We start from the raw sequence: 72,089 nt of genomic DNA, 5'->3' as shown, positions 1-72,089 counted from the left end.
CTTATTTGGGTTCCAGATATATGGAACAGGTTTGGATCCTGGGACAATATTATTTATAGGAATAGAGACCGATACTGAGGCAACCCAGACTCATCAGGTCTTTCATTCCTTCTATGAGGAGATGAGTGTGGAAAATAAGATCCCCCATAATGCGAAAAACTTATTTATAGATCTAGCCGAGAGCATTGCTGGTAGTCTTAATGTAACCAACTGCTATGTGTGTGGAGGTACTAATATGGGAGACCAATGGCCATGGGAAGCAAAGGAGGTAATGTATTCCGGTTCTGAGACAGTTGAACAGTTAATATCTTCTCAAACTGATTATCAAGTGAGTGTTAGAGGTAAATCGGAGTGGCGATTAAAGACCTCCATTATAGGTTATGTTTGCATAGCAAGGAAAGGAATAATGTTTAATACATCTGTAGGAGAATTGACTTGTCTAGGGCAAAAAGCTTATAATGATAGTACAAAAGATACAACTTGGTGGTCAGCTTCAAATGTCTCAGAACCACCTAATTCGTTTGCAAGTTATACCAGTTTAAAGGATGTGTGGTTTGACCTATCTGCTACATCTAGTTGGAAAGCCCCAGTAAATTTGTACTGGATCTGTGGTAAGAAAGCCTATTCGGAGTTACCACAGGACTGGGAAGGGGCATGTGTATTAGGTATGCTCAAACCATCCTTCTTCTTGTTGCCAATTGAAACAGGAGAGACTTTGGGAGTAAAAGTATATGATGTGAATCATAGGAAGAAAAGGGGACCCCTAGAGATAGGTACCTGGGAAGATAATGAGTGGCCTCCCCAGCGTATTATAGATTATTATGGGCCAGCTACGTGAGCAGAGGATGGTACTTATGGATACAGAACCCCAATATACATGCTCAACCGTATCATAAGATTACAGGCAGTGGTTGAGATAATTACCAATGAAACATCACAAGCGCTTAATCTCCTAGCAAAGCACTAGGATGAGGACAGCCGTCTACCAGAATAGATTAGCCTTGGATTACCTATTGGCAGTAGAGGGAGGTGTATGTGGGAAGTTTAATCTAAGCAATTGTTGTCTTCAAATAGATGATGAAGGGCAAGCAATAGCTGAGCTTACTAGCCATATGGTTAAACTAGCACATGTGCCTACTCAAGTATGGAAAGGGTATAATCCGAGTAGTTGGTTTGGTAATTGGTACGAGCAGCTTGGAGGACTCAAGGCACTGGTAGGTGGAGTCATGCTAACCTTGATGCTGTGCCTCTTCCTGCCGTGTCTGATTCCTTTGATAGTTAGGTCTGTGCAGAGCATTATAGAGACTATAGCAGAAAGAAAGGCTGCTGCACAGATAATGGCTGTTTGCAGGTACGAGGCTTTAAATCAAGGAGAACACGTACAGGAAGAGGAATGCTGAGGGGTTCGTATTTCTAGAGAGTCGCAAAGTCTAGTCTGGTTTATGGCAACTTGAGGTGTAAGCAAACCCTGATTAAGTGATGCATCTGGAATTATGAAATATCAGAGGCATCAAAGGGGGGAATGTGGTGGAATCTCGGTAAAAATAAATTTAGTAGGCCGAGATTTCCACGTGGCATATGTGTATGTTGTGTCAGTTAGTTAGCTACACGTAGCTAGGATACTGTCATCAATGTACTGAGCATGTGCAGGAATACAGGATATACGAGTATTCCCCTCCTCCATTGTGCTGGGCAAGCCATGTGAGCAAACTGGAATTTAGTCTCTATTCTGTTGATTGGGTAAGAATACGTGAAGGTGGAACTGATTATAGGAGGAGCTATATGACTATATAAGGTGCCTACACTGTACGATCAGGGCTCAGATTTTAGCTGTTTTTGGTGACATTAGTCCCTCTGAGTCGCGGTCGGTGAATCGAATAAAGATCTCTTCCTTCCTGAAGAAACCTGTGTCCATCTCTCTGTGCTTGGCTTCCGTCAGTTTCTCCGGTATCACCTTAGCAGGTCCTAAAATTACGTAAATTCAACCTGAGATGAACATCAACACAGGACATATTAGACAATGATATGGTTTATTTAACAAAAATATATCCATGACAATAAAGATTGTAACCAAGCACAAAATCAGTCCAGTGCTCTAAAAAGCCAAAAAAAAAACCTTCTTGCACCATGACTTTAGCCAAGTATCTATGAGAAAACAAGGGGCTGGCTGCACTCACCTAAACATGCTTAAATGGGATGCTGCTGGGGGTCAATAAGTACAGTAAAAATGAAAATCCAGCGCACTCCATTATCTACTAAACAGCTACTTTGGTGCTGACAGATTTTGATAGTATTATTAAAAATATCTAAACTAGGCAAAAAAACAATGGGTGTTTAGTTACATTATATGATCATACATTAGATTAGGTGTTTTTAATAAAACTAGCAAAATCTGGCAGCCCCAAAGTAGCTGTTTAATAGATAAGGGAGTGCGCTGGATTTTCATTTTAGCCAAGCATCAACCTCTCTAATAACCCGTAGCCTTTTTACTGTAGTGCACTGCACATGTAACATACTACCTTGGAGATCCTTTTCTTCAGTTTACTTTCTACTTCCCTGAACTTGTTCTTTAGGACCCACCATTATTCTCTGACTTTTTCATTTGTACCAATATGGAACAAGACAGCAGGGTCATCACCAGCCCCTCCCAATATTCCATCCACGCTGTCAGAAACATGCTGGATCCTAGCACCCGGGAGACAGCAAACTGCCTGGTTGAGATGATCAGAGCAGCAAACTACCCTAGATACTCTCTTAATAATAGAGTCCCCTATCACCATGACCTGGCTAGTCTTTCTTACATTCTCAACCCCATCAGTACCAGAGGAGATGTTCCTTCAGCTGTTAGAAGGAGCATATTCCTCCAGTACAGCTACTCCTGAGCTGCACAATTGCTTTAATACTTAAAAACATCAACATGGAGAGCTTATGACCGCATCAGCATCATTAACGCTCATGCCTGGGTTGTCATTAAAGATCTTAAATATCAAATACATTGTAATATATCTCACTGTAACACATAATTTACTTGAGTAATGATAGTCACTTATTAAAAAGTAAATCATCGGAGGGTTGAAATTTAAACATATATACCATGATCTAATTGGTAAAAGCAGACTTAATATTATCCCTTTAACAGCCGTTTGCAGTGCAATAATAACATAGTGTACAGAATTTTACATGTACAGAACCTTCCATAGTGATAAAGGGCCATCATTGAAATATAGAAACAAAAAAAATATCTCTACCAGCTCAGAACTTTAAGGCTAAAAGAAGGTATGATATTACGAGTTATATATTAAAACAGAATACCTATTCATTCCAAAATACATCCTACTTAAGATCATCCATTATAAAAGAGGTTGCTTATGGTTTAATTAAGAACTTGGCTTTTTCAATTATGAAGTGATTATTCCATAAACTGGCTTGTCCTTCCTTGTGGAAATCCATAAGGTAAAGATGGTGAGCTTTACAAAACAAAGTGCAAACCTCCTTACTCCCAAGCAAATGCACCAGGGCTTCATCAGGTCATGGGGCCTGCCAGCACATGTCTTTCTTGCAAGAGCCATGGAGCCCATCCTGGCTGTACTGGAACCACAGGTAGTTCCCACCATGAAAAAGAGGGAGGCAGGGCTGCTGGGAGGCTCACCGGACCACAGAGAAGACATTTGAAAGGTGAACCAAGGTGTACGTGTGAGAGTTGTGTCTGTGTGTCAGTGTATGTATTGCACGTGATGCAGTGTCCTAGTGTCCATGTCTGTGTGTGTCAGTTTGTGCTTCTGTGTATGTGTGTCAGTATATCTGTGCATGTGTGTCAGTCTGTGTGTGTGCCAGTGTGTATTTTTAGGAGCGTATCTCTGTATCAATTTGTCTGTGTCCATCTGTCACATTTAAAATATTTAATGTCAGGAAAACATATTAGATCACCACAAAATTCCTATTGATAGGTTTCCATTCAAAATATTTTTTTATTTAAAGCTTAAAGGTAATTCAAACTCTGTACCAGTGTTTAACTCCTTAACGACGGGTTTATTTTGTCATGGTTGTCCTTCCCTTAAGGACTCGTGGTGGAATAATCACATCATGCGATATTATACCAGCACGGACCATTACTCTGCTGGTAATTGAGAACCCAAGTATTATTTGATACCTGGGATAAAGACCAAAGACAAAAGGTCCTTGCACACTATCCCAAATCCCTATGCACATTTACATAACAAGTGTTTTTTTATTATCACTTTAATGGCCATTAAAGTGAAAGCTGATCTGCCACAACAAGGTAAAACCACTCAGGTGAGTCCTACACTAACAATTCACCTTGCAGCTTTAATCTAAAAGGCAAAATCTCTAATGAGACAGAGAGGGGTATTTCTCTAAATCTCTTATCAACCCTTAATAGGGAACACATGAGGTGGCCGTCAGCACTGTAACATGGCTGTGTAATACAAAAGCAAATACAAACATTTTTGTATGTTTTTATCACTTGATACCTGAGGCTATAATTAGTGGATCCTGACTGACCAATGCTCTGGTTTCTGATCTCATAGTGAGCGCTGCATACGGGCATTTAAATGGGGTTTTAAATTCCTGTTAATAAAATGTGGTGTGAGCAGGGTTAAAGTCCTGCTCACACCAGGGAGTCCAAGGTACCTGTCCATATCTGGGCTCCCCTCTGTCAGCCTGAGCCAGTTTTAGTGGACACAGATAAGCCGTATGAAGCGCTAAAGTCAGTGTGGCATACAGCCTTTGGAATGGAGATTTAAATAAAGTAATGTAGTGTGTCGGGTTAAATCAGTGATCACAACAGGGAGATTCAGGTATCATTCAATACCTGGGGCTCCACTCTGTCAGCTGGACCACAATTAGTGAGAATCAGCTCTGCATACAGCCATTTAAATCTATTGAGAACACTGTGATTGAGCAATTGCACAGCTGGTGCAGCTGGTGCTTGGGAGACCCCCAGAATCTAAACAGACCCTGGAGGAGGGTCTCCTTGCATGTCCCAATGCTATTATAATCTGTGCTGGGCTTTCCTTGTTGTTTAGCATCAATTGCAATGTATTGAGTGTGCTATTTTCAGTGTAACAGGAATCTATCAGTCTATCATACTGAAAACAGCCAAAAGATGACATCATTTTACCCTCTGTTTAGGATTAGAGTAGGATTAGGGACTAGGATTAGGATAAATATTAGGTTTATGTTTAGAATTGGGTTGAGGATTAATTTTAGGATTAGGTATCTGTAAAGGAGATGGGTGCCGTACCGAAGGGGAATGCTGAGATTTCTGGAGATTAAAGTGTAAATATAATATTTGTTATACTCTTCTCGGTGGGCCGTTAGATTTGCAGCTATTTAATAATGTGTATATTATTAGTATAACTGTATTTCCTATAGGTTAATGCTTATGTTTCATGTTTATTTTTAAAGGACACAGTTTCAAAAGCTTGCACTTAATGACAAGCAATTTTTGCATTTTATTGTTGTTTGCGTTCAACTGCAATTTGCATTTTACTAATTTATTGCAGCAACACATATTATATACTTTTTTAAAGGACAAAAGGGTCTTTAATTTGATGTAACATATACATATATAAATGCTTATTTATTATATGAAAAAAGTACAAAAAAAAAAGGGAAAACATTTTTGTTTGTTTTTTACAGTTTTTGCCATAAAAATGTATGCATAATTAGTGCAGGTTAAGGAAAGTAATAAAAAATAAATAAATTTATTTAAGGTTTTTTGATAGTTACAGGTCACAATACACAAGAAGTAAAATAAACTTTTAATGTGGAGCGATTTTAGAATTTGGTATGTTTGTCTTGTACGCTTAATTGCCATAAAAGAAAACAAAATGGCCACACAAAATTATATATTTATATAAACTTCAATCACAGGCTATTTACCTAAGGTTATTTTGCCAATTTTTACGTAGACATTTCACCGCCAATCTCTGCTAAATATTGGAATTAAATTGTGATTTTTGTTTTGGTTTTTGACACTCAAACTTATAACAAAGATCTTCTCATGTGTATTTTGTAAAGTTTATGTGTGCTATTCCTGTACAAAATTTTATTTTGTGTTCAGCTACATCTGCTGAGTACAACGATACCCCCATTGTATATCTTTGACACTATTTCGTGATGCTACTGTGCCATATAGGACACCTGTCCATTTCAGTATTTAGAGAGAGTATTTAGAGAGAGTTTTGAGAGACAGATGTGATGGGTCTATGCTTCAATTTGGGGTATTATAGCAGTTTGACTGTTCAAAGCCCCCCACAAAGGCCTACTATTTGTAAAAGTAGACACTCCAGGGTATCTCATATGGTGCATATTGTGCCTTGATATGCCCCCAATTTTTCACCAATACATGTCAAAGTTTGTGGTAAAAAATGTTTTTTCGCAATTTCTACATACGTATTACATTTTTAGCGTAGGATAATTTTCTTGCTAGTTTGTAGCAAGCCTAATAGCAATTAGCATTTTTTCTGCCTTTTTGACACACACTTCGAGATGTTACTGTATATTTAGCAATCCTTATGTGTGCTACGGCAGTATAACACCTTTTATGTTGCTCAGCTATGTCGTCTTAGTACAACAATACCCCCATGTGTACCTTTTTCAGGGATATGTGGATTTTGAAGGGGCACATTTGAGACACACCAGTTTCATATTTTTCAAAAGTGGATGCTGGGCCTAAGTCTCATTTTAGCAGCTCATGATTGAAAATTACCTCTCAAAGGCCACACCTATTTTTTAAATATAAGCAGTTCATCAATTCAAATTATGAACAAGTGCATGCTACTTGCTGTGAAAGGGGGAATGTTTGGAGTAAACTTTTCAGGGGGTAGTACCCAGTTATCTGCTTCCTGGCAACGCTGTCACGGATCCCGGAACCAAAACACAGACAGACCACAGAGAGAGAAACTTGTAATAACAGTCCTTAGAATGGCCGGGCTATACAAGCAGAGAATAGTCAAGTTACAAGCAGAGGTCAAAGGAGTAAAGAAAAAGGACAAGCCGAGGTCAAGGATCAGAGAAGACAGGATAAACGGGAGACAAAGCCAACATTCGGTAACCAAACAGATGACTAAAATCACACCCCAAAACCGGCCTGGGTGTGGTTAATTTTAAAACAGTGGCCAATACATTGGCCGGGCTGAAAGGGGTAATCAGGGCAGTAATATCTGGTCTCAGCTATTACGCCCCTCTTGTAACACACCCTGCACCTTTTCTGGGGGATTTCATTCTGGGGCTTGATAGAATCCTGAAGCAGAAGTGACCTGTCTTCATTCTTCTGCTAGGCTCCACTGCTAGGCTCTGTGGCACTCAAGCAACCCAGAAATGAGCTGAAACTGAAATTATAGAAACGTGCCTTTCAGCTCAGCATTTGCCTTTTTAAAAATTACAAAAGGTATTGTAGATTGCCGCCTGCATTATATATATGCCCACTTTTTTATACTATGCCCTGGTCTTTCGCATGATAAAATACGGCTGCATCAGTTGACCGGATAGGTCAACTCCCCTATAGGCTGATTGTAATGTGGTATGCAGACTGGCACACGTTTAATTTCCTCTCTGCCACGAGATGCGACCCTGCGTTAGGATGAACACCTCCTTTTATCACAGTTCATTCTGGCAGAGAGCTGCTCTTTCCCCCCTTTTTATTTTTTTTTCTTCTAGAGCCTTTGGGAAACCTGTGCGACTCTTCCGAATAGTGCCACAAGTCACAGTCTCAAAGCAGCATTTTTAGAAGTGGGATACTATTATACAAATTATCAATATACAAGTGATATCCCTTGTTTAGTAATGGCATGATTAGGTCCCAGACAATTTTCCCACTTGTCCCTACTATATATGGGCAACCTGGGGGATCGAGGTGGCTATCCCTTCTTTTGTATACACGGAAGGTGTACACATAGCCACTGCCACTTTCACACAGTTTATAAAATGTTATCCCATATTGGGATCTTTTGGATGGGATGTATGGTTTAAACCCCAGTCTTCCTCCTAAACTTCACGAGGGATTCATCAATAGAGATATATATTTTTTGAGTTATAAATAGTGGCAATTTTTTTGTTAAAGTGGGCAATTAGAGGGTGTATTTTATATAGAAAATCATACTGTGGATGACTTTTTGGGGGGAATTGTCACTAAAGTGCATAAATCACAGTATGTCTTTATATCTGTCCCTACTACTTATTGTCTGGGAAAAAACGGGGGTATTGCAAATGGGGTTTTTAGACCAATACATTCTAATTGTGGGCTTTTTAATTATCCCCATTGGCATTGTCAGTGCCCAGAACTGTTTCAATTCTGGCACACTGGTTGGGTTCCATCTCTCTTTCCTGGCGACAAGAGACTCTTGATTGTGTGCCAGATACTGCTCAGCGTACGGATTAGTCTACGTGACTATCTTCCCAAAAATCTAATCTCCCAAGAACAGCTGCATACAATCCAGCGCATTATAACCAGACAGGTCAGCTTGTATCCCAGGATTGGCAGTGAACTCTGGGATTTCTGGTGAAAAATTAATAGTAGTAATCTGCGCCATTTTTTTAGCATTAGGGGAATCGGCGATTTCTCCTGATGGTCCAGCAGTATCTTACACACAGTCCCTGTCCCCTGCATCACTCCCTGCGTCACTCTCGGAGGCAGTGTTGGTCGGCATAAGCCTCCTCTGCACTATACTTCCTAAGCATTATGGATTAAGGGAATAAACTTTAACTAAATAACTAAACTTTAATTTATTTATTTTTACTTGTTTTCTTTTCTTATCAGCTTAGCACTAGGGTAAAGGGGATTTGGAACCTCTTCAAACAAATGAATTAACTTCAGGGACACAATGTAACAACGATCTGTCTCTCTCCACTTCAAAAACCCACAAGAGGTGGAGGGAAGCGGATCTGATATCCCAGCAGCATTGTGACAACGTGGGCTGGGACATCGCGATTTGCTGTTGCTGGTCTGCCCCTGACTCACAGGCACCCAGCAACAGCGTTAAACCCACAGGTCCGTTATCTGGCGTTAAGTGCTTCCCCAGCATGACGGACCCGGTCCGTCATCTGTCATTAAGGGCTTAAGGTCCTATTTTCTTTTATATATATATATATATATATATATACAAAAATAGAAGATTCCATGCACTCTTGCTTGAAGTAAATAAATAAATAGTATAAATAATACTTGCCGGGTGCCAAATCCCATGGGGATGTAGATAGAACAAAAAATAGCAGTGACTGGGTTGCACTCACGGTCTTTTGTAGAAAAGGTATAACTTTATTCCATAAGTGGTAGAGAAATCGACGTTTCGGTCCACACAGGGACCTTCCTCAGGATCTGTCATTTGATCCTGAGGAAGGTCCCTGTGTGGACCGAAAACGTCGATTTCTCTACCACTTATGGAATAAAGTTATACCTTTTCTACAAAAGACCGTGAGTGCAACCCAGTCACTGCTATTTTTTGTTATATATATATATATATATATATATATATATATATATATATATATATATATATATATTTATATTTATATATTTATATATATATATATACATAGCAAAAACCAAAAAGGTTATGGTGGGGAGAAAATTGTGATTGAAAACCCCTTCCACCTGAAGTCTGATGAGTTGTGGCGAAACGCGCGCGTCAGGGGCCATCGGGGATTCACAGCAACAGCTGTAAGTGTGGAGTCTGACCGGTATCTCCACATTCCTTCATGAATCCTGAGCAGTTTTTCTGTTAGCTCGTGAGCAGACGTTTTGAACTAGCCTCCATCCTCTTTATTCTCTAGAGATGGGTGGCTATTCACTTTTTCCGATAAGCAGCTGTATTAGTTCCATACCTATTATTATAGGTTAGTCCTGACAGTCTAGCTCCCGCTTTTTCTAACAGATTGAGTGATTCAGCTCGAGCTATCTCAGCTCTACAGTGTGATCAGCATTATTAGCTACTTTTACCAAGCATGAACTGCAACATTGTTTTGTGGCAATGAATATGCATCAGAGCTATTTAAGCTCTATATTGTGATCTAGCATTATTAGCTACTTTTACCAAGCATTAACTGCAACATTGTTTTGTTGCAATGAACATGTGTCAGAGGCACTCTGAAAACTTTTGAACAGATCCTCTGTGTGTTTCATCTATTATATACCTATATGTTTGATCCATCTGCATGTTTAAACTGAACTTTTATATGTAGTATTTTACCACAATTATGTTCGGTTTACAACTTTAGATATCTTTATGTGCTAGGTTTGAGACACCATGCCGTCCTGGACATTTGTTGTCTAAATCTGCTGATTAATCTTTATACACTTAATATCTGTTACTTCATCACTTTAGATCCTTAGGTGCTAGGATTGAGGCACTACGCTGTCCTAGACACACGGGGTTACAAATTGCTGATGAATTTTTACACATTCAATATGTTATTACTTTATTGATGTTTAAACACTTTTCAGTCATTTTTTATTATCGTATTAATAAAAGTTACATTTTAATTCATTTCTTAAGGGCACTCCAGTTTCTCCTCTTGCCTGTTACTACTTTGGTAGTTTACTGTGGGTTAACCCCACCTATTGAGTGTTTCCCTTTAGCTTCCAGTTTCTCTTTGTTTTCTCTTGTGTTAAATGTTAAACAAAAATCTGCACACCAGTCAAGCCATAAGACTTGCTTTTCCCATAGAAATCACAAATTTGCAGTGATATTACTACTGCAAGGAGTTCTGGGTGGCCCTAACATTAACTATATATACAGTTGTGGATGAATTGTTTTCACTTTTTTACCGTTATTTTCTTAAAAAAATAAAATAATAATAAAACACTATTTGAAAAGATTAGGGTTCAAGTTAGGATTAGGGCCAGCAAGACAATCCATTTACTGAAATCCCCTGCCTGTGGGGCCAGTATTTATAATGATAAGGGGCATGTGCCAATGCTAGCACTAAGCTGGACTGCCAGGTAAGGCGTCCAGATCCTGCATACTATATTTTGCCTCATTCATAATCTCTAATAAATAGAGGCTCAGGCAGCATTTATGATTACATATAGTACTTTTAACATTAAAATGTTCTTATTGGTTTTTACTCTCAGGACACCCCTCAATAGAAAAGCATTGAGGATCCTACTGTGCATGCATGGCAAGTGGCAATAGGATTATTTTCATAGAGATGCATTACGGTATTTCTCTATGGAGAGACTTGACTGCGTTTGACATCATCATGATGTCAAACAAAGAAAACTTTACACGTTTTTACATGGAAATGCCTCTAAACGCAGTATGATTAACAGTCACTAGAGGCACACTGATTGACAAACATAAACACAACTTTTTCTCATAAATGGCAATGGTTATACTTGTCACCATACAAAGAGAGCACCAAGGCACCAAAACCACTATATTAAGCTGCAATAGTATTGGTGCTCAGGGTGCCCCTTTAACTAAAACAAGAAAAAAACAAAAGATAATTTTTTTAGGGCATAAATTGCCTTTTCTTGCCCTAAATTGCTGATACCTATAAGTGGTAATTTGCTACATGCTAACAGCATAGAGGACTTTGTGTGGGGCAATACATACACGTTACCTAAATGCACTGCCGCAAATCAGAATGAACTGATATACTGCATCGGTCAGTAATAACCAAAGAGACTGTCGGACACAAAGCGAGTACTCAAAATGGAGATTTCATTCACAAAATGCGTGGGTGACAAGGTCCTTTTTAAGTACATATTAAACCTCTATACAATTTCCTAATTAAGTGAGCAGCAATTGTACAGATTAAATATAGATGTCAAAAGGATGCACGCACACAACCTGGTGCAGTAACAAGGCCTAGTGTGCCGCACTCAGACACCGAGTAAGAAAATGGACATGTAGATCTCTACTGAGGTGGCCATATTTACTGCCAGCTCTGCACAAATGACATAGATGAGAAGCTAAACACTAAACCTAAAATATATTTGAAATTATACATTTACAAAGAGTTTTAAGAAATATGAATTATTTATTATGAAAGATGAATAAAAAATAAAAATAATAATCATTGGGATTTAAAAATAAACAAAAAAAACAACACAATGCAGTTTCTGACCAATCAGAGCACTTTAGAACTCATGACATAGAACTTGGCTCATGCACCTGCCACTTCACTTCAAACCTTTTGAGAGCGATTTTGATTGGTGACAGTTGGCAAAATTTTTATTCGACAATTCGTGGATTAAAACCATCAAACTCAAACATGGATGGTAAGAAGACGAAGAAGAGGACCGCTGAAGACGTAGAGAGCAGAGGAAGAACACAACAAAAAGAAGACAACAAGGACAGTGACATCAGGAAAGAGCTACAGGTGAAGAAAAGGAAGAAAGAAGAACCTAAAGATGAAGAAGGAAAACAACGCGCGAGTGAAGAGGAAATTAATGAAGAAATCAGCGACTCTCCAGAAGATCCAGGTCCATCTTTGGATTCATCTCTTTCGCTGGAGAGATTTACATTCCACCGACTGCTTGGCAAGGGTGGCTATGGAAAGGTACGCAATTTGTGAAATATCCATTTACACAGCAGATATGTTTTTTACAAAAGAAACTGAATTTTTAGGGGTGATGTAACACATTATTGATTAATATAATTCTCAATAATTGGTTATAGGATGTACACCCTTATCAAATCATTTAAAGATTTATATTCAAAAGCTTAAACATGTGATTTGTCTCTGATTGTGGTCACTTAGTTTCATCTATTGCTGGTTTTAACTTGAAAATACATTAATATATTCTGTTTGCTCCCCTGTAAGATTGAACTTAATGTCAATTTATTTTAGCAACAATTAGAAAATGTATTGAAAAATTAGATTCAGAGATAGGTTATAAAACCTATTCTGTTGTTTAGATAGGGTTAGGTGAGTAATACGGGCATAACCCTGTGTAACGTTACAAATTAGACTAGCACTGGTATAATTAAGACCAGACCTGCTCCCCTTTCTTTCATTTATTGTTTGTTTTTTGTTACACATTTTTATTTTAGCACATGTTTTCATCCATTATTACTTGGTATAAATCCTTTAACCATTTTTCTAATAAAATTGTATTTAAAATATCTTCTATTTAAGAATGATTTTTTTAATCGGTTGTAATCTCAGTGAAACCTGCCTCCCCCCACTTTTCAAGTGGGAGATCCCACCTTCCCATTTTCTCTCTACTTTATTTTAAGATTAGTTCTATGGGCAGTGCACAGTATTAAAAACCAAACAAGGTTATTATTATTATTATTATTATTATTATTATTATTATTATTGGCATTTATATAGAGCCAACTAATTCTGCATCGCTTTACAATATTATGAAAGGGGGGAAATGTACAATAAATGAGACAATTACACAGTAACACAGGAACAATAGGAAGATGAGGGTTAATTCCCTAAACAGTATGTAATGGGAAGAATTATAAAAATTAGCTTAAAGTAGGCCTTCACCCATTTTAACCCAAATAATATTGCCTTCTCAATTGACATCAACATACTCTTTGGTGAATAAATTCCATATTCCATATTTCTTACATGTTCCTCTGTTGGATATTTAATTGTCATTTAGTTAGTAGTACTGGAAATTGATAGTGTTTGTTGTGATTTTTCACTGTAATTATGGCCAGTTTAATCCACTCCAACTGTCACTACAATTGCTACTTCCTGGTCACATGACCTGATAGGAATGATGGACATTCTCAAAGATACAGTAGGATAGCGAGAGAGATACATTTCTACTAAATGTCAATGGAAACTGTATCACAGTCTATTGTTATGAAAACTTAATCATTTCTACTTAAGAAAACATTTACTATGCTTATGTTTTATGGATTGAATAAATAAAAGTGCAATAGAGGATATTTTCACATTTTGAAGATTTAATAAAGCTTTATAGAGTATACTTACTTACATACTACAATACACAGGAAGTTACTGTGTTAATTATGTGATTGTACAATGGGTCACCCAGCTAATACTGTATCATTTGTAACATTTGGGTCTCTGTTAAGAACCAATGCACTGGATTCTCTTTTTGTTTGTGCTATTGTTTGTGCTGATATTTGTATTTTTGCTGTGTATTTTCTAAAGCTGATGTGCGCTACTATAATAAAAATATTCTGTTCAATTACAGCAATACTCTCCGTGTGTGTAAAAAAAAAAATAAAATAAAAAAAAAAAAATATATATATATATATATATATATATATATATACACACACACTCAAAGTAGTGCACTCACTGGTCTTCTTAATTTGCAAACTTTATTCACCAATGTTCAGTAACTTTACAATACCATCAAAGTTTTGGTCCTCATCCGGACTAGGACTGAAACGCTGATGATACTGTAAAGTTACTGAACATTGGTGTTGTGGACAAAAATATTAACCCAATTTATGTTAGTAAAATGCCTATTTACTCAGCATAACTACAATCAGCATTATTCAACTTTATATGTGATTTACCTAAAATGGCCGCTAGGGTGTTTCCCCTTGACATCGACTAACACCCTTATTAACAAGATGGCGCTGGAATCTGGGGGAGACCTCCAATTATTGATGTATTATTCCATGTTATCTCTGACAATGCATATGGTGTCATTTTGCTTTATAAGGGGCATGCCGTCCCCTCAGAATAAACATTCCTCAAGTTTTTCATTAACCCGAAACCTGTGTCTGTGTCTGGAGCATGCACGCATTACTTCTTAATTTGGCCCGGGGGCAGATACGCAAGATAATCAATTAATTGATTGTTTCCACATCAATTGGTGAATAAAGTTTGCAAATTAAGAAGGCCAGTGAGTGCCCTTCTATGAGTGTATGTATTGTTAAAAGGCTGGAGGAGCACCTTAGCAAGTAAAGAGTGAGTGGATTTGTGAGTGGTCTGACATCATATTCTGGCTCCCGGCATCACTAAGCAGTGCGAGGTTGCTGTGCTATAGAAGATGCCGCCCGCCTCGTGTGGGGGCCCGAAGGTGGCCAGCCGTGCCATAGGTTCGCCATCGCTGCAATAAATTATAAGTGGTGCCAATGGTTTAGATATACCATTAGAATGCTAAACACTGTGAATGAATATGCTTTTGTCACAATCTATCTGATATATTAGCTTCAATCAGCCATATCTGGTACAGAATGCAGTATATAAACAGGGCAGGGATTGGATTTGTGCACAGCTACTCTGTTGTGTTTTTTATCAAGTTAGGTGTAATGAGATCATAGGGCATATTAAAGATAGTTTAAAGGAGAAAGGCTAAAAAAACTAAATACTAATGTATTTTACAAGATATGTCTGTAATATAATAACGACACCGTAGGTTTCTTAAAGGGAAACTATAGTGCCAGGAAATCAAAGTTGTTTTCCTGGCACCATAGCTTCCCCCTGCCTCACAGCCCTCACCCCCATGCTGCAGAAGGAGTTAAAGCCCTGTCGGCGCTGGTTTGGGTTTGCCTCTGCTCCTCCCCTGCTGACGTCATCCGTCAGGGAAGACCTAATGCATATGCACGGCAATGGCCATGCTTGCATTAGTATTTCTACCATAGGGGGTTTAACATGACACTGGATGTCCTCATGCATAGCGTGTGGGCGTCCAGCATCAGTTAGGCGACCAAATGTCACCTAAAAACCCTCTAGTGGCTGTTTGGTAGAAAATCACTAGAGTTGGAGTTTACCCTCAAAGGTAATTATCGTAGTTTATTAAAGACTGCAATAATTACCTTTGCAGGGTCAAGGAGCCTGGAACTATGCACCCAAATCACTTCAATGAGCTGAACTGGTCAGGGTGCCTATAGTGTCCTTTAAGGTAAATATAGCTTGCTACATTTAAAACATTTGTGTCAGTTTTCCTTTAAATACATCATGCTAATAGATATGTTATCACACAAGGATTGACACAACATTCTGAAAGCCTTTTTATTTATGTGTCATTCAGGTCTTCCTGGCATCGGATAAAACAACGAAGAAGGTGGCGGCTTTGAAAATAGTGAGAAAGAAAGACCTTCTCACTGAAGCCTGCGAGAGGACACTCACTGAACGTCGAGTGCTGGAGATGGCAGCCGGAAGTCCTTACCTAACCAAAGCCTATGGAGCGTTTCAGATCCCGGTAATTCCTTAATGGTCATAAATCAACTTTCCATTAACAAACCAACCAGCAATATATCTGCAGATGTTTGCTTTAAATTTTCTGTGGCAAATTGGTTTATACTTTCTAACCCATACCTAGCTCGTTCACTATCTCCATCCAGATTAAGAAAGATTAGCAACTCATAATTAGAAAGAGTAATTTTTGCATTATCCATTAGGCTACATATGGAATGCTCAAATTTGTACTTATTTTGTGTTCTTTGCATATTTCACATGGCTATATTTTAAACATTTCTTTCAAAGTTTGCAATATTAATTGTGTTTGTGCTATGTATTTTGTTAACTTGATGTGAATAGCAGTTACAGTACTAGAGAGATGCTCAGTCCCTTAAGCACTAAAAGTGCTGAACTCTCAAGTGCAGTGTCAGAGGGATTGCTAGATTCCTGGCACCAGTGACACTAAAAATAAAGTGCCAAAGGAATGTTCCATCTCTCAGGAACAAAGATAATCAGCACACTCAACCCTAGGAGTCGTTGCAGAGGGTTCTCAGGTCAGTTTCAATGCAGTTGATCATGTTTGTGGTGGCAAGAACAAAAATTATGTTTCAATGCGCCAATCTCAACTTGATGCCAAAACGCTATAATTGTGTATTTGCCAACATTCTGAACTCTTGCACTTTGTTTGAAGTTTCGATATTTCAAAACTTAGGTGAATTATTGAATTTCCGATATTTCAAGGCTAACAGGAAGCAAAAAAAATTGTGAATTTGCCTATTCAGGAGTGATCAGTGGTATCTCCAAATTTACTCTTAGAAAACATCTAGTGTCAGTTTTGGGTTACATTTTGATTTATCTGTTATTTTTTTGAATATAAATATATATATATGTATATATATATTCCAATATTAATACGTTTTAAGGATTATAAATCAAGGCATTCATGTTTCCGCATGTTTTTTTTTCTTCTCAAAATTGCATAAACACAGTGATCAACGGCACTCCATTACAGTTGGTTCCTTAAACAGAGCATCGGTTTTTTTTTCACAGCTCTAGGATTTAGATTGCCATAGAAAAAAATATTGCAAAGTACGAGAAATATGTTTTAACAAGTTTTCTTTTTGATGTTTAAGTGTTTGTGTTGTGAAGTATATCCCATTGTATTTTATTGTCAACCAGACCCATCTATGCTACGTGTTGGAGTATCTGCATGGTGGTGATCTTGACAGCTTCTTGAAAAGAAACCTCAGACTGGAACCTTGCATTGCAATGTAAGTCTTAAAAGACAATGCTTAAAATGGAGACCGGACGATGAGAGGGGAAATATGGGTCAGAGCAATGAGAAGATTTAACAGGAAGAAATATGACAAGGGCTGAGGAAAGAGTCACATTTAAAGATTTTTTTTGGAAAAGAGGGTCGGTAAAGGAACCCTGAAGTTTCAAATAAAATTCTAATAGTTTGAATAATGACCAAATCACCCAGCATAAACATTCACAGATTAAAAATATCATTAAAGTTTATGGAACAATGTTAAATAATGTTTTTCTATTAAAAGAACAGAAGTACAATTCTCAACATCGAGCCACTGTATATAATGACAGGAGGATTGGAAAGGAATTAATTTGGGTGGGAGTGAAAGGAGACAGTTATCAATAAACAATATACAGCTGCCCACCACCACGTTTTCTACTATTAGCATTGGTTGGTAGACACTGGTGAATGCCATAGATAAAGAATTTAGAAAAATTAGGAACATCAGTGAGTCTGAAACATATATACAATAAATATACTCTGAATATAAATATTCTACAAAATGCTAACTCAGTATGAACCCATGTTGCGTGATGATGTAGAAATGTGTGGGCACATACACCTAGTGTTGCTAAGAAACAAGCATACAATGTATAACAAAATGTGTCGGGGTATAAAAACAACGACATATAAACAAGGAGGAAAGGGTAGAAAGAGTGAAGGCTTGTTACTAAAGTATCTCAGCTAAAGCATAACTGTACATGAGTCCAATCGATCATCAAACGTAGAAGCCGAGAATCGACAAATAGGAGGAGATGCAGGAGATAGAGGACTGTGGTTGCATGTGATTGAAGTGTCTAAGGGTAAACAGTGAAATCACAGTGTGTGCTGCATGCAACCAGTGATCAACATGTGAAATTAGAGCAAGTATGCCGGTGTGTGAGTTCATACAGTGATAGACAGTACAGAGTGAGAAAGACAAGCTGGTAAAAAAAAAAAAAAAACTGTAATTAGAGGCAGATCAAAGATATAGATATACCGAGGAGCTCAAAATAGACAAAAACCTACTGCAACTGGTGCTAAATAGACTCATAACATATAATACTGTTTTTACACATAACACTAGGCAACAATATGAACAACAGATAAGCACAAGACATTTTGCATACAACCGAACATGTAAGAGCTATGTAAATGGATGGAAAATTGCCACAATGAGTAATAGCAAATATAAAGGAAGCTAGTCAATAAAAGGGATAAGAAGATGCCTGCTATGTATGGTATAGATGTCCTAACAAGGTATACACGTGTTATACAGAGAAATATTATTGAAGTTTGCAATAGAAACATATTTGATAATAAAAAGTATTCACACCAGTAATACTAGAAAAAGTATATGTGACAGTAAGAAAAGTGAATAATGTAGGCAGGAGAGAGCTCTGATTTTATATATATATAAATTATTACAGTGGATTTTCCCTAGGTCAGCTCATTTAGGAAGATCTCATTTTAAGAAGTAAGTTCATTTTATATTAAATACTTTGTTGATTAATATTTGAATTCTTGTTTATTAGATTCCTCGCTGTGGAGATTGCGTGTGGACTCCAATATCTCCACCAACACGACATTGTGCATCGGTAAACACATCTTCGTTAAGCGATATATTTATAAGCTTGCTCTCTCTACACTGTGCTGTTCCTTTTTTATCCATATTGTTTAGCTACATTTTTACCTTTCTCTCAGGTGAGTTAAGATTTTTTGCTCTCACACTTCACCTGTAAGAGGGCATTATACAAACCGTTTCAACTTTACACGAAGAAGAGGCTTTTTACTTACGTTTGAGAAAAACATGTACTCGTGTGGGGCCGAGCAGAAAAAAGGAAGGGCAGGATAAGAAAGAAAGAAGCAGAATGGTCATTTCTAGTCCACCTGATTAAGAGAAAAGTAAAAAACTGCATTAATTAAAACTTAATTACAAAATCCTTTTTTAAATTGTCTCCTAAATTCAGGTATAAGCAGCCTGTTCATTTCTCTGTGAATTGATGGGGCATTATTTCATTGATTGGCTATAGCTCATAAATAGATTTGTACATACTTCCAGTATTTTACTATTAGTAAGCCATGTAAACGACCTGTTTCATGACAGATCTTCAATAAACTATACATCTTATGATATTTCTCTCTACAGAGACATAAAGCCAAGGAACATAATGCTGGATGAAGTGGGTCACATCAGGATAGGCGACTTTGGACTGGCGCTGGAGATGCACGGCAAGAGGAAAGCAAAGGGTTACGCAGGCACTGTAGATTATATGGCTCCAGAGGTAGGATTGACCATGGCTACTGTTTGGGTTTGAGGCTACATGACTTGATCATATTACACCTCACCAAGAGCAACAATCACTCTGTAGCTAAACAGATCTTTATAGCTATGAAGATGAAGAACTAGAATTCAACATTTCTATCAATGCTCATGTTATTCTCCTTTGTAATAAGGTATTATGGTTGATATTATAATGAGCATGGGTTAACATCTTTATTTATTATGGCTGATGGCAACAGTGCTTGGCTAGGTCCTGCAAACTTTAAAGACAATTCTTTAAAATTGAAAAACACCTTCAGTGATTGTCTATACTGTCCCAACCAGTCATATTGCTCCGAATCATTGCACATTTGTAGTGAAATATATATTTTTTATAAGTTTCCTATTTTAATAGGCAGACGATGAGAACAGCATTATATTTGACAGTAATACCTTCTTTCCTGTACGGAAACACTTGACTAATAATTTCTGAAATTATGTTGGCAGATGCGGAAAGGAAGAAAATACAATGCTGCAGTAGATTGGTGGGCCTATGGTCTAATCCTTCATAAACTGGCCAAGAGAGCATTTCCAAAAAATCCAAATGCTGCCCAAACAATGCTTCATGACACCACAGACCACCCTGAGTGTCAAAGAAAACAGGTCAAAGATCTCGTGAAAAAGGTGTGTATGATCCGGCAGTCTAGATTAATGTCCTGAAAAAGAAAACAATTCTATGAAAAACTTACTCTTTGCACAGCTAAAAAAAGAGAACATATATTTATAGAAAACTATTAACAAAGAGTGACACGGAATGGCCATAAATGACAATGGTATCTATATATGGTAATATCGAAAAAAAGATAAATTAATTCAGTCAAATGCTTATAGCTCATACCAGCAGTCCATCGCTGGGAAGATTCCTTATAGTCGTATAAGACAGGATAATATTTAAGGAGGGGATTTCAGGAAATAAAATATATACACAACTAAACAATCAAGAACACAGTGATAAAATGACTAAAACTAGAGAGAATCGGGAACTGGCGCTGGGTTAGGTAGTGTCTCCTATTGAGAGCAGGAGAACCTTAAACACTGCATTCAACATATGAAGTCGAGTGGAGATAAAAGCGAGTGTACTAGTAATAATCTTGCACCTTTGATTCTTAGAATGTCCCTTTAACCTTGTGATGCTGCATACAGATTTACAGATATCTATATTGTGTTTGCATGTGTTTTAGTAAATGAATAAAGGCAGTGGCGGTTTTATTGTTGACATTCTACTCTTCCATTTGCAGCTCCTGTGCAAAAATCCATCTCAGCGCTTGAGGGCAGCTAGCAGCATCCGATTCCATCCTTTCTTCCAGTCCATTGACTGGGATGAGCTGGAGGCTGGCAGGCTAGATCCCCCCTTTGTGCTAAGAACAGTAAGTATACGGAAACTTCAAACAGAGACCAGAAAAATCAATGTAACAAAATGAGTGACTAGTTTATGAAAATATAAGAGGGACGATCAAAGGGCTAATATGGTGTGACCGTGGATTACTGGTTGTGATTGGGACTATGTATATCTGAGTATTATGGGGTAATTGGAAACAATATCTAAACTTGGCAGCACTGCAAGCTCTAAAGTGTCCACTCCAGCCATATCCATACACCGCTGTCCCTAACCAAACAGCTGTGCCTGTCCCTTTGTACCCAACTATCTTGAAAAACCTCATAGGAAAGCACGGTGTGGAAGGCCTAATGCTGGGGTGGGGCTCACTGTTAATCCACATTAGGTTTCCAGATCACACTGAGGTCGAAGAAAGAGGAGCCCGATCCAGCACCCAGGGACCTTAGCGCTGGAATCAGGTAAGTGCTCATGGCCTGGGTGCAGTGGAAGCATAGGGATACTGTAGTGTTAGGAAAACAGTTTTGCATTCCTAACACTATAGTGTTTCTTGAAGCAATCTAGCCTTTAATTCTTCCTTTTGTTCATTGGCACTATGGCTAGAACACTGTGATAATAGGAAAATTACACCAGTTTATCCATATAGCTTTTGGCATTCTGCAATCTCACTCCGCCATCTTTTACATCCGTATTGGTGTTCTTATACTGCTTTCTAGGAATGGTAACTCTTATTGGATGTGTTGTTGTACAATGTGTAAATAGTACAGTAACTTCTTATGTCTTCTCTTTATAGCCACCACTGGAGAGCTTAATATCACGAGTAATACAGGAGACCCTAACATCTCGATACGAAGCATTTACTCCATCTATTCCACCAGAGCAGCAGCAGTTGTTTCTTGGATTTTCTTTTAACACCCTCTCCTAGCCTACTGCAGCATTGTGAATTTTCTTCAACATCTCTTTCCCTGACAACGAGGGACCGTGAAGAAAAGGTAAAGTTACGGCGTTACGTTGTCTCCTTGGCTGTGGGTAGAGAGCTCCAAGCTGAAAGGGATGAGGGTAGACCTGTCCAGCGTTTTAGTTGTACTCCAGTCACCTTTCGTTTACCTAGAAAGCGATAGTGCTGTAACATCAATATCACAGTCAGTGTTTACTTTCTTTTAAACTATGATTTGTGCAGTCAGTGAAGTAACTGGCTGTGTCAGTGAGATTTGGATTTTGTTTGTCTGTACAGGCAGTGATGTAACTGCTCTGTCAGTGTTTTTCTTTTCTTTTCTTTTAGCTATACAGGCAGTGGGGTAACTGCTCTGTCAGTGTTTTTCTTTTTATTTGTATGTTTGTTATTTTAATCTGTACAGGCAGTGAAGTAACTGCTCTGTCAGTGTTTTTATTTTATTTTATTTTAACTATACAGGCAGTGAAGTAACTGCTCTGTCAGTGTTTTTCTTTTCTTTTCTTTTAACTATACAGGCAGTGATGTAACTGCTCTGTCAGTATTAGGTTTTATTTTTTGCACAGGCAGTGAATTAACTGGTTGTGTCATTTTTTTTCATTCACAATCAGCAGTGAAGTAAACTGCTGTAAGATTTCATTTAATTTGGTTTTAGCAGCAAATAGTGAAAGTAACTGGCTGCTGTGATTTTTTATTTGATTTTGCATTTTTTCTTACAAACTGACTGTGATGGAAAGAAGCTGCACAAAGCTAGCTGCCGCACTGCTTTTTTTAATACTAGGTCAACGTTAATTTAAAATGCCCCACATTTCTTTTCATTCTAATTTTTAGAATTAAAAAAAAATGTTTTTGCACAGTCTCAGTTTCCCTAAACTCCAGTAAGTAGGCAGGCCCGGACTGGCCATCAGGAAAACAGGGCAAATGCTGATGGGTCACAGTGGCCATGAACTGGGGCCGACCAGGGAGATCACATCCTCTCCCTGCCGGCCCCTCCACGTCGGAGTGCAAGGAGAAAGTTGCGCGGTCGGCAAAGAAAGGGTTCCACAGTAGTCAGGGAGATCAAGCCTATGTACTGCAGGGGAGAATGCAGTGAAATGCTCCCTGAAGTGATCAGAGCATTGCGGTGGGTTACCAAAGCAACGAAAGAGCACCGCTGCTGGTGCAGTGCGCCCAAGAGGACCACTGGGGATCATTATTCCCATCCCTGGCCCAAGGTAAGTCAAAGAGAGGGGATCGTAACAAATTAATATAATTAATTACTACTGTATGCTAATATTTTAAGCACCTCTCCACAGTACAGCCCCTAAACCCCACAGTGCAGCCCCTTTCCCACTACTATACAACCCTTTATCACCCCACTGTGCAGGCCCTTATCCCTCACAGTACATTCTCCATTCCCCCCACTGTACAGCCCCTTATCACCCACAATGCAGCCACTTACCACCCCCACAGAGCAGTCTTACTCCCCACAGTAGCCCCTCACAATACAGGATTTTACCCACTCACTGTGTAGCCCCTTAGCCCCACAGCCCCTGAGTGCAATCCCCTACCCCTCCCCACTGTTTAGCTCCTTACCCACACAATAAAGCCCATTATACCTGCAGTGCAGCCCTCAGTCCCTTACAACCCCACAGTGCAACCCCTTACTCTACACAGTGCAGCACCCATAACCCTTACTGTACACCCCTTTACTACTCCTTACCTCTCATAGTGCAGCCTTACCCTATACAACAAAGTCCCTTACTCCCACACAGTGCACCCCCTATCCACCACAGACATAGTATAGCCCATATCCTCCCATATACTAGAGTCCCTCTACACAAACACACACACACACATACACATTACATCCCCTACCCCCTCTACACATTCTGTATATTCCCTATCTACAAATACACTACAACCCTATTCCCCACACAACCGGCACACACTGCTGCACTATCCAGACACACACTAGACTGCGAACAGCCCCATCCACACAGACATACACACAATCCCACATGCACATTGCACCATATGCAGCCTACCCAACACACATTAACACCATAAGCAACCTCCATATGGATACAACATCACATGTAGTCTCTTCTGTATACACATACAAATACACACACACTCTACCCTGTTTTAACACTGTCACTCTTATGATCTCTGGTTTGTGCCCCACTCATGGGGAAACCAGAGACAAGTCACCAGCAAACACAAAAGACATGTATCATTAGAATAGCTTTCACTGTGTCAAACACAGGACATTTTGCCCAAGTGAGTGCTCATTATTAGGGCCCTGCAAATGGGCTGCCCTGTAGGGGAAATGTCCTGACATGCCCACTTTAGGGTCAGTACGTGCCAATGATGACTCCTATTGAGCTGCTCTGCCTTAAAATGCTAGGGCCGAATTATTGTCCTAGTCTGGCCCTGTAAGTAGGTGCCTATTCGAATAATTAAACTACCAGGAGTTCTTAGCCACCAGCACTATGTGCCAGTGGAAATACTTTTCCTTAATAGTAAGGTGCTCTGTAGTATGCCAAATCCATCTAAAATTTACACTACTAGGGATGCCCAGGTCTAGTAAATATGTAATGCCTGTCTTGCCCCTCAGTCCATTTGGAAGTAATGGGCTAATATGATTCGTGGAAAGCCCCTGCTCTTCAACAAATGAAAAGCGTGACATTTCCAATAACCCAGCCAGTAACTTTTAAATTAAAGATAACCCAGACATGGGTTTAAATAAGTGGAAAAATTACCGCCTCTGTAGCTGGGGTGGCTGCATCAGTGCCTGCAGGGTTTGGGGGTCCATCGGGTAGTCCACCCATTTAGCAGCGTGACCCGGCCCCTTTAACCCCTTAAGGACCAAACTTCTGGAATAAAAGGGAATCATGACATGTCACACATGTCATGTGTCCTTAGGGGGTTAATGTCGGCATCCAGCGCTGGGAGGAAATTATTAACTTCACCCAGCTTACATACCGCGCGGGATAATGAAGACGACAGATATGTAAATTACAACTATAGTATTGATATATGTGTATCAATGTATACCAGTGTGTGTGTGTGTTCCAACCCAGCATCCAAGAGACGTCATTGCAGCTTTAAACTCATATAGACTTAAACAAGAAATTATGAGGGCAATGAGATCCAAGTCCCTACAGGACTCTAAATATGAATCCATATGATAGTAGTTCCAGGTAAAAAGAAGTAAAATTCAAGGGAGGGGAGCACTTGAGCACTGAAAAAATAGATATTATTAGTATAAATAGTAAGGGAGAAGGATAGGGAAATTAAATAAATAATAAACAGAGAGAGTTTATTACACTTTAAGTAAATAATATTGGACATGAGCACTAAAGATAAATAATACAGGGGGAAAGGAGAGAGAAGGAATCTAGGTAAAGAATGTAAAGCAAATTTTTTTTTCTTTTTTTTTTTTTTCTCTTTCTCTTTTTTTTTTCTCATTCATATTATTATCCCCGCTTGAACTCAGGGTAACTCGCAGATTTCTTACACGTTTGATAGAATTGTTAGTATATCCCATCACCTAACCATATAGGGTGGTTAATCTGTAAATTTCTTCCCTCCTGACATACAGGGGGAAGGAACGCAGGGATATTTATGGCTCCTATGGGAAAGGAACCATTTATTTTAATGTTAAATGTAGGGGTGCAATGTCTTGTATGTTATGTTATTTGTTGGTTGTCCAGACTGAGGGGAAAGGGGTCAGATAGAATTAAGTTATGCTTAGAATAGCATCTCTCAATGTAAGGGGGGTTAAATACACCGCAGAAAAGAGTTATCCTCACCGATTTTATTAGGAAGGAGTCAATACATATATGTGGAATACAAGAGTCACACTGGCTAAAAAATGACAAAGATAGGTTTAGCTCAAAAGAGTTCCCACATATTTTTAGATCCTCTATGCCCAAGAACAAGAAAAGAGGAGTAGCAATTATAATTTCTGCGAAGATAGATTTTAAGTTAATTCACCAAGTTTCAGATGACGAAGGAAGGACTCTCATAATAATTGGAGAGATAAACAAACAGAGATACACAATTGTAAATCTATATGCCCCCAATAAAGCTCCCATAAGGTTTTTAAATAAACTGGTGAATAAAGTCGAAAAAATTAAACAAGGGAAAATAATATATATGGGAGACTTCAACTGTATACTAGACCCTGATATGGACAGAAATAAATAAAAAAAAAAATGAGAACAAGAGACAGTTAGAACAATCCTCCCAAAAATTTAACGAGGTAATTAAAAAGGCAGGTCTTATGGATATTTGGCGCATATGGCATCCTATGGAAAGGGATTATACTTGTTTTTCCTTCCCGCATCAGGTATATTCAAGAATAGATTACATATTGACAGAAATAAATATTGTTAGAAGGGTCAAGAAAATTCTGATCACTAATATCCCATGGTCAGATCATAATGCTCTAATTTTAGAAATCAAAGAAGAATTTGTCAAAACTAGATCTAACTGGAGATTGAATGAATACTTGTTAAAAAAAACCCAAAATGTGGACACAATACAAAAGGCTATAGAAGATTATTTCAGAGAAAATAATAATTCTGAGATCTCCTTATCTACGCTCTGGTGTGCGTTTAAATGTACAATCAGGGGAAGCTTTATAAAAATGGGCACAGAGGAAAAAAAAAGAAACTTACAAAACTTGGCACAACTTTATATAGATCATGATAGATTGGAAAAACAGAATAAAAAAAAATATCGTTTGAAATAAGTAAAGAATTAAGAAAAATAAAAGAGAGTATTAATAATATATTGATAAACAAATCCAACCTTGCGTTAGAACGTTTAAGAAGAAACTGGTACTATAAAGGGAATAAAGCGGATAAACTACTAACAAATAGATTAAAAAAGGAAAAAATTAAAAAAATTATTTCTAAAATAAAAATAAACGGAGAAGAAGTAGTCCTGTCGCCAGAGAAGATCGGTAACGCATTTCAAAAATATTACGCAGAACTATATAATCTACCCGGGGGAAACAATACTGATGATATTTCCAAATTCTTTACAGAACTCAAACTCCCGTGTATAACAGAGGCTCAACTGGAAGTATTAAATGAACCTGTCTTACAAAATGAAGTAGAATCTGCAATTAAAAAATTAAAATCAAAAAAAGCACCAGGACCTGACGGGTTTAGTAACTGCTTTTATAGAACCTTTAGGGGTAATATAATAGAACCTCTTACCAAACTATTTAATGACTTTATGTCATACGGAAATATCCCCAGCGAACTGTTAAAAGCCCACATAGTTCCAATTCCAAAGCCTGGGAAAAATTTGGAATTAGTAATAAATTATAGACCTATTTCATTACTTAACAGCGATATTAAAATCTACTCTTCTGTTTTAGCAGACAGGTTATCTAATGTAATAACAAGTATTATTCATCAAGACCAGGTGGGGTTTATATCCAGTAGAGCCCCAACTTCTAATATTAGGAGATTTATAGATGTGGCAGATTTGGCAACCAGACACAAGATCCCCCTCCTTGCCCTGTCATTAGACGCCGAAAAGGCCTTTGACAGGGTAAGGTGGGAGTTTCTGGAGAAAGCCCTATCTGGCTTTGGAATTCAAGGTAATATCACCAGGGCTATCATGGCTTTATATACAACTCCAACGGCTAGGGTAGTGGGAAGCGGATTTTCTTCCGAATGGTTCCAGTTAACAAATGGAACAAGACAGGGTTGTCCCCTGTCCCCAATATCATACCTGATTAGTCTTGAACCATTAGCACACAAAATCAGAGCTGATGACTCTATAAAAGGAATAGAACTAGAGAAGGAATCATTAAAGCTTACAATGTATGCAGACGATGTGGTACTTACTCTGAGAAACCCCGTGAAATCCATGTAAAAGGTCATGGATTCTATAGAGGAATATTCATTCTATCCAGGATATAAATTAAACTTAAGCAAGTCTACAGCACTTTCATTCAATCTCACGTTAAATATTAAGCAAAAGTTATTTGACAAATTCGGATTTAATTGTGAAAAAAAAACCATGGAAGTTTTGGGCATAGAAATTACTAATGAACCGAATAATATGATGGAACAAAATTTTTTAAGGCTAATGAAAGATACAGCAAAAACCCTGAATAATTGGAAGGGAATTGAAGTATCATGGTGGGGGAGAATAAATATTATAAAATTCTATATATACCCAAAGTGGGTGTATCTCTTCCGCATGCTACCCCTTTACTGTTCAGAAAGCTGGCTATCTTTAGCACAATCAATTATTAATAAATTTATTTGGGGTCAAAAACGTCCTAGATTAAGTAGAAACCATTCAAAGTTAAAGATAAAATCGGGTGGACTGGGAATCCCACAATTAAATCATACTTGGAGAGTTTGTAACATAGCACAAGCAATAATAACCCAATCCGATTTAGCAAAAGAACAAATCTGGTTTAAAATGGAACAGAGTCTACTTAACGATGAAATAAAGGAGGATATATATTCTCTTTTCTGGAAGACAGATCATAGAAAAAACCTTAGACAGGGTAATTATGATAAGGGCTTGATCCTAAACAATTTAATCCCCATATGGTATAAATTAAGAAAAGATCTAGACTTACAAGACAAACTGCTTACTAGCATTGATTTTAGACAGCTGCAAAAAAATATAATGGATCTAAACATCCAGAGCTGGATCAATGCAGGGGTTAACAAAATCAACAATATAATAGATAATGGTAAGATAAAAGATTTTAATACCTTAACAGATGAATATAAGCTACAAGCTAAAGAGATATTTACCTATATGAGAATAAAGGGGTATCTTAAAGAGCACTTATTAAAAAATTATTCAGCGAAACATTTAATACTGGAACAATTATTAAAAGACCATACTATTATTAAAAAGTTAGTCTCAAAGTGTTTTAATTTAATCGAAACTGACCCGGAAGAAATTATTGGTCTAGTGATATCAAAATGGGAGAAGGAAATAGACAATAACATAAGTTACGATGACTGGATGAAAGCACTGAATTTGACCATAAAAAATGTACACTGTCTGAACCTAGTGGAACTCCAATACAAAATCATGAATAGATGGTATTTAACGCCAGATAAACTTGCTAAAATGTACCCGGATGCATCGGATAAATGCTGGCGCTGCGGGGAACATAAGGCAGGAATGCTACATATATGGTGGGAATGTGGTGAGATAAAAAGATTTTGGGATATGGTAACTATGAATATTGAATCATGGACAGGAATTAAGGTCGACAAGAAACCACAGTTATTTTTGTTACAACTATATACCGTATTTTTCGCTCCATAAGACGCACTTTTTTCCCCCTCAAAAGTGAGGGGAAATGTCTGTGCGTCTTATGGAGCGAATATGAAGCTTCACTTACCTGTCTTGCAGCGTTGGCCGGCAGCACAGGGCGCACCGCGGTAGTGGAACTTGAATTTCATGTTCCGGTTTCCGGCGGGACTGAAAGGAAGTGTGCACAAGCTGAGTGCGCACTTCCTTTCAGTCCCGCCGGAAACCGGAACATGAAATTCAAGTTCCACTACCGCGGTGCGCCCTGTGCTGCCGGCCAACGCTGCAAGACAGGTAAGTAATTATGGGACAAGGGGAGGGGGACAGTATGGGAGAGAAGAATATGGGGGGGAGGATGAAGTCCTATGGGGGGGGATGAAGTCCTATGGGGGGGATGAAGTCCTATGGGGGGGATGAAGTCCTATGGGGGGATGAAGTCTATGGGGGGGGATGAAGTCTATGGGGGGGATGAAGTCTATGGGGGGGGATGAAGTCTATGGGGAGGGGGGGAGATGAAGTCTATGGGGAGGGGGGGAGATGAAGTCTATGGGGAGGGGGGGAGATGAAGTCTATGGGGAGGGGGGGGAGATGAAGTCTATGGGGAGGAGGGGGAGATAAAGTCTATGGGGAGGGGGGGAGATGAAGTCTATGGGGAGGAGGGGGAGATAAAGTCTATGGGGATTAGGGGGAGATGAAGTCTATGGGGAGGAGGGGGAGATAAAGTCTATGGGGAGGAGGGGGAGATGAAGTCTATGGGGAGGGGGGGAGATGAAGTCTATGGGGAGGAGGGGGAGATGAAGTCTATGGGGAGGGGGGGAGATGAAGTCTATGGGGAGGGGGGGGATGAAGTCTATGGGGAGGAGGTGGAGATGAAGTCTATGGGGAGGGGGGGTGGATGAAGTCTATGTGGAGGGGGGGAGATGAAGTCTATGGGGAGGAGGGGGAGATGAAGTCTATGGGGAGGAGGGGGAGATGAAGTCTATGGGGAGGAGGGGGAGATGAAGTCTATGGGGAGGAGGGGGAGATGAAGTCTATGGGGAGGGGGGGGAGATGAAGTCTATGGGGAGGAGGGGGAGATGAAGTCTATGGGGAGGGGGGGAGATGAAGTCTATGGGGAGGAGGGGGAGATGAAGTCTATGGGGAGGAGGGGGAGATGAAGTCTATGGGGAGGAGGGGGAGATGAAGTCTATGGGGAGGGGGGGTGGATGAAGTCTATGGGGAGGGGGTGGATGAAGTCTATGGGGAGGGGGTGGGTGAAGACTATGGGGAGGGGGTGGGTGAAGACTATGGGAGAGAGGAGAAGACTATGGGAGGGGGGGACACTATGGACAGGGGAGAAAAAAAATATTCTGTACAAACTGTCCCATAGTAAGAAACACTATGGGACAGTTTGTTCAGAATATTTTTTTTCTGGGTTTCTTCCTCTAAAAACTAGGTGCGTCTTATGGTGAGGTGCGTCTTATGGAGCGAAAAATACGGTATGTCTCAGAATTTGGATCAATATGTTGTCTTGATAATTCATACACTGTTAGCAGCTAAAACATCAATTGCTAGGAAATGGAAAGCCAGAGAAATCCCAATATGGGAGGAAGTAAAATCACAATTAATCTATCAGTTGAAAATGGAGATAGGGATAGTTAAAGAACCAAGTACTTCGAAAAACTGGCTAGGTATCATACAGGAAAATTAGTCTATAGATAAACCCTGCTTACATTTGATATAAAGATAGCTAGATACTATAATAGGAATGTAAAATTACTAAATTAAAATCTAATCTGACTCAAGAGAGCCCTCAGTCTGGACTTTTTGTTTATCTTTGTTAATGTATAGTTAATGTTTTGTATGTTAGATATGTATACACTTGAAAATTTTATCACGTAATTGCAATATGAGAAAATGGTAATGCATATTATGCTGTATATGTTTTATATAATAAGAATAGCTTTCACTGTGTCAAACACAGGACATTTTTGCCCAAGTGAGTGCTCATTATTAGGGCCCTGCAAATGGGCTGCCCTGTAGGGGAAATGTCCTGACATGCCCACTTTAGGGTCAGTACGTGCCAATGATGACTCCTATTGAGCTGCTCTGCCTTAAAATGCTAGGGCCGAATTATTGTCCTAGTCTGGCCCTGTAAGTAGGTGCCTATTCGAATAATTAAACTACCAGGAGTTCTTAGCCACCAGCACTATGTGCCAGTGGAAATACTTTTCCTTAATAGTAAGGTGCTCTGTAGTATGCCAAATCCATCTAAAATTTACACTACTAGGGATGCCCAGGTCTAGTAAATATGTAATGCCTGTCTTGCCCCTCAGTCCATTTGGAAGTAATGGGCTAATATGATTCGTGGAAAGCCCCTGCTCTTAAACAAATGAAAAGCGTGACATTTCCAATAACCCAGCCAGTAACTTTTAAATTAAAGATAACCCAGACATGGGTTTAAATAAGTGGAAAAATTACCGCCTCTGTAGCTGGGGTGGCTGCATCAGTGCCTGTAGGGTTTGGGGGTCCATCGGGTAGTCGACCCATTTAGCAGCGTGACCCGGCCCTTTTAATGTCGGCATCCAGCGCTGGGAGGAAATTATTAACTTCACCCAGCTTACATACCGCGCGGGATAATGAAGACGACAGATATGTAAATTACAACTTTGGTATTGATATATGTGTATCAATGTATACCAGTGTGTGTGTGTGTGCCAACGTGTGTATCTGTGTGCAGGGCTGGTCTTTGGGGTGTTCGAGCTGTGTGGCCACACATGGCGCCATGGAAAAATTAACACTCCAGCGTCTGACACAGCTCTTGGGGCTGAAATTAAGCCGGCAGAGGTTCCAGGAGCAGAGCCTGTGCCGGGGAAATGGTTGCGGTACCTGATCAGGGCAGCTCCATGTGGCAGACTGAATTGATGTCATCAGACAAACGGCAGCTCGAGCCGCGCAGAGTTGCCCTAAGAAGGACTGCACAAACTTCAGGAGGCTCTCAAGCAGGTACAGGGGATAGCTTCATCCTCAATGGCTGGTAGGGTGGGAGAAAGGAGGAGAATCAATGACTATCTATAGGTGTGATTAGAGTAGAAAGCTGTAATTCCTCTGGTGAAGAGAGTGGTGTACTACCTACGGGGGAGAGGGTGGGATACTACCTAAGGGGGAGAGGGTGGGATACTACCTACGGGGGAGAGGGTGGGATACTACCTACGGGGGAGAGGGTGGGATACTACCTACGGGGGAGAGTGTGGGATACTACCTACGGGGAAGAGGGTGGGATACTACCTACGGGGGAGACGGTGGGATACTACCTACGGGGGAGACGGTTGGATACTACCTACAGGGGAGACGGTGGGATACTACCTACGGGGGAGACGGCGGGATACTACCTACGGGGGAGATGGCGGGATACTACCTACGGGGGAGATGGTGGGATACTACCTACAGGGGAGACGGTGAGATACTACCTATGGGGGAGAGGATGGGATACTGCCTATGGGGGAGAGGATAGGATACCACTTATAGGGGAGAGGATAGGATACTACCTTTGAGGGGGTGGGGTAATATTTATGGGGGAGAGGAGGAGAATGGAGTACTATTTATGTGGGCTAGAATGTGGATATTATCTATGCTGGAGAGAAAGGGATACTACTAATGGGTGTGAGGAGAATGGGTTCCAGCTATTTGGAGGGAGAAGCTTTGAATTAGCTATTAACTATGAGGGGGGGGGGGGGGCGCATAGGATATCAACTATAAGGGAGGAGAAATGGGTTACTAACTACCAATAGCAAAGAATAGGCTTCTACCAATAACAAGTAGGGGAGAAGAAAGGGCTACTCCCTATGGGACATTGATGGACATTAATGGGCTACTAACTATTGGAGTTTGGAATGGGCTACAGACCATGAGGGGTACAAATTTGCCACTTAGTTCATACAGAAAGTTCCACACCATAAAAAACACCCCTGCATCCACACACACACACACACACCCTTTTAACTACATTAACCCTTCACACACTAGTCTCTACATTCACACACAAAAACTCTAGACATACATATGCCCCTGCATTCAAACACATTGACACACACATAATACAATTCAATATTTTTTCTGTATTCTGATACACACTGTAGGAGGGGGATTGGTACTTCTAAAATAAGGTCGGCCCTGTCTGTGTGGGCGTGCCAGTATGTTTGTTTATCTGTGTGTGGCTGTATTTGTGTGTGTGTCAGTGTGTGTGTATCAGTGATGGTATATGAGTGCATATGTGTTTCAATGCGTATGTGTATATGTACGTGTCAGTGTGTATGTGTATCTGTGCTTTAGTATGTGTGCATATATCAAACATTCAAATCCAAACATCAACACTACATACAAACACACCCCTGCAATCAAACACCAACACTACATGCAAACATATCCCTGTATTAAAACACCAACATTGTCTACAAACACACCTTTACATTCAAACACCAAATCTACACACAAATATACCTCATCATTCAAACACAAAGACCTCACCCACACCCCTGTATTCAAACACACTACACACAAGTATGCCACTGCTTCCAAGAGGCAATAATATATACAAATACACAACTGCATTCAAATGCCAACACTTTACAAACACTCCATGCAAAAAATAAGCGTACATTCAAACACACAAAAAATTTCCACAAAGTAAACCCAACATGGATGGTCAAATTGTAGCTGTGGGAGATGCATGACAGATGGGAATCTACCTTTTGGCCACCCTTGTGCTGGGGGAAGGCCCCCCTAATGTAGAGTGGACTGTGGTGCAAGAATTATTTTTGTCACCTGTCCAAAACAATTTCTTGCACCACAGTCCTCTCTACATTAGTTCCACCACTAATTTAAAGAAAAAAGAATTATAGGTGATTAAGTGAGTGAAGAGATATGTGTGAGAGGGGGTGGATGCATGGATGAATTGATGCCTGGTGGGTGGATGGATTGATGAAAGTGTGTTTGTGTGTATGTGTTGCATTGTTGATGAATTTGGAATGAATGGTGTGTGATTCTGTGAGTGAAAAGAGATGCGAAAGGTGTGTGAATGTTCAGTAACAGCGGTTGAAGCCTTGGTGCGGCGTTACTGCTCACATGGACACCCATGTGCTAATTCAACCATTTTTCTCACTGTAATGTCCTGCTTCTGCTAGAGAGAGACATAAATTGATGGCTGTGTAAGAGTTTGTGTGTGCATCTTGTATTGGTTATGACTGAGAAATGAAAGGTGTGTGATTCAGTGAGTGAAAAGAGATGTGAAAGGTGTGTGAATGTCCAGTAACAAGGGTTGAAGCCTTGGCGCGGCGTTACTGCTCAGATGGACACCCATGTGCTAATTCAACCACTTTTCTGAATGTAATGTTCAGTTTCTGCTAGAGAGAAAGAAAGTGAGAGGAATATTTTTGAATAGATACATACAGATCAACAGGCTGAACTTGCCTACCCATATGTGAGCAGAAATTAGGGATTATTCTAGCTTTAGTGACTGAATAATCTAAATTTTATTAATGACAGGAGGCGAATATTTGCTTTATCTTTCTTTACTGAACCTCCCAGCAGCAAAGGAACAGTTAACAGTAATGTAAAAAGTTCAACCAATCAGATAGTATAACAGTATTATATGATGTCATCAAACTCCTCCCATATCCTCTTTCTTGCTGTGGTCGATGATATGTCTGTGTCAACCGTAACGATGAACTGCGGACTAAGTTGGAGTCCTGAAGTAGTCAACATGTGGAATCGTCAGTGTGCTTGAAGGAGCCGTATATACAAAGGTAGGTATTTTTCACACTAAGGGAATAGAGAAGAGACGTGAGAGTATAGGTTCTCATACTAGGTGAATGCAATTTATGGCATGTATGTTAAGAACAAATTGTAGTTACTCTTTGAATATAATATTGAATATTTCAAACACTAGATTAGAAGTGTTATGGCTAGAACCTATGGCAGATGGTGTATAAAGTGTGTGTAACCAGTAGACTGGAATGCATAGTAACTTACCTGGGCGGGTGTTAAAAAGTGAAAATAAAGAAGGGGGGGAAAATATTCGCCTCCTGTCATTAATAAAATTTAGATTATTCAGTCACTAAAGCTAGAATAATCCCTAATTTTATGTCAAGACAGGAGGCTTCATATTTGCTGTTTTAACGCTCCTATATGATAGAAGATGCAGCATGTGTCATAGGTTTGAAATAAAATGTACGGAATGTGGACTCTCTGGACCAATCTGCAGATGACAAAATGTCTGAGAGGAAGCTTCCCGCGCGAAAGGCTGAGGATGTGGCTGCTCCTCTGACTGAATATGCGCCAAAATTTGAGTCAATGCCTGCTTGCGCTAGTATCCATCTGATCCACCGTGCGACGGTGGGTGCGGATACCGGTTTGTGTGGTTTTACATAAGACACGAGGAGGGGTCCCGTAGGGGGGGCGTAGAGTGGTGGTGGCATCTAAATAATGCCTTACGCAGAGTGCCACGCAGAGTGACTGTCTATTAGGAAAGTAAGGTAGAATACAGAGGAAGAATTAGTTTTGTTCGCTAATTTTCATTAGCGGTCCAGGATTCAAAAAGGGAAAAGACTTGAGTGATATCCCAGAAACAGGAGTATTTAGGAAGAGGGGGTCTGGCTAACCTGATCCCTCGTAAAAGTCTACAGTCTGAAGGATGTTTCCCTATTGACGCATTGTCAATGGGATTATGGGCCGCAGAGATAGTGGATCTATAGACATTAATTGATCAATAGGATTTACCTTGATCAAATAGGGTAGACAGAAAATTTAGGATGATCGTCAGAGGTGCTGAAAAACACCAGCTGACCCAGTCTGGGTTCTCCTTAGTGGAGTGACAATGACTATCGTCACTATTAGGGCTTTGACCCGGTAGAGGTTGCGTTGGATCATGGAGAAAGGTGGGAACGCATAGGCTCCTGTCTCCGGCCAAGGATGTAGAAAGGCGTCGACTGCCCATGACTGGGGTCTGGGAGCCAGCTGATAAAGGCTTCCGTCTGGCGGTTCAGACGGGATGCAAACAGGTCCAGTGTAAGGGGCCCGCGAAGGCAATGAATTTGGTGGAACACGCGGGGGTCTAATTGCCAGTCGCTTACATCCCTCCAATGGTGAGAGAACCAATCCGCGACTAGGTTGTCCGTGCCCGGAAGATATTCCGCTCTGATAGATAAGTTCCATTCTAGACAGAATTGGTAAAGATCTTTGGTCAGATCGGATAGTAGCTTGGATCGGGAGCCTCCTAACCGATTCACATAGCGCACTGCAGAGACGTTGTCCATGCGCAGTACTACAGTTGAAACAGTCTTTCGTGAAACTGGGAATTGCGAAAGATCCTGTAATCAATTCCAAACAATTGATGTGCAGTGCTTGTTCGGATGGGGACCAAAGTCCCCCTGTGGACCCTTGGGCGCATGTGGCGCCCCATCCCAGGAGACTGGCATCGGATTCCAGAATGAAATCTGGTTGTGATCCGAAGATGGCTTTGCCATTCCAGGCTTCCATATTGTGAAGCCACCAGTGAAGTTCTATACGAACTTCGTCTGTCAGTTGGATGTACTGATCGTAGGAGGTGGAACGGTGAGCCGTTGCATGGCTCGGTAGTGTAAAGGTCCTGGGTAAATGGCTTGGATAGAGGCGGACAGTAGGCCTATAGTATGGGCCAGATCGCGTAAGCGAATCTGATGGGTTGATAACAATTTGCGAATGTCTTGTGCCATTATCAGGATGTCATCCAAATATATGATGGATCGAATCCCCTGTGATCGGAGTAGCGCCATCACTGGTTTAATCAGTTTCGTGAAACATCATGGTGCGGAGCATATTCCGAACAGGAGGCATGTGAATTGCCAGATTTCCTCTTGCCAGAGGAATTGAAGAAAAGCTCGATGGTTGCGAGCAATAGGAACTGTGAGGTATGCGTCTTTGAGATCGAAGCTGGAGAACCAATCTCCCAAGCAAAGGAGGTCCCTGAGTAGATGGATGCCCTCCATCTTGAAGTGGCGATACCTGACAAAGTGATTCAGGTTTTTTTTAAGTTGATAATTGGGCGTAGGTCTCCAGTTTTTTGTGGCCAAAAAAAAAAAATGTTGCTTAGAAAAGTATGCGGGAAAGGGGATTTCTCTATTGGCTCTTTTTTTACTAGCTTGCGCAGTTCGGTTTGTAGTGTCAGGTTGTCTGCTGCAGACATCTGTAGTGGTGTAGGTGGGGTGTCCTGGAAGGGGTGGAAAGGAAATCGTTTTGAACCCTTGGACTATGTGTAGGATCCATAGATCCTGAGAAAGTAATTCCCACTGTTGGAAAAACTGTTTAATCGACCTGCTATCGGTACATTGAAAGAAGGGAGATTTATTACCTGGAGCAGCTCTTCCGCGTAGGAAGGCAGATCCACGTCCCCGGATAGACCCTCTATTAGTGAATAGTTGCCTGTGGTAGGGTCGGGGTTGTCCCGATTGCCAATAGTTTTCAGAGGGGCGAGGCCTGTAGCCTGTGAAGGCGATTCTGCTGTTCGTTCGGCCTCTATAACGTCCAGCTCTCCCAGAAAAACGGCCTGACTGAGAACGAAAAACCCTGCGCAAGGAGGATTGGGCCTTATTTAGGGTGGTGAACACCGCTACATGTTTGGAAAGGTCTTTCATGAACGAGTCCCCAAACAGTAATCCATTGCCTCTGGTCCCAGTTCTCGGGAGCTCAGATTGGCTAATTTTGCATCCAGTTTGTACAGTGCCGCCTAGCGTCTCTCAGTGGACATGGCCACATTAGCGTTGCCTAGTAAGCATAAGGCTCTCTGGGCCCACTCTCTAACTGTGTTTGGGTCAAATCTGGCGTGAGAGCTACCTTGTTTGGAATGGTCGGTCGAGGGCACTCGGCTCTGAGTTTTGCCCTAATTTCTTTGTCCAGTGGTTTGCATAACCACATTTTACAAAAGTTGGAAATGTGCTCTGGTGGAGCCCATTCTGCTGACCGTGGGTGTCTGATGACCCTGGGGTCAAATAAAGGATCACCCGAAGCATCCAGAAGGATGTCTGAATCGGGTCCTTTTGATTAGGTAGTATAGCATCTAGATCTTTATGTGTGAGAAAGGTTTCCTTGACAAATTCCGATGGGGTATCCCCTAGCGCATTCGCCGAGGGGTCCTCACCAGAATATCCACGGAAATAATCGTCAACCCCGTCTAACGTGTGGGATGTAGACCCTCTAAGGGGTTAAAGTTAGCTTGAACGGGGCGAGTGGCAATCAATTTTTGGGACTTGGCAGGAGCCTTGCCCTTGCCCGCAGACCTACTCTCCCCTTTCCAGGGGCGTTTGCGTGTAACCTCCTGATCCGAGGGTTGAGAGTCCTCAGAATCAGAGAGTTGACTTGCAGTAGGGGTGACTTCGGCCGAAGTCTTCTCATGAAAGGCTGCTAATGCCTTGGGGATGGAATCTGCAATGGTTGAAATCAACCAGGCTCTGAGTACCTGGGATATAGCGGGCTCATTAGTACCTGGGATATAGCGGGCTTAACAACAGTTAAGTATATTAATTTGAAAGAATGGAGTTGAATGGGGTTCACCCAAAATTATTTCAGAGTATAGATGGGGGTCACCCAAAATATTTGTGTAGTTTAATACGTAGGCGGCACTCAATATTTAGTGGGGTTGTCCACTAAAATATACACAAGTGGGTTGTACCACTATAATAGTAAACAGTGGGGTTAACCACTTAATTATAACCATAGACAGTGGGGTTCACCACTGAGTAGTAATAAAGTATCACTTTAATTATAGTGCATTTGTATAAGGGGGTCACCCTTAACAGTAATATTGGTGTTAAAACACCTTAAGAATTGATATTAAAGTGTTGTATCACTTTAATTATAGTGCATTTGTATAAGGGGATCACCCTTAACAGTAATATTGGTGTTAAAACACCTTGAGAATTGATATTGAAGTGTTGTATCACTTTAATTATAGTGCATTTGTATAAGGGGGTCACCCTTAACAGTAATATTGGTGTTAAAACACCTTGAGAATTGATATTAAAGTGTTGTATCACTTTAACTATAGTGCATTTGTATAAGGGGATCACCCTTAACAGTAATATTGGTGTTAAAACACCTTAAGAATTGATATTAAAGTGTTGTATCACTGTAATTATAGTGTATTTGTATAAGGGGGTCAACCTAAACAGTAATATTGGTGTTAAAACACCTTAAGAATTGATATTAAAGTGTTGTATCACTTTAATTATAGTGTATTTGTATAAGGGGGTCAACCTAAACAGTAATATTGGTGTTAAAAACACCTTAAGAATTGATATTAAAGACACTCAATATAATGAAGTGGCAGATAATAAAATGGTGGGGCTCACCCACAAAGCCTTCCTTTATTTAGTAACAACAATGATAATACAGCAGGTGTTGGAAAAAATCCTGAGAAGGAAATAAAAGGGGGGGAAAAATCACAAAAAGAAATTCAGGTATTAGCACTTTAAGGTGCTATAACAGAAGAGGAAAATAGTACTTACCAGATCCGAAGTCAGGCGAGTTGATCGCTGCTCTGGTGACTGGAATGCAAATAAAATGGCCGCCGCCAGCAAAAGGGCGGGAAACAATGCACTTGCTAAGTGCTGATGCGAACGGGCGGGGTAACGCGAGGGCGCGAAACTGAGAATAGTAAAAAGCAGTAATGAGTCGCAGGAGGAAAAACCTCCTGCGATTTAAAGGGGAAACCTAAATAAAGTTTAATAGGAAATTGACAAAGTAGTCCAAGATTGAATAGAATGAAATTAAAATAAATAGAGCATAAATGTTTCCACAGAAAGTGTTGTTAAAGTGATAAGTGAATAAAGTGTTAAAGGTATATGACCATTGTAATACATTGTTTAATTGAAATAGTGTATTAAAGGTTAAATGATACAGCAATATAATTGGAGTAGACTCACCTGGGAGGCAAGCAGCAAAGAAAGAGGATATGGGAGGAGTTTGATGACATCATATAATACTGTTATACTATCTGATTGGTTGAACTTTTTACATTACTGTTAACTGTTCCTTTGCTGCTGGGAGGTTCAGTAAAGAAAGATAAAGCAAATATGAAGCCTCCTGTCTTGACATAAAATAGCAGATTATTGCTTGTAAAGTGATATTGTCATTGGACATGGAAGTGGTGGAGCATGCGGCAGGCACACTCTCTCAGGACCCTTCTGCTTTAATGTCGGGTGTTGCAAGCACCAATAGAGAGAGCTTGGCGTGTTCCTTAGTGCTCCAATTCTAAGTCAGGTTTGAACAAGTATAAATCAGCAGAAGCTATGGACGGGTTGTTAATGAAGGACAAGGGAAACATGCATTCCTGCTAAAGTGGCTGTTTAGGTAAACGGCCCCCTCTCTGTGGAAAATAAAAACATATTTTACTCACCTTTTCTCCCATGCCACTCTGGTCTTGCCGCGCCTGGCCCACCTGGCACAGCCTTCATGACTTTTTTTTATGCTTCTTGATGATCTTTTTCCATAGGAAATTATTGGGAAGCTATTCTGCATGAACAGCAAAACGCTGTGCCAGTCAGCATCTCCTCACAGAGATTCAATGAATCAGTGTATCTGTATCGAAAACATTCAGCGCCTCAAATTCCTCAAACCTGTTTCCTAACCTCTCTAATTCCTCCCCAGCCTCTAAAATAACCTGGGGTGGGTTATATTTCCGTTAGCAGGTGAGAGTCGGCACTTAAGGGTGTGTGTGCCGGGCTCACTTCATCAAATTGGATTTTTATTTTTCAATAGGAAAACCCGGAAGCAGAATAAAACCACTACATATACTTTTCTATATGAGGGGCTGAGAGTGAGCCCCCAGATAAGGTGAACATATCTTGTTATGGACACAAATTAGAATTAGTAAAATGCCTAATTACTCATACTCATATTCAATATTTACTCAAAATGGCTACTAGAGGCAACCCCTCCCTTCGACTAACTACCTTGTGTAACAAGATGGCGCTGGAATCCGGAGTAAAATCCTGTGATGACAGTGACATCACGCCTTGTAGGATGTGCATTAGATAAAACACTTAACGCCTCACCAATTATTGATGTATTTTCTCTGTTATCTATAGTTTTGCATATGATGTATTCTTGCTTTATAAGGGGCATGCCGGCCCCCTGAATAAACATTCCTGAAGTTCTTTCAGCAACCAGAAACTTGTGTCCGGTGTGAATTTACTTTAGGAGCGTGCACGCATTAAATAGAAATAATTTGGTTAGGGGCAGATATTCAAATCATCAAACACTTGGTTTGGTCCACAACAATATCTTTTAGAGGTTTATGGTGGTGGCTTTTATCCAGCTATATTTAAGCCGTTTTTGCTTGTAGAGATTACTGATATGGTACTTAACTCCTTAAGTGCTGGAATACTGGAAAGAGGATTCTTTGGTGGTTTATTTCAAATTTGAATTTAACCTATCAAGTGCTGGAACCAGTGTTCATTTTGTCAACTAACAATTTTAGCCAAATTTTAGTAGACACATTTTTTTTTTTTTAGATTAAGTCGACTACATCTAGACTAAAACGAATACAATTCAGATGACTTAAATACTACTAAAATTAAAATGGCTTTTTAGTCAGAACACTATGACTAAAACTAAATTGAAATTTGCCGCCAAAATTAACACTGCACAGATGGGCTGTGGAAGGGGCAAAAGAGACACACCAGGGCTTGGGAGAGATACACCTAGAGGGGCTGGGAGGACACAAAGAGGCACATAGAGGCTGGGGAAGGGGAAAAAGAGACAGATAGAGACTTTAACAAAACCCATCAGTGGAGATTTAATCGTCTAAGACTAGACTAAAACTCCAACAATTCAGATGACTTAAATACGATTAAAATGGCTTTTTAGTCAAAAGACTATGAATAAAACTGAATAGAAATTTTGTGCCAAAATTAACACTGGCTGGAACATTGGCTGTTAATTTTGTGCAAACTCATATTTTTTCTATATATGTGGGAATTGGCAAGAGGATTTTGAGGATAGCTGCATACTTTATTTAGTACAATATATATATTGTATATTGCTGCAGAATTTGTTGGTGCTATATATAAATAATAATAATAATATAAATATTGAATCTTAAAGTGGGAGCTCCTCAGATTAGAATATATTAATCTCCAGACCGTCACATGATCATCTTAATCATCAAACAGTCTGCACCCTAACCTGCCTAATCCCTTACAGTACATGCCTCCCTAATTTCCCCATCATGGTACCGTATGGTTCTAATAATACCTAAATCCACTCCAGCCAGCCACCTAAACCCTCACCATTTAGTGTATAATCTTTCCTATTCCCTCTCAAATCTGCCACCTGATCCCCCCAGACATCCAAATAATGTATCTAAAACCTCTGCAGGCTGTCATTTAAATTGTATAACCCCATCACACATCCTTCACAATCTTTAACCTCTCACTCCCATGTTTTACCCCTTCATATTCATATTCATGATTTACATTATTTTATTCTCTCCTATTCATAACCTATTTCATAACTCTGCCCTGGAAAGAGATTAGAAGGAGCCCAGGCAGGCTGGGAGGAAGTAATGACTATAACTCCTCCTCCTCCTCCTCCTCCTCAAAAGAGCAATAAGAGATGTACACAGACAGCTAGGAGTTAGTGTGTGGGCTGTGTGGGCAGGAGGGGTGACCAGCCATGCATGCCTACATAGAGTGAGTGGCAGTGTGCCACCAGCTAAACTCTATGGCAGGGATGTTGCTATGTGACAAATGAGAAGGACCTTAAAATTTGATAACCTCCCTCCTATATTGTAATGTAAGTCCCACCATAGCTCCTTCTATTGCCCACCTCAACCTTCACCCAATGTCCCCTCCCCAAATTTGCCCAATGTCCCACCATAAAATGTTCTATTATTATTTATAAAGTGCCAACAGGTTCTGCAGTGCTGTACAATGGGTGGACTGACAAACACGTAGGTAAAACTAGACAAGATGGAGGCACAGGGACAGAGGGCCTCAGTGAGCTTACATGCTAGAGGGAGTGGGGTATAGTGACAGAAAAGGTAACGCTAGAGTAGAAAACAAAGATTGCTACGATAGTATTCACCGAGGGCTTGTTTTTTGGGTTTTATTTTTTGTACAGTTGCAGGAGAGGAATCAGGGTACAGAGAGGGGAAGCTGTTAGCAGTTTAGTTTGCATGCTTTCCTGAAGAAGTGAGTTTTTTATGATTTTTTTAAAGGACTGGAGACTGATGGAAAGTCTATCGAAGAAGGTCATCATATGAATCACATTATAACACCAAATCTTCTGATTGATATAAAGTGTTATATTAACCTTACATAGTAGTAATCTCATATGCAAAGAGCAGGATATACATATATAAATGTACACAAATAGACTCTCATTAACAAATACACAAAAGATCAAGCACACACACTGGCTGAAAAGAAAAGTCAGACTCAATTAAGTTAAAAAAAAATAGAAAACAATATTCATACACAATTACGTTTAAAATGTTTGTATGGTTATTATACTAAACTCAAAGCAATATCAAACATAGCCAATACTGAAATTTTAGCAGCAAACCAAACAGGACCGGTGCAAGGATTTTTGCTGCCCTAGGCAAAGATCCATTTTGCCGCCCCCTCATGTCACTCACTGACAGACATGCATTGGCAGACACACACACTCACTAACGACACACACTCACTGACACACACACAGACACTCACTGAAAAACATACAATCACTCACTGAGACACACACACACAGACTCTCACTGACAGACATTCACTCACTGACACACACACACACACACAGACACTCACTGACAGACAAACACTCACTCACTGACACATACACACAGACAGACACTCACTGATGGACATACACTCGCTCACTGACAGATACACACACATACATACATACATACATACATACTGACATACATACACACACACACACACACACACAGGCAGATACTCACTGACAGACACACACTGACAGTCAAACACTCACACACAACTATCATGATGCTTTGTCATTCTAAATGAATTCTAAAGGCATGCAAAGCATCATGGGAGTTGTAGTTCCGAAACATCTGGGGAGCTACCTGTTAGGCAGCCCTGAACTAGAGGGACATATTACAGAGGAAGAGATTGTTTGTTAAACAACCTACTTTAGAAATTCCAGACCTGGACAGCTTTTTTGCCCTTTACTATAAAACATTCTCCAAGAGTCTAGTTCCATACCTCACTGTTTGGGAAGGAGAATGTTGCAGACCGTTTCAGCAGACAAGGAGTTAAAATCCGTTTAGGCGATATGCCCCTTTCTGAGAGACAGGCACAGCTACTGCAGAACACCAAACTCCCGAACTGGATACAAAATAGCACTCCAAACTGGAACAGCTGAATAAGAAAAGCATATAATCCGCTTACACTCCTGGCAGTCAGCATACAATCCAATTTCCCCCAAGAACGAGACGACACATCGCTTTGAGGGTTAAACAGGAACTCTGGACTGGCTCATCCAGCCTGGCTTTTATTTCCATCTCACACATGCAGGCCACACCCAGGGGGAGGCATAAAAGAACCAATGACATAGATGTTACATCCCACACATCCCCTCCCCTTAGTGTGATACATAATCCCATTATGCATACAGTTTAGAATATACTTTTACACAACTTTCATAACTTTAAAACCATACATCGCATCCACATAAAAATCACATATTCAGACTCAGCATACTTTAAACATACACATTCTCAAAAATCATACCAATCCCTTCAGTAAATAAAAAGTTACATGGAAGTCCTTTTATGACCGACCGCAAGCACCTTTTCTTGCCCAAAATAGTTCCATGGCTTTGGGCTGTGCGGTCGGTCCATTCCTGGTATAAAAACGGCTAAGTCCAGTTCGAAGTGTGTTCGGTACTTCGACTTTAGTCAAAGTGTCGAAGTGAAGTCGATGGTACGGGTCGGCGGTGTTTGAAGTTAAAATGGCCGCCGCCACGTGGTCCTTTGTCCGATGCCGGTCACTTCGATGACTTCGACAACTTCGGTAACTCCGACACTTCGGCACTTCGGCTGCATCCGAAGTGCCCTCTAGTAAGTGCCAATCCTTCTCCCATAATAATTAAAGGGGTGAACACTGTTTTTAAAGGGCCCAATCTCCCAGGGCCATAATCACTGGGCAGGAGGCTAGCAACCAGGCTTCTCCAGTTCACAGTGGCAAAGTTGGTTTCGCCACAGAGAATATTACCCCCTTATATTATGCAGTACAATAGCTATGTTAAAACAGCAGCATATAAAAGATAAAAACTGCGAAAACATCAAATAATGCAAATGGTAACAGTCCTTGGTAATAATGAATAATGGGATGTAAACACACTCACATGTAATTGGGCCACAAGATGTAGTCTCACTTAATGCATATTTGTGCCTTTCCAGGTAGCACCCCACCTCTCTTCTATCTGGAGACCTGTCATTCAGAGAAAACACAGGAATACCACAATAGGGCAGTATGTCTGACATAGTTCTATATCTAATATTGTGGTGGAATCTCGGTAAAAATAAATTTAGTAGGCCGAGATTGCCACGTGGTATGTGCACGTGCATATGCTGATGTATCGGTCGGTTGGTTGCACGTGGCAACGATACAATCAGTAGTGTAAGGAGCAAGTGCAGGAATACAGGATATACGAGTATTCCCCTCCTCCATTGTGCTGGGCAAGCCATGTGGTCAAACAGGAATTTAGTCTCTATTCTGTTGATTGGGTTAGAGTACATGTAGGTTGAACCGATTATAGGAGGAGCTATATGTCTATATAAGGTGCCTACACTGTACAATCAGGGCTCAGATTTTAGCTGTTTTTGGTGACATTAGTCCCTATGAGTCCCGGTCAGTGAATCGAAAAAAGATCTCTTCCTTCCTGAAGAAACCTGTGTCCATCTCTCTGTGCTTGGCTTCCGTCAGTTTATCCGGTATCAATATGGATATAATTTTAAAAAAATGGATGCTCACCTTATTTAAAGCCTCTAGGTCCTTGGCTCTAATGTTATGCACCTAGTGTCAATTTGTGGGGTGACACTTCCCCAGTGTATATCTTGATCCTTGTAGTAATAAAGTGCTGGCAACAGTGCTACAGATATTACATGTATTATAGCAAGATGGTACATGGTGCCTGCAAGATTACACCACCTTGGACAAAAGACGAGAGGCGTGTACTGGAGGGCATGCGGAGAGAGGGGAACTATGCTGCATGTGTGGTGGAGCTGTCCACATCTTATGCCCTTATGGAGTAAGGTCTTTGGTATGGTACATACCTTGACAGTGATCCAAATAACCCCTAATTCACAAATGACATTACTTCATGTGTTCCCACCATACATGGCCAAACTCCAGAAACAATTGCTATGCTTTGTATTTCTCGAGACCAAGAAAACCATAGTCACATATTGGAACAAACTACACAACGTGACTGGGATATTAGATACCATTAGGGATATCAGAGTGTGTGAACATATGTCTTATATAACAAAAAGAGAGTGCACACTAGAATCACTATATAGAGTTATGCAAATACTTAAATCAGACCAATATACGGTACAACAAGCATAAAGCAAAATACAAAGTGACAATATAAATGCAAAAGAATGCAAACCGTATTACCGTACATACTCGAGTATAAGCCGAACCGAATATAAGCCGAGGCCCCTAATTTTACCCAAAAAAACTGGGAAAACTTATTGACTCGAGTATAAGACTAGGGTGAGAAATGCAGCAGCTACTGGTAAATTTCTAAATAAAATTAGATCCTAAAAAAAATATTAATTGAATATTTATTTACAGTGTGTGTATAATGAATGCAGTGTGTGTATGAGTGCAGCGTGTGTATGAGTGCAGCGTGTGTATGAGTGCAGCGTGTGTATGAATGCAGCGTGTGTATGAATGCAGTGTGTGTATGAGTGCAGTGTGTGTATGAGTGCAGTGTGTGTGTATGAGTGCAGTGTGTGTGTATGAGTGGTGTGTGTGTGTGTGTGTGTGTGTTGCAGAGCCTTGGAGGGGGGTGGGCAATTTTTTTAATTTTTTTATTATTTTAATTTTTTTTTAATTTAATTTAATTATTATTATTTTTGTATTATTATTTATTATTTAATTATTCTTTTTTTATTATTACTAATAATATTACTAAATTATTATTACTAATAATATTACTAAATTATTACTAATTTTTTTTCGTCCCCCTCCCTGCTTGATACATGGCAGGGAGGGGGGCTCTCCTTCCCTGGTGGTCCAGTGGCATTGGCAGTTCAGTGGGTGGGAGAGGGGGGCTGGCAGAGCTGTAACTTACCTGTCCTGCAGCTCCTGTCAGCTCCCTCCTCCTCCGCGCCGTCCGTGCAGCTCCCTCTGTCAGCTCCCAGTGTAAGTCTCGCGAGAGCCGTGGCTCTCGCGAGACTTACACTGGGAGCTGACCGAGGTGCTGAACGGACGGTACGGAGGAGGAGGGAGCTGACAGGAGCTGCAGGACAGGTAAGTTACAGCTCTGCCAGCCCCCCTCTCCCCCAGTCTGTATTATGGCAATGCAAATTGCCATAATACAGACTATTGACTCGAGTATAAGCCGAGTTGGGGTTTTTCAGCACAAAAAATGTGCTGAAAAACTCGGCTTATACTCGAGTATATACGGTAATTACCACAATTCTCACAAGCCTAGTATGGCAGAAACACGAGCCCCTAATACCCCCAACGTTTCGGCACCTCCTGGTTGCCTTTTTAAAGGGTGTTTAGGCATGGGACAAAGCTCATTAATCTATACTCAAAACTAGACCAATCATTTCATTGCATATCAGCAATCTTTCTTATTCTTCTGTTATTGTTAATTTTTGTTAATATGAAATATGTTACAGCAACCTCTGTTATGACAATATGTATGGCATACTGCAACAATGCACAATTTCAGTGAATATCCTCTACCGAACCAAGCTGTTTCTTAAATATTCTATCAAACAACTGTCTGCACTCTTGTAAACTATACCCCTTCAGGACAGAGTCAATAGTGCACGTTCTGATCAAAAGAAAACGTAAACAAAAACTGGAATTTGCACTATATGTCTGTTCAGCCGTAATTCACCGCTGTCACATTAAGTGCACCCACACTTATTATATATCATTTTGTTCAGGAGAAACAGGGCTTTAATTTATCAATAACTATTCATATATGGAACATAATTTATTATGAATAAAATTTAAAAAAATGTGAGAAAATAAGATTTTTTTTAAAATTTGTATTTCTGTCTGCCATTTTAGCTGTGAATGTCATAATACTGTTAGGTTTTACTGCAAAAAAATGCACATATTTGTAATCAGCGATGTCTCACGAGTACAACAGTACCCCCCATTAACAGGTTTTATGGTGTTTTGGAAAGTTACAGGGTCAAATATAGAACGTTCCATCTTCAAATTGAAATTTGCCAGATTAGTAATGTTACCTTTGAGACGGTGTGGTAGCCCAGGAATGTGAATTACCCCCATTACCCCCATTTGAAAAAGTAGACAAGCCAAGGTATTGAAAGTGGGGTATGTTTAGTCTTTTTTAGTAGCCACTTAGTCACAAACACTGGCCGAAGTTAGCGTTCATATTTGTTTTTGTGTGAAAAAAGCAAAAAATGAATATTTGGCCAGTGTTTGTGACTAAGTGGCTACTAAGAAAGACTGGACATACCCCACTTGCAATACTTCGGGTTGTCTACTTTTGCAAATGGTATGCCACCATGGGGATAATTCTCATTCCTGGGCTACCATACGCTCTCAAAGGCAACATAACTAATCTGGCAAATTTCAATGTGAAAAGAATTAAATGCAAGCCTTATATGTGACTCTCTAACTTTCCAAAACACCATAAAACCTGTACATGGGGGGTACTGTTATTCTTGGGAGACTTCACTAAACACAAATATTAGTTTTTTAAAACAGTAAAACATATTACAACAATAATATAGTCCATAAAAGTGCAGTTCGTTTGTAAAAAATGCAAAAAAGTCACTTTTACTTAAAATATCATCGTTGTAATACAATTTACCAGTTTGAAACACTAATATTTGAGTTCAACGAAGTCTCCCGAGTAAAACAGTAACCCCTATGTACAGGTTTTATGGTGTCTTGGAGAGTTACAGGGTCAAATATAGTGCTTGCGAATTAAATTCTCTGCACTTTCTCCCTGTGTTGTCAGGCACATAATTATGTTAAAAGATTACTTAAATATACATGTAGAATTTTAATATATACCGGTATACATATATATGTATTTAAATTCTACGTGTATACTAATCTTTTATGTAATCATATGTATTTATCTATATATATATATATTTGTGGTTATTTGTATTTTATATATAGATAGATATATATATAGAATGTCTTTCTATGTGTATTTTGTTACCAATATATATATATATTAATAACAAAATACAGTTAGAATGAAATTACACATGGATATATAATTTATATTAAATTTAGTTTCAATATTTTATTTATTTATTTTATTATTTTGTTTATTATTTTAATTATACGTATATATATATATATAATATATATATATGTAGATCTATTATATATATATATATATATATATTTATATATATATATATATATATGTATATATATATATATATATATATATATATATATATATATATAGATAATAGATATACATATTATATATATGTAATGTCATTCTAAGTGTATTTTAATACTAATATATATACTTATATTAGTATTAAAATACACTTTGTATGACGTTACATATATATAATATGTATATATATTATATATATATATATATATAATATATATATACATATTATATATATAAAAAATTTATTTTTACACGTTTAATTTTTTTTTTTTTATTCTTCCTACCAGCAGGGGGACTGTCTGATATTTCAGACAGCCCCCCTGCTGGCAAATCCATAGCCAGCTACAGGGGTCCATGTGATCGCTCTTTGAGAGCGATCACATGGCCCCTGGGGGCCTCATTTGCCGTGGGAGGGCTGCCTGGGCTGTCAGGCAGCCCTCCAGAAGAGGATCGCGGCGGAGGTGAGTACCTCTTGGCTCCTGGGGCAGAAAGTCGTTACGGCGTTCCATGCCGCCGTAACGGCTTTAAAGCCCATTTAAAGCGCGACGGCATGGAACGCCGTAACGGCGTTAAGGGGTTAATCATGGTTTTGAAAAGACTCTGCCTGGAATTACTATATAAAAAAGGATATTATTCTACCAATTGTTTGCACATTGTGTGTCTTACTCATGCTAACAGAAACAAACAAAAAATATTTATAAAATTGCAAACGGAAAAAGAAATATGCAGGTTAAACACATCAATTCACTAGTTAAATATTGTACGATGATTCTTCCAAAATCCCATTTTTTAGCATCATAGACTTTAAGGTCAGAATGACTAAAAGTTGTTTTTTGAGAAAATCCACACACTTTGTTAGACAATATTTATGACATTTGTGATAATTCACTTATTTAATAAGACATAACAGGGGTTAATTCATGATACTCTGACTTGAAGCAAATGAAAATCCAAATCACAAAAGTGAGGCATAAATAGCCGATATGGACAAAATCTCCAACTTACAAGTAATCAGCAGCCATAATTTTGCCATTTGAATTTAAGCTACCGACATTTGGGAGTTTAATGAATAAATACAAAGAAATGTAAGGAAATAATTTCTCCTTTAAATACACATCAACAGTTTAAAAGGACAGGAAGTCCAAAACTATATCCATAAAAAAGATGAGCGTACACACATCAATTCACTACTTAAATATTATATAATGATTTTCAAAAAATCCCACAACATAGGCAGTCCCCCTTCAGTAAATCCTGCCAATCTCCATCATGTGATCGCGATTACAGGAGGTCCTCGTTTTGCGACCTACCTGTTTTATGACGGCTCGCATTTACAACCAGCTCTCTCGCGGGGTAGTAAGTGCGAGCCGTCGTGGGAGTTAGAGGGATTCCATCCTCTGCTACGTTCTTCTATGTTCGGGGATATTTCCCCAAACATAGACGAACGCAACAGAGCAGGGAATCCCTCTAATCTATGTTTCTATAATTTCCTCGAACATAGATTAGAGGGATTCCCTGCTCTGTTGCGTTCGTCATTGTTCAAGTACATTTCCCCAAACATAGAACAACGCAATAGAGCAGGGAATCCCTTAACTCCTCACTTACCGAGCAATTTGTTCTACGAACAGGTCGCAGGAACGGAAGCCGGTCGGTAAGTGAGGAGTACCTGTACACTGAAATCACATTGCATGGTTTGGCAATTTACATCACTACCTGCAGGGAGACTGCCTGGGTTGTCAGAAAGATCACACAACTTATAATTAATACAATAACACTTAATTATATAAAAATAACATATACATATAAACTTAGAATTACATTATATATATAAATATATATATTGAATCAGTCATTTTTGACATGTATATATATTTATTATTCAAAACAAATATTTGTGTATATATATATATGTCAGGGCTCCGCGGGCAGCGGTCCCCCCTCCTCTTACCGGTCGGCGAGCGGCATCCTCTCCTCTTGACACGCCGCTGGCGTCTTCTCCTCCTCCTCCCCCCAGCGGCAGCATGTCTAGCGCTGCACGCTGGGAGCCGGCACCCATATCAGTACGCCGGGGTCACTCACGTGACCCGGCGTTAAAGCGACAGTACAACAATCACAGTGGGGGGTATAGATACCCCCCACGTGTGTTTGTTAATTCTGATTGGAAGTTATCCAATCAGAATTAAGGCAAGGATATTTATACTTACCTTTCCTGTCTCTCAGTGCCCTGTTGTGGTCTTTGCTTTAGAGTATTGATTCTGAACGTGTGCTTTCTGGTTACGTACTCCCTGGCTTGTTATACTGACTTTGTGACTTTCTCCTACCCTTTGACCTCGGCTTGTTTCTCGTTATTCTGTTTTCTGGTTCCCCTTACTCGGCTTATCTCCTGACTATTCTGTGTGTGCTTAGCCCGGCCACTCTAAGGTCCGGTACTGCACACTTTCTGTGTGTGTATCTGTGTGTGCGTTAGCGTGTTGGGTTCCCCGAATCGTGACAATATATATATATCAATAAATAAAAAGACAAATAAGTTGATGTGGCCTGATGGGATACACCCAACACATTAAAAGAGCAGGAATACTCCCAAACGTTTGGAAATTAAATTATGCTGTGCCAATTCACAAGAAAGGTAGTAGGCAGGAGTCGGGCAAATATAGGCCAGTAAACCTTACTCTAGTAGTGGGAAAAGTGATAAAAACCATGTTAAAGGATAGGATTGTTGAACATCTAAAATCACATGGACTTCAAGATCAGAGACAACATGGGTTCACTTCAAGGAGATCGTGCCAAATTAATTGTTTTTTGATTGGGTAACTAAAATAATAGATCAGGGTGGTGCAGTAGACATTGCTTACCTAGATTTCAGTAAGGTTTTTCACACTGTTGCACATAACAGCATCATCAATAAACTACAATCTTTAAGTTTGGATTCCAATGTTGTTGAATGGGTAAGGCAGTGACTGAGTGACAGGCAACAGATGGTTGTAGTCAATTGAGTATATTCAAAGCAAAACTACCACAACAAGAGGACATAATCTTAAATTAGAGAGGCAAAGGTTTAAAAATAATTTCAGGAAGTATTACTTTTCAGAAAGGGTAGTGGATGCATAGAATAGCCTTCCAGCTGAAGTGGTAGAGGTTAACACTGTAAATGAGTTTAAGCATGCGTGGGATAGGCATAAGGCTATCCTAGACTCAAGATAAGACCAGTGACTAATGAAAGTATTTAGAAAATTGGGCAGACTAGATTGGGCAATCGGTTCTGATCTGCCATCACATTCTATGTACCGTATATACTCGAGTATAAGCCAACCCGAATATAAGCCGAGGCCCCTAATTTTACCCCCAAAAACTGGGAAAACTTATTGACTTGAGTATAAGACTAGGGTGGGAAATGCAGCAGCTACTGGTAAATTTCTAAATAAAATTAGATCCTAAAAAAATTATACTAATTGAATATTTATTTTCACTGTGTGTATATAATGAATGCAGTGTGTGTGTGTATGAGTGCAGCGTGTGTATGAGTGCAGCGTGTGTATGAATGCAGCGTGTGTGTATGAATGCAGCGTGTGTGTATGAATGCAGCATGTGTGTATATGAGTGCAATGTGTGTGTATATGAGTGCAGTGTGTGTGTGTATGAGTGCAGTGTGTGTGTGTATGAGTGCAGTGTGTGTGTATGAGTGCAGTGTGTGTATGAGTGCAGTGTGTGTTTGAGTGCAGTGTGTGTGTATGAGTGCAGTGTGTGTGTATGAGTGGAGTGTGTGTATGAGTGCAGTGTGTGTATGAGTGCAGTGTGTGTATGAGTTTCCACTCCCAGCTCAGTGATTAACCCCTTAAGGACCGGACTGTTTTTGCGATGTTGTACATTTGCAACCAGGCATCTTTTTACACTTTTGTGGTGTTTGTGTTTAGCTGTAATTTTGAGTTCTCTCATTTACTGTTCCCATACAAATTATATATTGTTTTTTTCAGGACAAAAGGGGCTTTCTTTACATACCATTATTTATATAATCTCATGTAATTTTTTAAAAATGAAAAAATATGATGAAAAATTGAAAAAAATACATGTTTTTTGACTTTTATGTGAAAAATCTTTTACTCATCTACAAAAGCGAATGAAAAAAAACTGCTAAATAGATTCAAAATTTTGTCCTGAGTTTAAAAATACCCAGTGTTTACATGCTTTTTGCTATTTTTTTGCATGTTCTAGGGCTATAAGTACAAGTAGGATATTGCGGTTTCAAAACATACATTTTTAAAATGTATCAATAGTGACATTGTAACACTATTATCTGTCATAAATCGGTGAATAACACCCCACATGTACATATTTTTTTTAAAGTAGACAACCCAGGGTATTCAATATGGGGTAGGTCCAGACTTTTTTAGTAGCTACTTAGTCGCAAACACTGGCCAAAGCGTTCATATTTGTTTGTGTGTGAAAAAAGTAAAAAACTAAATTGAACGCTAATTTTGGCCAGTGTTTGTGACTAAGTGGTTACTAAAAAAGACTGGACATACCCCATTTGCACTACCTTGGGTTGTCTTCTTTTGCAAATGGTATGCCATCATGGTGGGGTAATTCTCATTCCTGGGCTACCATACGCTCTCAAAGGCAACGTAACCAACCTGGCCATTTTCAATGTAAAAATATTTGACCCATATATTTGACCCTGTAACTTTCAAAAACGCTATAAAACCTGTACATGGAGGGTCCTGTTCTACTCAGGAGACTTTGCTGAACACAAATATTAGTGTTTCAAAACTGGAAAATGTAGCACAACAATTATATCATCAGTAAAAGTGCTGTTTGTGTGTGAAAAATGCAAAAAAAGTCACTTTCACTGACAATATCATTGCTGTGATATGTTTTACTGTTTTGAATCACTAATATTTGTGTTCAGCGAAGTCTCCCGAGTAAAACAGTAACCCCCATGTACAGGTTTTAGGGTGTCGTAGAACGTTACAGGGTAAAATACAGTGATAGCAAATTAAATTCTCTGGACTTTCGGCCTGGGTTGACAGGCAGGTCCCTTAAATTGCAATCAATAAAATAACTTAATTATGTAAAAATATTACATAAATACGCACGTAGAATTTAAATATATATGCATATTTATATATTTGAAGTCTACGTGTATATTTATATAATTATTTATGTAATTTTGTATATGGACATATGAATAGTTTGTATTCTTTTTATTTATTTATATATACATAGATATATACACAATTTTATTCTAAGTGTATTTTGATATAAATATATATATTAATATCAAAATACAGTTAGAATAAAATTTCGTATAGATATATAATTTTTTTACATTTTTATTATTATTTTTACATGTTTAATTTAATTTAAATTACTTATTTGTATTTTATAATAATATATATATACAATATATATAGTTATTATATATATTATATATATACGTGTGTAATTTAATTATAAGTGTATTTTTATATTAATATGTTATAGTGTAATTTAGAAATAAACAAAGATGTTTAAATGTCTATCTGTTCCTGTCCAATTTAGAGAAAATTAAATTGCGTATACGCAGAAGTAATTCAGACTGACACACGGAGTTCAGGTTAAAATAACTTCGAGGAAATTTATTGGCAAGTGAAGCAAGAGCGGGCTCGCAGGCCCTTTTAAGGGGAATTTTGCATCATCATTGATTATCGAGATATCAGTAAATAACCATCATTAATTGGATTAATTGTTAAGTGTCTGTGTTAGTGTCCACCCATCAATATGATTAATTGGTTCAAAAACTAAGTGGTTAGCTAGGTGTCCTCCCACCGAGAGGTGGTGTTGTTCTGGACACGGGTGTGGACGGATGGCTCAAGCGCCATCTTTCCCAGCATGAGGTTTACTCGGTGGAAAGGGGGGCTTGGGCGTCATTTTACGTAGTTAGTGATGTCAGTCTTGTGATCAGGTGCAAGGTTCTCTTATGAATAGAACATTTCATTAGTACAGTGCTCTCATGGCCTTCAGATTATACTATGTTGCAAATTACAGGAGATTCAGCAATTCCTGGGTTAGGCATGTCTTTATAGAAAAATACAGTCTCTGTTCATTGTACTAAATGTTGCTGGGAAATTCTGTCATGTAATGTAGTTTAAAATGGAGGGTCTGTCACAGTGTGAGGTTAAAATGGAGTTAGTACAATAATTCAATACAGGTTCAATAAAGATTTTTAATAATTCTACATCAAATATATGTACATATTAATATAAAAATACACTTAGTATGACATTATATATATATATATATATATATATATATATATATATATATGATATATAGACATATATTATATAGGTATAATATATGTCTATATATCATTTCTATATATATATACACATATATAATTATTATTTTTTTATTAACTTTAACTTTATTTTTTTTAATGATTTTACACATGCAGGGAGACTGCCTGTCAGCACAGACAGTCCCCCTGCAGGCAGACACATGGACACCTATTGTGACCATGTGGTCGCCCTGTTGAGCGATCACATGGCCAGAGGGGTCCTAATCTGCCATGGTGAGACTGTCTGGGCTGCAGGCAGTCTCCCCACAACGGGAGCCCGCCGATCGCCGCGGGGAACCGACGGCGATCGGGTAAGTAAATCTTAAAGTTAGGACGGTTCAGGACCGTCAGCGGTCGGCAATGGAAAAATGCCGATGACGGTCCTGAACCGTCCTCCGTCCATAAGGGGTTAATGATGGATTAATAGATTGATATAATATAATATAATATATTTATAATAATGGGTTATTATATTATTATTATATAATGACAGGTTTCCACTCCCAACTCAGAGATTAATAATGGATTAATAGATTGATATAATATAATATATTTATAATAATGGGTTATTATATTATTATTATATAATGACAGGTTTCCACTCCCAGCTCAGTGATTAATGATGGATTAATAGATTGATATAATATAATATATTTATAATAATGGGTTATTATATTATTATTATATAATGACAGGTTTCCACTCCCAGCTCAGTGATTAATGATGGATTAATAGATTGATATAATATAATATATTTATAATAATGGGTTATTATATTATTATTATATAATGACAGGTTTCCACTCCCAGCTCAGTGATTAATGATGGATATAATATAATATATTTATAATAATGGGTTATTATATATTATTTTTATTTTTTTTTAAATATATATGATTTTATTTTAATAATATTTTTTTTCGTCCCCCCTCCCTGCTTGATACATGGCAGGGAGGGGGTCTCTCCTTCCCTGGTGGTCCAGTGGCATTGGTAGTTCAGTGTGGGGCTGTGGGGGCTGCAGAGCGGTTACTTACCTGTCCTGCAGCTCCTGTCAGCTCCCTCTTCCTCCGCGCCGGTCCGTGCAGCTCCTCTGTCAGCTCCCAGTGTAAGTCTCGCGAGAGCCGCACTATGACCCCGTGTGCTGAAAAACTCGGCTTATACTCGAGTATATACGGTATATATAATATAATTAACGTATAAATATTTTCATCCTAAGTGTATTTTGATACTAACGTATACAGTCATGGGGAAAAAAAAGTACGTCCTCTTTCATTTCTATGGTTTTACATATCAGGAAATAATAACAATCATCTGTTCCTTTGTGGTGGAATCGCGGTAAAAATAAATTTAGTAGGCAGAGATTTCCACGTGGCATATGTGTATGTTGTGTCAGTTAGTTAGCTACACGTAGCTAGGATACTGTCATCAATGTACTGAGCATGTGCAGGAATACAGGATATACGAGTATTCCCCTCCTCCATTGTGCTGGGCAAGCCATGTGGTCAAACAGGAATTTAGTCTCTATTCTGTTGATTGGGTAAGAATATATATAAGGTGCCTACACTGTACGATCAGGGCTCAGATTTTAGCTGTTTTTGGTGACATTAGTCCCTCTGAGTCCCGGTCGGTGAATCGAATAAAGATCTCTTCCTTCCTGAAGAAACCTGTGTCCATCTCTCTGTGCTTGGCTTCCGTCAGTTTCTCCGGTATCATTTGGTGCATTTGCCGGGAATCTCATTGTTCAACGGTAGCTGAGAGCAGAGGCGTGAGACGGTCTATCTTTGTCCACGCTCCCTACGGCTGCACCCCTGAACTTTTGCGTGGACCTCCCTTCGTCTCGGCGCCACTGGTCTGTTGTCCAGGAGATCATTGGCCTCTACGTAGTAAGTGCTGGGGTGCCCCCGTCGATGAGTGTGAACTCAGGTTCAGGAACAAGGAGGTAAGACGACTACTGTTTTAGATGGTGGACCCACTAGGGGTATTGGATACCGATTGTGCGGTAGGCCCATAAGGGGTTTGTATTGTGTATGGAATTGGCCCCCTCAGTAGAGGGAAGGAGCGAAGGCGCACCGCTCATAATTAAACGCCCTGTAGTCAGCCCGTTTAATCTTGGTTTGGAGTCAGGCTGGGTCCTGTGTAAATAGCCCAAGCCGGACACCGGTGTCTTGTCTAGACTAGCGTATCTAGGGTGTATATTCCGTTCGCTAGGTCGGAGGGACCGGGAGACTAAGCGGAGCCTGGTGTATATTCTGTCCGCTAGATCTCAACCTATCTTTGCTAAGTGGGAAGGCGTGTAAATTTGGAACCCACTAGACTATTGATTGAGTAGATAGACTAAGAGGGTTCTGTGTAAATTCCACCCTCTTGTTCGCTATTTGTGGTGCTTGGGCAGCGACGGCTAACCAAAACGGATGTAAATTGTTTTAGGTAGTCCTTCGAGGTACTGGGCAAAAGATTAGTTGGGAAACTGTAAATTTGTTAAAAATTATTGTAGTAGAGTGTATATCTTGCTAGATAGTGTGAGCTCTGCCGTCTAGCGAGAGTGTGAATAGTGTGTAATTGTATCATAGCGCACGGTACCATAACCATGTATTATAATTACTGATACTGTAAATAACCACTAATAACTGTCGTTTATGTTGTATGTTTAACATCATAACAACTACTTACTGAACTGTGACTTTAAAATTGTACTTTAACCAATGCTAACCATACTATAACTACTGTTTGTAAAGACGATGTTACTAGGGTGTGTTATAGACGGGTAATTTAAATATTAAGAATTATAACGTGGGTGATTGTATAGTCTCGCCAAAAGGTACAGTAATAGTTATTTAGTGACTGGTGTAACAGCTGTGTGTGTACGAGAATTCCCTGTATGTTTTGTTGTGTGTGTTTGGCCTAGTAACTGTACCACGTGGTGCTGTTGCCAAGGGGAACGAGTGTGACTGTTGGAAGTGTGTTTGTTTTGCTTCTGTTGGAGACAACGCTCCGTTGCTAAGTATGGGTGCGTGGGATTCAAAGATCATTGATCCCTTAGAATGTATGAAAAAAAAGTTTTAAAAAGGGATACCTTTTGATCCCTTAGAATGTATGTTAAAGAACTTTAAAAAGGGATACAATGTACATGATTTTGGAGTAAAGATGTCCCCAACACGCCTGACTACTTTATGTAGTAGGGAATGGCCTGCCATGGTGGCTGCATGGCCTCCACGTGGTAGTCTTGGTAGTCTTGATCCTAATCTGGTGCAGCGTGTACACGTGACTGGGTAGGCCTGAAATTTACGGCCAGTTTCGGTATTTGAGAATGTTAAGAAAGCATTGATGAGCACCCCAGCATTAGGTCTACCTGATCATACACGTCCATTCTACTTATATGTACACGAGCAAAGAAGGATGGCTGTGGGAGTACTGACACAGTACTTGGGATCATGGCAACGACCTGTTGCATATATGTCTAAACAACTGGATGCAGTGGCCAGTGGTCTTCCACCTTGTCTAAGAGCCGTAGCTGCCGCCGCCCTGCTGGTAGCCGAAGCTGATAAGCTCACTCTGGGTCAGGAACTCTACGTGCGAGTCCCGCACGTAGTATAGACGTTGCTAGACTATAAAGGCAATCATTGGTTTAGCAATAGCCGTATGACTAAGTATCAAGCCATGTTATGTGAGAACCCGAGAGTGCATCTTGAAACTGTCAATACCTTGAACCCAGCTACCCTTTTGCCACAACCTACTGAGAGTCAACATGATTGCCTGGAGGTGATGGATGAAGTGTTCTCAAGCAGACCGGACCTTCGTGATTTTCCCATCCAGAACCCCAATGTCCAGTACTATACAGACGGTAGTAGTTACGTGAAAGAAGGGATTCGCTATGCAGGATACGCAGTGACAACCATAGACAAGGTGATAGGAGCTCGGCCATTGTCAAAAGGAACATCGGCACAGAAGACAGAATTAATCGCACTCACACGAGCGTTACAATTGGCTGAAGGATTGAGAGTAAATATCTATACGGATTCAAAGTATGCGTTTTTAACCACTCATGCCCATGGAGCCTTGTATAAAGAAAGAGGACTACTGAACTCAGAGGGTAAAGAAATCAAGTACGCAGCGGAGATATTACAACTATTGGAAGCTGTATGGGAGCCGAAGGAAGTTGGTATCATACATTGTCGAGCGCATCTGAAAGGTGATGGTGATGTGGTGAAAGGAAATCGGATGGCAGATAATGCAGCCAAGCGTGCCACTGAATCGGGACAACAGGAATATGTGGAGTATATAGCTGCTCTCATACCGACCCCTCTGTCTCAGTGGACTCCAGTTTATACAGCTCAAGAAGAAGAGTGGTTAAAGACTGAAGCTGGAAAATACTTGGAGAATAATTGGTATCAGTTAGAAGATGGAAGGAGAGTTATTCCAGCATTGCTAGCTGTAGAAATTGTTCAGAACTATCACAATGGGACACATTCCGGGAGAGATAGTATGCAAGAATCTCTTAGGAAGCATTTCTACATACCAAGATTGTCCAACTTGACTCAAGCCATTGTACGAAGATGTGTGTTATGTGCCAAAAACAACGCAAGGCAAGGTCCAGTGAAACCACCGGGAGTCCAATTCATGGGATGGCTCCCTATGTCCGATCTCCAAATAGACTACACGGTAATGCCTAAATCCGGCAGACATCATTACCTACTGGTAGCTGTGTGCACCTACTCAGGATGGGTCGAAGCATGTCCCACTCGTACAGAGAAAGCAGGAGAAGTTGTGCGATTTCTGTTGCGGGAAATAATACCCCGACATGGACTACCATGTTCTATAGGATCAGATAATGGTCCAGCCTTTGTTCACCAGTTCAGTGCACACTTCTGAAGAAGCCCTGTGAGGCGAAACGCGTAAAGTGGACTTTTATTTATACTTGTAATTATACCTGTTTGTTTTATATATTAAAGTACTTCTTTTAGCCTACTTTTATATATATTTTTTATTATTATTACCTTCTACTCCCTGGATCCTGCATATCCCTGGTGGGGATTATACCACCTAGGCTGTCTATACTAGAGCAGGTTATATGCTCTAGAAATTGTAAGTATAATACCTTTTATACTTGTTACCACTCTATCAGTACGTACTTCACCATATGCTGCCATATTTTTATTTTTGGATTTTATGATCTACGCACCACTGCACCTTGGAAAATCCCTGAAGCAATACCACCATATATCCCGAGACGGGGATTATACCGTCCAGGCGCATCACAGCTGAGCTCTGTTATAGCTCATCCCCATGTGAGTGGACTGTGTATAGCTTTATTTGACCTTTCTTGTTTATTTACTGTATTGCACTATTATGTTTTGCTTTTTATTTTGAGGTTACCATCCATTGTCAAAATTTACATCGACTATATGTATGTATAATTTTTTATAATTTTTTATACTAATACCTCTAGGCGCGGTATACACTCCTCTCTTCCGATTTTGTTCACCAGTGTCTACAACAACTGACTCATATGCTTGGTATTAAGTGGAAACTTCATACAGCATATAGGCCTCAGAGTTCTGGGAAAGTGGAAAGGATGAACAGAACTATTAAGAGCCAATTGGCAAAAATGTGTCAAGAAACTCAACTCAAGTGGAATGTTCTTTTGCCAATAGCTCTGTTGCGCATTCGTAGTACACCTACCAGAAGGATGGGTCTCTCACCTTTTGAAATTATGTATGGGCGTCCACCTCCCGTACTTAGTAACTTAAGGGGGGATTTGAGTCAGTTGGGAGAAGGAATTACCCGGCAGCAGATTGTAGAGTTGGGTAAAACTATGGAGGAGGTACAGAAATGGGTACAAGATAGGTTACCTGTGAATATTTATCCACCTGTCCATTCTGATCATCCAGGAGAACAAGTTTGGATAAAGGAGTGGAACAGTGTACCGTTGGGGACAAAGTGGAGGGGTCCTTATGTTGTTCTTTTGTAAACCCCAACAGCTATAAAGGTGGCCGAAGTGACTCTGTGGATTCATCACTCCAGGGTTAAACCAGCAGCAGCAGATTCTTGGCAAGCTACACAAGATCCTGAGAATCCCTGCAAGATCCGGTTGAAGAAAGTGACCCAGTTGGATTGAAAGTGATTTTTGCGAAGAGTTTTGTTACAAGGGAACATCAACAAGAGATCAGCAAGTAGGTGTTTTGACAGCCATAATAAAGCCTGACCACCTGCCTACGTTACATAGCCAGAGTGTCTTGAAGGATCTCTGTGAAGGAAAGTGATGATCAGAAGGACTCCATTCCCTGCAGCCCTCACATACCTGGAAGCTGAGGTGCCATCGCACGGTCGAAGAGTTAGAAAGAAGATGTCAGGAGTGATGTGTTTAATAATGTATATATGTGTGTGTTTTTAATTATTCAGGAAGGTAGAGGTACCAACACACCAGGCTGCGAGGTTTGCATTAAGACTACGAAAACAGGCAATCACATTTCCCAAACCCTTATTTGGCATTCACAGTATGAGTGTAAAGGACATGTATCTAAGTGTAGATACTTAGGCATAGACTATAGTGTATGCCATTTAGGAGCAGGAGAACCTAAGTGTTTTAGCCCTGAGTATCAACCCCGTACAATTTGGTTGACTATTCGGAATGGAGACTAACAGGGGACCCTGATAAATAAGACCATACTAGAAACCGTACATTCTCCAGGTGTTTTGCTATTTGATGCATGTAAGGCGATATCAGGTGGTAGAAAACCGTGGAATGTATGTGGTGATCTTAAATGGGAAAGAAAGTATGGGTCTAATGATAAGTATATTTGCCCCAGTAGTAAGTATAGATATATAGATCCAAAATGCCCAAATAAAGAATACAATTATTGTCCGTATTGGTCCTGTGTGGGGTGGGCAACCTGGGGACAGACAGTAGATAAGGATATGATCGTCACTAAGTTGCCTACCAAGCCATATTGTAAGTCCAGGGAGTGTAACCCAGTCCATATACTTATCAATGACCCAGAACGATTTATAGATAGGTTTGGTAACTTATTTGGGTTCCAGATATATGGAACAGGTTTGGATCCTGGGACAATATTATTTATAGGAATAGAGACCGATACTGTGGCAACCCAGACTCATCAGGTCTTTCATTCCTTCTATGAGGAGATGAGTGTGGAAAATAAGATCCCCCATAATGCGAAAAACTTATTTATAGATCTAGCCGAGAGCATTGCTGGTAGTCTTAATGTAACCAACTGCTATGTGTGTGGAGGTACTAATATGGGAGACCAATGGCCATGGGAAGCAAAGGAGGTAATGTATTCCGGTTCTGAGACAGTTGAACAGTTAATATCTTCTCAAACTGATTATCAAGTGAGTGTTAGAGGTAAATCGGAGTGGCGATTAAAGACCTCCATTATAGGTTATGTTTGCATAGCAAGGAAAGGAATAATGTTTAATAATAGAACACCGATTGAGAAAGCCCTCAAGTAGGGTGAAACGCATCTCGGAAGTGAAGGATATTTATGGGACATTTTTTTATTCTATTTTATTTGTTTGTATTTTACTGCCTGCTGGCAAAATACATTTTTATTTTTAATTCAAGTCTTCTCTGATCTTCACCAAACCTGCTCCAAGAAGGGAAAGTGTCTCCCTCATTGACACTCAAGCTGGTAAACTCAGAGCCGAGTACCTGGCTCTGAATAAGGTGAGCACCTATTTAAAGATACAGTATACTCACCTTTATAACCTAAGTTACTACACTATATTATCTCCTATTACGTTTTCTTTGTATCTCTTATCTCTGAGGGATTCCACCAACGCTTCAAAAAAAGGGGACAAGTACCACCAGAGGGTACTAAAGCGCAAGTGATTTGAGCCTATCCCATCTTAGGCTCTAAAAAATGTGAGTTAGCATTCTGTTTTGATCACTGCACAACGGTTAATTACCAAACAGATTTGCACTATTATTTCCCTGTATATGTTTTTCTTTCTATGTATATATACGCTGAATTTAAAGTGATACTGCAACAATATCAGGACTAGACGACCCTTGTTATAGGGTAGGTATCCATTATTATCACTGTATGCTCCCCTCATATAGGTGAACTGCCTCTGGCTTTTCTACCTTTCTTCTAGTTTCTACAATTTGAGGTGGGTGTGAGGGACACACACAAGAGTGTTGTAGCATCTACACTATTTTCAATATTTTATAAGCGCCTTTTATACAGTTTTTTTCATCTTTTTCTCTACAATTGGTGAATAAAGTTTGCAAATTAAGAAGACCAGTGAGTGCCCTTCTATGAGTGTATGTATTGTTAAAAGGCTGGAGAAGCACCTTAGCAAGTAAAGAGTGAGTGGATTTGTGAGTGGTCTGACATCATATTCTGGCTCCCGGCATCACTAAGCAGCGCGAGGTTGCTGCGCAATAGAAGCTGCCGCCCGCCTCATGGGGGGGCCCAAAGGTGGCCAGCCGGCCAGCTCTTGGGTCCCCCAGAACATAAGGCAGTGCCGCCCATAAGGCAGTGCCTCGCGGTGAATACACTGCTGGGCACCCTAGCAGTGATCTATGGTAGCATGCCCACAGAGAGGGCTCAGCGTGCCATCTGTGGCACGCCTGCCATAGGTTCGCCATCGCTGCTATAAATTATAAGTGGTGCCAATGGTTTAGATATACCATTAGAATGCTAAACACTGTGAATGAATATGCTTTTATCACAATCTATCTGATACATTAGCTTCAATCAGCCATATCTGGTACAGACTTCAGTATATTAACAGGGCAGGGATTGGATTTGTGCACAGCTACTCTGGTGTGTTTTTGATCAAGTTAGGTGTAATGAGATCATAGGGCATATTAAAGATAGTTTAAAGGAGAATGACTAAAAAACAAAATAATAATGTATTTTACAAGATATGTCTGTAATATAATAACGACACCGTAGGTTTCTTAAAGGGAAAATATAGTGCCAGGAAATCAAAGTTGTTTTCCTGGCACCATAGCTTCCCCCTGCCTCACAGCCCTCACCCCCGTGCTGCAGAAGGAGTTAAAGCCCTGTCGGCGCTGGTTTGGGTTTGCCTCTGCTCCTCCCCTGCTGACGTCATCCGGCAGGGAAGACTAATGCGTATGCACGGCAATGGCCATGCTTGCATTAGTATTAGTACCATAGGGGGTTTAACATGACACTGGATGTCCTCATGCATAGCGTGTGGGCGTCCAGCGTCAGTTAGGCGACCAAATGTCACCTAATAACCCGGAAGTCCCTCTAGTGGCTGTTTGGTAGAAAACCACTAGAGTTGGAGTTTACCCTCAAAGGTAATTATCGTAGTTTATTAAAGACTGCAATAATTACCTTTGCAGGGTCAAGGAGCCTGGAACTATGCACCCAAATCACTTCAATGAGCTGAACTGGTCAGGGTGCCTATAGTGTCCTTTAAGGTAAATATAGCTTGCTACATTTAAAACATTTGTGTCAGTTTTCCTTTAAATACATCATGCTAATAGATATGTTATCACACAAGAATTGACACAACATTCTGAAAGCCTTTTTATTTATGTGTCATTCAGGTCTTCCTGGCATCGGATAAAACAACGAAGAAGGTGGTGGCTTTGAAAATAGTGAGAAAGAAAGACCTTCTCACTGAAGCCTCCGAGAGGACACTCACTGAACGTCGAGTGCTGGAGATGGCAGCCGGAAGTCCTTACCTAACCAAAGCCTATGGAGCGTTTCAGATCCCGGTAATTCCTTAATGGTCATAAATCAACTTTCCATAAACAAACCAACCAGCAATATATCTGCAGATGTTTGCTTTAAATTTTCTGTGGCAAATTGGTTTCTAACCAATATATACAAAAGAAAAAAAGTTACTTTGTGCACTGTGCCTACTATAGACTCACCTGCCACGTTAAGGCAAACCTCTTAGGTGAATAATCCTACACTAAAAATTCACCTTCCTGTCTTCAGCTAACAGGTAAAAATCTCTAATGAGATAAAGAAGGGTATTTGTGAGTGATACTAAAAAGCCTCCAGTTATTTAACCCCTTAACGCCGTTACGGCGTGCTATGCCGTCACGGGTTAAGTGGGCTTTAACGCCGTTATGACGGCATAGCACGCCGTAACGGCTTGCAGCCCCAGGAGGTAAGTTATACTTACCTCCGCCGCGATCCGCTTCGGGAGGACTGCCTCACAGCCCAGGCAGCCCTCCCACGGCAAATGAGGCCCCCGGGGGCCATGTGATCGCTCTCAAAGAGCGATCACATGGCCCCCTATAGCTGGCTGTGGATATGCCAGCAGGGGGACTGTTTGAAATATCAGACAGTCCGCCTGCTGGTGGGAAGAATTAAAAAAAATAATTAGACATGTGTAAAAATAAAATAAATGCATTTTTATATATATATAATATGTATATATATTATATATATAATATATATACATATTATATATATGTAACGTCATACAAAGTGTATTTTAATATTAATATAAGTATATATATTAATATTAAAATACACTTAGAATGACATTACATATATATAATATGTATATATATTATATATATAATAGATGTACATATATATATTATATATAAATACGTATAATTAAAATAATAAATAAATTAAATAATAAAATAAATAAATAAAATATTGAAACAAAATTTAATATAAATTATATATGCATATGTAATTTCATTCTAACTGTATTTTGTTATTAATATATATATATCGGTAACAAAATACACTTAGAATGACATTCTATATATATCTATCTATATATAAAATGCAAATAACCGCAAATATATATATATAGATAAATACATATAATTACATAAAAGATTACATCAGTATACACGTAGAATTTAAATACCTATAAATGCATATATATTAAAATTCTACATGTATATTTAAATAATCTTTTAACATAATTATGTGATTTGATTAATTAAAATTTGATTGACATGCATGACAACACAGGGAGAAAGTGCAGAGAATTTAATTTGCAAGCACTATATTTGACCCTGTAACTCTCCAAGACACCATAAAACCTGTACATAGGGGGTACTGTTTTACCCGGGAGACTTCGCTGAACTCAAATATTCGTGTTTCAAACTGGTAAATTGTATTACAACGATGATATTTTAAGTAAAAGTGACGTTTTTTGCATTTTTTACAAGCGAACTGCACTTTTATGGTCTATATTATTGTTGTAATATGTTTTACTGTTTTAAAACACTAATATTTGTGTTTAGTGAAGTCTCCTGAGAATAACAGTACCCCCCATGTACAGGTTTTATGGTGTTTTGGAACGTTAGAGAGTCACATATAAGGCTTGCATTTCATTTTTTTCACATTGAAATTTGCCAGATTGGTTATGTTGCCTTTGAGAGCGTATGGTAGCCCAGGAATGAGAATTACCCCCATGATGGCATACCATTTGCAAAAGTAGACAACCCGAGGTATTGCAAGTGGGGTATGTCCAGTCTTTCTTAGTAGCCACTTAGTCACAAACACTGGCCAAATATTCGTTTTTTGCTTTTTTCACACAAAAACAAATATGAACGCTAACTTTGGCCAGTGTTTGTGACTAAGTGGCTACTAAAAAAGACTAAACATACCCCACTTTCAATACCTTGGCTTGTCTACTTTTTCAAATGGTATGCCATTATGGGGGTAATTCTCATTCCTGGGCTACCACACCGTCTCAAAGGTAACATTACCAATCTGGCAAATTTCAATTTGAAAATGTAATGTTCTATATTTGACCCTGTAACTTTCCAAAACAACATAAAACCTGTTAATGGGGGGTACTGTTGTACTCGTGAGACATCGCTGATTACAAATATGTGCATTTTTTTTGCAGTAAAACCTAACAGTATTATGACATTCACAGTTAAAATGTCAGACGGAAATGCAAATTTAAAAAAAAATCTTATTTTCTCACATTTTTTTTACTTTTATTCATAATAAATGATGTTCCATATATGAATAGTTAATGATAGATTAAAGCCCTGTTTCTCCTGAACAAAATGATATATAATAAGTGTGGGTGCATATAATTTGAAAGAGGGGAACTACGGGTGAACAGACACATAGCGCAAATTCCAGTTTTTGTTTACGTTTTGTTTTGATCAGAACGTGCACTATTGACTCCGTCCTGAAGGGGTTAAATGTCCACAGGGATTTGGGATAGTGAGCAAGTAACTCTTTTGCTTTGTTTTATATTGTATGTATTGGGGCTGATGTGTACCATAGTCACTGCTGCTGCCAGGAGTAGTGGGCGTTTAAGCACAGGACTTGATTTTGTATAGTTTCTAACCCATACCTAGCTCGTTCACTAACTCCATCCAGATTAAGAAAGATTAGCAACTCATAATTAGAAAGAGTAATTTTTGCATTATCCATTAAGCTACATATGGAATGCTCAAATTTGTACTTATTTTGTGTTCTTTGCATATTTCACATGGCTATATTTTAAACATTTCTTTCAAAGTTTGCAATATTAACCCCTTAACGCCGTTACGGCGTTCTATGCCGTCGCGGCTTTAAAGGGCTTTAAAGCCGTTGCGGCGGCATAGAACGCCGTAACGGCTTGCAGCCCCAGGAGCAGAGGTGTACTCACCTCCGCCGCGATCCTCTTCTGGGGGGCTGTCTGAGAGCCCAGGCAGCCCCCCTCCGGCAAATGAGGCCCCCGGGGGCCATGTGATCGCTCTCAAAGAGCGATCACATGGCCCCCTATAGCTGGCTATGGATCTGCCAGCAGGGGGACTGTTTAAAATATTAGACAGTCCCCCTGCTGGTAGGTAGTGTAAAAAAATAAATATTAAAATGTTATAAAATAAATTAAATGCCTTTTTATATATATATAATATGTATATATATTATATATATAATATATATACATATTATATATATGTAACGTCATACGTAATGTATTTTAATATTAATATTAGTATATATATTAATATTAAAATACACTTAGAATGACGTTACATATATATAATATGTATATATATTATATATATAATAGATCTACATATATATATTATATATATATACGCATAATTACAATAATAAATAAATAAAATAATTAAATAAATAAATAAAATATTGAAACAAAATATAAAATAAATTATATATTCATATGTAATTTCATTCTAACTGTATTTTGTTATTAATATATATATATTGGAAACAGAATACACTTAGAATGACATTCTATATATATCTATCTATATATAAAATACAAATAACCGCAAATATATATAGAGAGATAAATACATATAATTACATAAAAGATTACATTAGTATATACGTAGAATTTATATACCTATAAATGCATATATATTAAAATTCTACGTGTATATTTAAGTAATTTTTTAACATAATTATGTCATTTGATTAATTAAAATTTGATTGACATGCCTGACAACACAGGGAGAAAGTGCAGAGAATTTAATTCGCATGCACTATATTAGACCCTGTAACTCTCCAAGACACCATAAAACCTGTACATAGGGGGTACTGTTTTACTCGGGAGACTTCGCTGAACTCAAATATTAGTGTTTAAAACTGGTAAATTGTATTACAACGATGATATTTTAAGTAAAAGTGACGTTTTTTGCATTTTTTACAAACAAACGGCACTTTTATGGACTATATTATTGTTGTAATATGTTTTACTGTTTTAAAACACTAATATTTGTGTTTAGTGAAATCTCCCGAGAATAACAGTACCCCACATGTACAGGTTTTATGGTGTTTTGGAAAGTTAGAGAGTCACATATAAGGCTTGCATTTCATTTTTTTGACATTGAAATTTGCCAGATTAGTTATGTTGCCTTTGAGACCGTATGGTAGCCCAGGAATAAGAATTACCCCCATGATGGCATACCATTTGCAAAAGTAGACAACCCAAGGTATTGCAAATGGGGTATGTCCAGTCATTTTTAGTAGCCACTTAGTCACAAACACTGGCCAAATATTAGTTTTTTGCTTTTTTCACACAAAAACAAATATGAACGCTAACTTTGGCCAGTGTTTGTGACTAAGTGGCTACTAAAAAAAACTAAACATACCCCACGTTCAATACCTTGGGTTGTCTACTTTTTCAAATGGTATGCCATTATGGGGGTAATTCTCATTCCTGGGCTACCACACCGTCTCAAAGGTAACATTACTAATCTGGCAAATTTCAATTTGAAAATGGAACGTTCTATATCTGACCCTGTAACTTTCCAAAACACCATAAAACCTGTTAATGGGGGGTACTGTTGTACTCGTGAGACATCGCTGATTACAAATATGTGCATTTTGTTGCCGTAAAACCTAACAGTATTATGACATTTACAGCTAAAATGTGAGGCGGAACTACAAATTTAAAAAAAAAATTCAAATTTCTCACAGTTTTTTTTAATTTTATTCATAATAAATTGTTTCAAATACAAATATTTTATATGAAATGAAAGCCCTGTTTCTCCTGAACAAAATGATATATAATAAGTGTGGGTGCATTTAATATGAAAGAGGGGAACTACGGGTGAACAGACATATAGCGCAAATTCCAGTTTTTGTTTACGTTTTGTTTTGATCAGAACGTGTACTATTGACTCCGTCCTGAAGGGGTTAATTGTGTTTGTGCTATGTATTTTGTTAACTTGATGTGAATAGCAGTTACAGTACTAGAGAGATGCTCAGTCCCTTAAGCACTAAAAGTGCTGAACTCTCAAGTGCAGTGTCAGAGGGATTGCTAGATTCCTGGCACCAGTGACACTTATAAAAGTGGCAAAGGAATGTTCCATCACTCAGGAACAAAGAGAATCAGCACACTCAACCCTAGGAGTCGTTGCAGAGGGTTCTCAGGTCAGCTTCAATGCAGAGGATCATGTTTGTGCTGGCAAGAACAAAAATTATGTTTCAATGCGCCAATCTCAACTTGATGCCAAAACGCTATAATTTTGTATTTGCCAACATTCTGAACTCTTGCACTTTGTTTGAAGTTTCGATATTTCAAAACTTAGGTGAAGAATTGAATTTCCGATATTTCATGGCTAACGGGAAGCAAAAAATTATTGCGAATTTGCCTATTCAGGAGTGATCAGTGGTATCACCAAATTTACTCTTAGAAAACATCTAGTGTCAGTTTTGGGTTACATTCTGATTTATCTGTTATTTTTTTTTAAAATATATATATATATTCCAATCTTAATAGGTTTTAAGGATTATAAATCAAGGCATTCATGTTTCCGCATGTTTTTTTTTTCCTCTCAAAATGGCATAAACACAGTGATCAAAGGCACTCCATTACAGTTGGTTCCTTAAACAGACCATCGTTTTTTTTTCCACAGCTCTAGGATTTAGATTGCCATAGAAAAAATAATTGCAAAGTACGAGAAATAATGTTTTAACAAGTTTTCTGTTTGATGTTTAAGTGTTTGTGTTGTGAAGTAAATCCCATTGTATTTTATTGTCAACCAGACCCATCTATGCTACGTGTTGGAGTATCTGCATGGTGGTGATCTTGACAGCTTCCTGAAAAGAAACATCAGACTGGAACCTTGCATTGCAATGTAAGTCTTAAAAGACGATGCTTAAAATGGAGACCGGACGATGAGAGGGGAAATATGGGTCAGAGCAATGAGAAGATTTAACAGGAAGAAATATGACAAGGGCTGAGGAAAGAGTCAGATTTAAAGATTTTTTGGGGAAAAGAGGGTCGGTAAAGGAACCCTGAAGTTTCAAATAAAATACTAATAGTTTAAATAATGACCAAATCACCCAACATAAACATTCACAGATTAAAAATATCATTAAAGTTTATGGAACAATGTTAAATAATGTTTTTCTATTAAAAGAACAGAAGTACAATTCTCAACATCGAGCCACTGTATAT

The 72,089-nt window shown here is 39.2% G+C and overlaps 1 protein-coding gene across 1 annotated transcript; it reads left to right on the top strand.

Annotated features, from left to right (window-relative positions):
• The first annotated feature begins 12,240 nt into the window (after positions 1–12,240).
• Positions 12,241–71,770, top strand: LOC134586359 (protein kinase C-like). The gene is made up of 9 exons (XM_063441835.1): positions 12,241–12,528; positions 15,947–16,117; positions 17,275–17,366; positions 18,922–18,984; positions 19,536–19,671; positions 20,157–20,333; positions 20,948–21,076; positions 65,773–65,943; positions 71,675–71,770. Exons 1-9 carry the CDS (start codon positions 12,241–12,243, stop codon positions 71,768–71,770), a joined length of 1,323 nt encoding a protein of 440 aa, XP_063297905.1.
• The last annotated feature ends 319 nt before the right edge of the window (positions 71,771–72,089 follow it).

The sequence above is a fragment of the Pelobates fuscus genome, chromosome 2, assembly GCF_036172605.1.
Source record: "Pelobates fuscus isolate aPelFus1 chromosome 2, aPelFus1.pri, whole genome shotgun sequence".
In the NCBI taxonomy this organism is placed as follows: domain Eukaryota; kingdom Metazoa; phylum Chordata; class Amphibia; order Anura; family Pelobatidae; genus Pelobates; species Pelobates fuscus.
The sequence above is the reverse complement of the archived record's forward strand: the minus strand, read 5'-3'. Positions and strand labels throughout refer to the sequence as shown.

Bases quoted from the DNA above. Each gene is read 5' to 3' on its own strand.
- LOC134586359 (XM_063441835.1), top strand. From the start codon at position 12,241: ATGGATGGTAAGAAGACGAAGAAGAGGACCGCTGAAGACGTAGAGAGC. The intron at 16,118-17,274 runs GTAATTCCTTAA...ATTGTCAACCAG, and splicing joins ATGGAGCGTTTCAGATCCCG to ACCCATCTATGCTACGTGTT. The intron at 19,672-20,156 runs GTAGGATTGACC...TTATGTTGGCAG, and splicing joins TAGATTATATGGCTCCAGAG to ATGCGGAAAGGAAGAAAATA.